Source organism: Ipomoea triloba, chromosome 10 (genome assembly GCF_003576645.1).
Source record: "Ipomoea triloba cultivar NCNSP0323 chromosome 10, ASM357664v1".
Taxonomy (NCBI): domain Eukaryota; kingdom Viridiplantae; phylum Streptophyta; class Magnoliopsida; order Solanales; family Convolvulaceae; genus Ipomoea; species Ipomoea triloba.
Genome location: NC_044925.1, coordinates 25974014 through 26043472, shown reverse-complemented (window position 1 = coordinate 26043472; position 69459 = coordinate 25974014). Strand labels below are relative to the sequence as shown.

Sequence of the window (69459 nt, the reverse complement as noted above, 5' to 3'; positions counted from 1 at the left end):
TTTCTACTAAGGATCAGCTAGCTGATATTTTCACCAAGTCACTCGCAGGTCCCCGGTTCTGCTTCTTACGTGACAAGCTACAGGTTACTTCCGTACCATCCGCTTGAGGGGGAGTATTAGGACTCTACATAATAGAGTCATACTATAAGTCTCAGTCCTAGTTTACTTATGATTCTCAGTCCTAGTTTACTTATGATTCTCTTGTATATATACTCTTGTATTCCTACAGTTATATTTTGTGAACTCTAATACAAACATAATTGTTCTCATCTGGTATCAGTCGCTAGGGTTTCGTTCTTGTTCCCATGGCTACGAATGACGGCTCTGCCTCTGAGCGGACCGTTTCAGATGTTGCTGTGAGTTCTGCGGCGCCGGCTCCCGTGTCGTCGCTCTCTTCTGCTCATCACTACATTAGCATCAAACTCAACCACCGCAATTTTTTGTTTTGGCGTACTCAGGTTCTCCCGTTTCTACGTGGCCATGATCTCATTGATCTTGTTGATGGATCGTGTCCTTGCCCGGAGGAGTTCCTCCCTGCCGTGTCTGCTGCTACCTCGTCCGCTGCTGCTGCCCGCGTTCGGAATCCGGCGTTTGTTGCGTGGTCTCGCCGTGATCAAGGGTTGCTGTCTCTCCTGGTTTCTTCGCTGTCCGAGGAGGTGCTCTCCATCGCCGTCGGCTGTCGGACATCGAAGGAGTTGTGGGATGCCATTGAGCAGTCCCTCGCTTCCGCCTCTCAATCCCGCCAACTTCACTTGCTTAGCCAACTCCATGGTCTCCGGCAAGGAGATTCGTCGACGGCAGAGTATCTCGGGCGAGCTCGGCTTATTGTTGAAGATTTAGCTCTCGCCGGCCGGAAGGTAACGCTGGAAGAACAGAACCTGTACGTGTTCCGCGGCCTTCGACCGGAGTTCAAGGGTGTCACCTCTTCGCTGGCGGTTCGAGGACATCCGGTGACGCTCCTTGAGCTTGCTGACTTGCTGGGCGCGCAAGACTTCATCGCCGGTGATGATTACGCATTGCCTGGAGGTGCTGCACCGGCGGCTTTCGCTGCTCAGGGAGGTCGCCAGTCGCGTGGTCGTGGAGGAGGCCGTTCGGCTGGCGGAGCACCGTTCGGTCGTGCTGGTTCTAGTTCTGCTCGCGGTCGCGGAGGTTCTGCATGGCGCGGCGGCGGCGGTTCTGGTCGGCAGTCACGTGGCGGTGGGAGAGGCCGTGGCAGAGGCTCTTCCATCCAGTGTCAAATTTGCGGTTCATTTGGTCACTCGGCTTTGTCTTGTTACAAGTTGCCTTATGTTGTTTCTCCGCAAGCGAATTTTATTCATCAGGGTGATTCGGCGAATAACGTGACTGCTCATACCTGGTTGCCTGACACTGGTGCAACACATCATGCCACACCTGATATAGCTGCCCTCTCTACTTCTGAAGAATATGGTGGTAACGACACTTTACGTGTTGGTGACGGTACGCCTTTACTTATTAGTAACGTGGGTCATGCTTCTATTTCTACGCCTTCTAGGTCTCTTAAGTTGTCTCATATTTTACATGTTCCCCGTCTTTCTGCCTCTTTATTATCCGTTCAGCGCTTTGCGTCGGATAATCAGGTGTTTTTTGAGTTTCACCCTTCCTTCTTTGTTGTGAAGGATATTCGGACCAAGGAAATTCTTTTGCGGGGCAATAGTTCCGGTGGGCTCTATACCTTGCCGGTTCCTTCTGGTTCACCTTCCGCGTTTATTTCTGCTCGTGCTTCGGCGTCTACGTGGCATGATCGTTTGGGTCATCCGCATCAGCGTGTTTTACATCGAGTCTTGGAGTCTTGTTCTGTTAGTGAGTCGAATAAAACTTCTCATACTGTGTGTTCTGCGTGTCAAATGGGTAAATCTGCACGTTTCCCATTGCCACGTGTTGTCTCTGTTAGTTCGAATGTGCTAGATTTAGTTTATACGGACATTTGGGGCCCTGCTCCTGTACTCTCTTCTGAGGGTTATCGTTATTTTGTTTTATTTGTGGATGACTTTTCTCGTTATACTTGGTATTTTCCTATGAAATTAAAGTCAGATATATATTCTGTTTTTGAGCGTTTTCGATGTTTAGTTGAACGTGCCTTCAATCGTAAAATCAAAGCTGTTCAATCTGATTTAGGGGCTGAGTATAAAAAGTTACATTCTGTTTTTGTTCAGCTTGGTATTAGTCACAGGCAATCTTGTGCGTACACACACGAACAGAATGGTCGTGTGGAACGGAAGCACAGGCATGTGGTTGAAACCGGGCTAGCACTTATGGCTCGTGCCTCTGTGCCGTCTCGGTTCTGGCATTTTGCTTTTGAGGCTGCTGTTTTCCTTATTAACAAAATGCCCTCGCATACTCTCCATAACTCTAGTCCTCATGTCTTAGTGCACAGATCTCAGCCATCATATTCCTTTCTTCGTGTCTTTGGCTGTCTGTGCTATCCGCACTTACGGCCATATAATCGTCATAAACTGTCTTACAGGTCTTCTCCATGTGTCTTTCTGGGCTATCCTGATTCGTTTCGGGGTTATAGGTGCATGGACCTGCGTACTAATAAAGTTTTTGTGTGCCGTCATGTGCGGTTTGATGAAGCTGTGTTTCCTTTTGGTGCTAAGTCTGTTTTGCAGGCTCCATCAGAATCTATTGCACGACCTTGGGCTGAATCTGTTTTTCATCCTGTGGCTGATCCATCTGTGGTAGCTCCCTCGCCTCCTGCTGATGTGGCTCAGAAGAGGCCTCGTGGTCGGCCACGTGGTCGTACTGTGCGTCCCACGGAGAGGTCTCACTCCATGGCCACTAGGAGTCGGTCTGTGGCTCCGGTTGCGGGTTTGACTGTGCAAGTTTCCTCTGTTGATCCTACTTGTTATACTCAGGCAGTCAAACACTCTGAATGGAGGGAGGCAATGGATCAGGAGTTCAATGCCTTGTTGCAGAATCAGACATGGTGCTTGGTTCCTCCCACTGCGTCTATGAATATTATTGGCTGCAAGTGGGTGTTTCGCACGAAAAGGAAGGCTGATGGATCTGTTGAGCGCTACAAGGCCAGGCTCGTGGCTAAAGGGTTTAATCAGGTCCCGGGTCAAGATTTCTTTGACACTTTCAGCCCGGTGGTTAAACCTACTACAGTCAGGTTGTTGCTCTCTCTTGCTCTTTCTTCTGGTTGGCTAGTCAGGCAATTGGATGTGCATAATGCATTCCTTAATGGTAATCTTACAGAAACTGTTTACATGCGTCAGCCTCCGGGGTATGTTGATTCTCAGCACCCTGATCATGTTTGCTTGTTGAAACGCTCCCTGTATGGTTTGAAGCAGGCTCCCCGGGCTTGGTTCACTCGTTTGCACACTTTTCTGTTATCTGCTGGTTTTAATGCCTCTAAAACTGATGTTTCGTTATTTTATTATTCTCGTGGATCGGCTACTGTTTACCTGCTTGTTTATGTGGATGATATTCTTGTTATGAGCAATGAGCATGGTGCATTGGAGGCTTTGCTCTCCAAGCTCTCTAGTACTTTCAAGATTAGAGATCTTGGTGAGCCTGGGTTTTTCCTTGGGATTGAAACAGTCAAGTGTGCAGATGGAGTGTTGCTTTCTCAGCGCAGGTATATGACTGACATACTTAAACGAGCTGGTATGACAGACTGCAAACCTGTGTCTACACCTACTACGACTTCAAAGACAATATCTACCTGTACAGATCCATATGATGATCCCACGCAATACCGGAGCATTGCAGGTGCACTACAGTACCTAACTATCACGAGACCAGATTTATCCTTTGCAGTTAATCTGCTTTGTCAGCACATGCATGCTCCAACCACTGCACACTGGGAACAACTGAAACGTGTGTTAAGGTATGTTAAAGGTACTATGTCTTTGGGTCTGCGATTGAGAAAGTCAAGTTCAGGTGAGCTTCATGCATTCTCGGATTCTGACTGGGCTGGTTGTCCTACGGATAGAAAGTCTACTAGTGGGCATGCTGTGTTTCTTGGAACCAATCTAGTGTCCTGGGTATGCAAGAAACAAAGGACTGTTGCTCGATCTTCTACTGAAGCAGAGTACAAGGCTCTTGCAGATGTATGTGCTGAAGTTCTGTGGATCCTCTCTTTGCTGCGAGAAATAGGAATTTCACCTCTTCCAGTGCCCAAACTTTGGTGTGACAATCTTGGAGCTACTTATATGTGTGCTAATCCTATTTTTCATGCTCGCACAAAGCATGTCGAAATTGATTATCACTTTGTGAGAGACAGAGTAGCTGCAGGAGACATTCAGGTGCACTTTATTTCTACTAAGGATCAGCTAGCTGATATTTTCACCAAGTCACTCGCAGGTCCCCGGTTCTGCTTCTTACGTGACAAGCTACAGGTTACTTCCGTACCATCCGCTTGAGGGTTAGTATTAGGACTCTACATAATAGAGTCATACTATAAGTCTCAGTCCTAGTTTACTTATGATTCTCAGTCCTAGTTTACTTATGATTCTCTTGTATATATACTCTTGTATTCCTACAGTTATATTTTGTGAACTCTAATACAAACATAATTGTTCTCATCTGGTATCAGTCGCTAGGGTTTCGTTCTTGTTCCCATGGCTACGAATGACGGCTCTGCCTCTGAGCGGACCGTTTCAGATGTTGCTGTGAGTTCTGCGGCGCCGGCTCCCGTGTCGTCGCTCTCTTCTGCTCATCACTACATTAGCATCAAACTCAACCACCGCAATTTTTTGTTTTGGCGTACTCAGGTTCTCCCGTTTCTACGTGGCCATGATCTCATTGATCTTGTTGATGGATCGTGTCCTTGCCCGGAGGAGTTCCTCCCTGCCGTGTCTGCTGCTACCTCGTCCGCTGCTGCTGCCCGCGTTCGGAATCCGGCGTTTGTTGCGTGGTCTCGCCGTGATCAAGGGTTGCTGTCTCTCCTGGTTTCTTCGCTGTCCGAGGAGGTGCTCTCCATCGCCGTCGGCTGTCGGACATCGAAGGAGTTGTGGGATGCCATTGAGCAGTCCCTCGCTTCCGCCTCTCAATCCCGCCAACTTCACTTGCTTAGCCAACTCCATGGTCTCCGGCAAGGAGATTCGTCGACGGCAGAGTATCTCGGGCGAGCTCGGCTTATTGTTGAAGATTTAGCTCTCGCCGGCCGGAAGGTAACGCTGGAAGAACAGAACCTGTACGTGTTCCGCGGCCTTCGACCGGAGTTCAAGGGTGTCACCTCTTCGCTGGCGGTTCGAGGACATCCGGTGACGCTCCTTGAGCTTGCTGACTTGCTGGGCGCGCAAGACTTCATCGCCGGTGATGATTACGCATTGCCTGGAGGTGCTGCACCGGCGGCTTTCGCTGCTCAGGGTGGTCGGCAGTCACGTGGCGGTGGGAGAGGCCGTGGCAGAGGCTCTTCCATCCAGTGTCAAATTTGCGGTTCATTTGGTCACTCGGCTTTGTCTTGTTACAAGTTGCCTTATGTTGTTTCTCCGCAAGCGAATTTTATTCATCAGGGTGATTCGGCGAATAACGTGACTGCTCATACCTGGTTGCCTGACACTGGTGCAACACATCATGCCACACCTGATATAGCTGCCCTCTCTACTTCTGAAGAATATGGTGGTAACGACACTTTACGTGTTGGTGACGGTACGCCTTTACTTATTAGTAACGTGGGTCATGCTTCTATTTCTACGCCTTCTAGGTCTCTTAAGTTGTCTCATATTTTACATGTTCCCCGTCTTTCTGCCTCTTTATTATCCGTTCAGCGCTTTGCGTCGGATAATCAGGTGTTTTTTGAGTTTCACCCTTCCTTCTTTGTTGTGAAGGATATTCGGACCAAGGAAATTCTTTTGCGGGGCAATAGTTCCGGTGGGCTCTATACCTTGCCGGTTCCTTCTGGTTCACCTTCCGCGTTTATTTCTGCTCGTGCTTCGGCGTCTACGTGGCATGATCGTTTGGGTCATCCGCATCAGCGTGTTTTACATCGAGTCTTGGAGTCTTGTTCTGTTAGTGAGTCGAATAAAACTTCTCATACTGTGTGTTCTGCGTGTCAAATGGGTAAATCTGCACGTTTCCCATTGCCACGTGTTGTCTCTGTTAGTTCGAATGTGCTAGATTTAGTTTATACGGACATTTGGGGCCCTGCTCCTGTACTCTCTTCTGAGGGTTATCGTTATTTTGTTTTATTTGTGGATGACTTTTCTCGTTATACTTGGTATTTTCCTATGAAATTAAAGTCAGATATATATTCTGTTTTTGAGCGTTTTCGATGTTTAGTTGAACGTGCCTTCAATCGTAAAATCAAAGCTGTTCAATCTGATTTAGGGGCTGAGTATAAAAAGTTACATTCTGTTTTTGTTCAGCTTGGTATTAGTCACAGGCAATCTTGTGCGTACACACACGAACAGAATGGTCGTGTGGAACGGAAGCACAGGCATGTGGTTGAAACCGGGCTAGCACTTATGGCTCGTGCCTCTGTGCCGTCTCGGTTCTGGCATTTTGCTTTTGAGGCTGCTGTTTTCCTTATTAACAAAATGCCCTCGCATACTCTCCATAACTCTAGTCCTCATGTCTTAGTGCACAGATCTCAGCCATCATATTCCTTTCTTCGTGTCTTTGGCTGTCTGTGCTATCCGCACTTACGGCCATATAATCGTCATAAACTGTCTTACAGGTCTTCTCCATGTGTCTTTCTGGGCTATCCTGATTCGTTTCGGGGTTATAGGTGCATGGACCTGCGTACTAATAAAGTTTTTGTGTGCCGTCATGTGCGGTTTGATGAAGCTGTGTTTCCTTTTGGTGCTAAGTCTGTTTTGCAGGCTCCATCAGAATCTATTGCACGACCTTGGGCTGAATCTGTTTTTCATCCTGTGGCTGATCCATCTGTGGTAGCTCCCTCGCCTCCTGCTGATGTGGCTCAGAAGAGGCCTCGTGGTCGGCCACGTGGTCGTACTGTGCGTCCCACGGAGAGGTCTCACTCCATGGCCACTAGGAGTCGGTCTGTGGCTCCGGTTGCGGGTTTGACTGTGCAAGTTTCCTCTGTTGATCCTACTTGTTATACTCAGGCAGTCAAACACTCTGAATGGAGGGAGGCAATGGATCAGGAGTTCAATGCCTTGTTGCAGAATCAGACATGGTGCTTGGTTCCTCCCACTGCGTCTATGAATATTATTGGCTGCAAGTGGGTGTTTCGCACGAAAAGGAAGGCTGATGGATCTGTTGAGCGCTACAAGGCCAGGCTCGTGGCTAAAGGGTTTAATCAGGTCCCGGGTCAAGATTTCTTTGACACTTTCAGCCCGGTGGTTAAACCTACTACAGTCAGGTTGTTGCTCTCTCTTGCTCTTTCTTCTGGTTGGCTAGTCAGGCAATTGGATGTGCATAATGCATTCCTTAATGGTAATCTTACAGAAACTGTTTACATGCGTCAGCCTCCGGGGTATGTTGATTCTCAGCACCCTGATCATGTTTGCTTGTTGAAACGCTCCCTGTATGGTTTGAAGCAGGCTCCCCGGGCTTGGTTCACTCGTTTGCACACTTTTCTGTTATCTGCTGGTTTTAATGCCTCTAAAACTGATGTTTCGTTATTTTATTATTCTCGTGGATCGGCTACTGTTTACCTGCTTGTTTATGTGGATGATATTCTTGTTATGAGCAATGAGCATGGTGCATTGGAGGCTTTGCTCTCCAAGCTCTCTAGTACTTTCAAGATTAGAGATCTTGGTGAGCCTGGGTTTTTCCTTGGGATTGAAACAGTCAAGTGTGCAGATGGAGTGTTGCTTTCTCAGCGCAGGTATATGACTGACATACTTAAACGAGCTGGTATGACAGACTGCAAACCTGTGTCTACACCTACTACGACTTCAAAGACAATATCTACCTGTACAGATCCATATGATGATCCCACGCAATACCGGAGCATTGCAGGTGCACTACAGTACCTAACTATCACGAGACCAGATTTATCCTTTGCAGTTAATCTGCTTTGTCAGCACATGCATGCTCCAACCACTGCACACTGGGAACAACTGAAACGTGTGTTAAGGTATGTTAAAGGTACTATGTCTTTGGGTCTGCGATTGAGAAAGTCAAGTTCAGGTGAGCTTCATGCATTCTCGGATTCTGACTGGGCTGGTTGTCCTACGGATAGAAAGTCTACTAGTGGGCATGCTGTGTTTCTTGGAACCAATCTAGTGTCCTGGGTATGCAAGAAACAAAGGACTGTTGCTCGATCTTCTACTGAAGCAGAGTACAAGGCTCTTGCAGATGTATGTGCTGAAGTTCTGTGGATCCTCTCTTTGCTGCGAGAAATAGGAATTTCACCTCTTCCAGTGCCCAAACTTTGGTGTGACAATCTTGGAGCTACTTATATGTGTGCTAATCCTATTTTTCATGCTCGCACAAAGCATGTCGAAATTGATTATCACTTTGTGAGAGACAGAGTGGCTGCAGGAGACATTCAGGTGCACTTTATTTCTACTAAGGATCAGCTAGCTGATATTTTCACCAAGTCACTCGCAGGTCCCCGGTTCTGCTTCTTACGTGACAAGCTACAGGTTACTTCCGTACCATCCGCTTGAGGGGGAGTATTAGGACTCTACATAATAGAGTCATACTATAAGTCTTAGTCCTAGTTTACTTATGATTCTCAGTCCTAATTTACTTATGATTCTCTTGTATATATACTCTTGTATTCCTACAGTTATATTTTGTGAACTCTAATACAAACATAATTGTTCTCATCAACTACCCGACAACACATGAGACAGGAATATTTAGTTACCAACCATGAATAACGCGGAACATGGAAATGGCTCAAACAAATTAAAAAGAGACCGCGGAATCTTAATACTGTACTTAACAGTTAACACTACATGTACGGTCAATGCATGCATGCATCACGATGTACAATAACTCCACGTGGGGCTCTTGTTTTTATTTGGAAAGTTAAAAAAAAAAAAATCCTTTGGGCATCATTTCACAATCTTAAGGTGCTGTCACTTCAATCTTTTTTTATTTTTATTTTTTTATTAATAAATGATTAATTATGTATTTATACTTTTTTTATTATAATATTATAATATTATATATGATATGATATGACGTTAATAAATTTTTACTGTATATGTAAATTAACTATGCTAGATCTAGCTAGAAACGTCAAAGTACGTAAATAGATGAAGTTGTGACGAAAACTATTAGATGCCTTTGAGAATGAGAACATTATATTATTACTTAGAATGAGTTGCGTATTGAACAAAGGAAACAAGATGTTCTTATTTATAAGAGCAAAATTATTTATCACACATTCACAAAGGAAACAAGATGTTCTTATTTATAAGAGCAAAATCATTTTACTTAGAATGAGTTGCCTAATTATTCGTTATGTAACACTTGACTACTATACTTTAAACATATAATACACTTATTTACAACTCTATCCAAATTAAATTACTCATAACATTCATAGACTTCGACAACTCCTCAATCTTATACCGCCCCTAAGTCAGCTTTNTATTTTCCTATGAAATTAAAGTCAGATATATATTCTGTTTTTGAGCGTTTTCGATGTTTAGTTGAACGTGCCTTCAATCGTAAAATCAAAGCTGTTCAATCTGATTTAGGGGCTGAGTATAAAAAGTTACATTCTGTTTTTGTTCAGCTTGGTATTAGTCACAGGCAATCTTGTGCGTACACACACGAACAGAATGGTCGTGTGGAACGGAAGCACAGGCATGTGGTTGAAACCGGGCTAGCACTTATGGCTCGTGCCTCTGTGCCGTCTCGGTTCTGGCATTTTGCTTTTGAGGCTACTGTTTTCCTTATTAACAAAATGCCCTCGCATACTCTCCATAACTCTAGTCCTCATGTCTTAGTGCACAGATCTCAGCCATCATATTCCTTTCTTCGTGTCTTTGGCTGTCTGTGCTATCCGCACTTACGGCCATATAATCGTCATAAACTGTCTTACAGGTCTTCTCCATGTGTCTTTCTGGGCTATCCTGATTCGTTTCGGGGTTATAGGTGCATGGACCTGCGTACTAATAAAGTTTTTGTGTGCCGTCATGTGCGGTTTGATGAAGCTGTGTTTCCTTTTGGTGCTAAGTCTGTTTTGCAGGCTCCATCAGAATCTATTGCACGACCTTGGGCTGAATCTGTTTTTCATCCTGTGGCTGATCCATCTGTGGTAGCTCCCTCGCCTCCTGCTGATGTGGCTCAGAAGAGGCCTCGTGGTCGGCCACGTGGTCGTACTGTGCGTCCCACGGAGAGGTCTCACTCCATGGCCACTAGGAGTCGGTCTGTGGCTCCGGTTGCGGGTTTGACTGTGCAAGTTTCCTCTGTTGATCCTACTTGTTATACTCAGGCAGTCAAACACTCTGAATGGAGGGAGGCAATGGATCAGGAGTTCAATGCCTTGTTGCAGAATCAGACATGGTGCTTGGTTCCTCCCACTGCGTCTATGAATATTATTGGCTGCAAGTGGGTGTTTCGCACGAAAAGGAAGGCTGATGGATCTGTTGAGCGCTACAAGGCCAGGCTCGTGGCTAAAGGGTTTAATCAGGTCCCGGGTCAAGATTTCTTTGACACTTTCAGCCCGGTGGTTAAACCTACTACAGTCAGGTTGTTGCTCTCTCTTGCTCTTTCTTCTGGTTGGCTAGTCAGGCAATTGGATGTGCATAATGCATTCCTTAATGGTAATCTTACAAAAACTGTTTACATGCGTCAGCCTCCGGGGTATGTTGATTCTCAGCACCCTGATCATGTTTGCTTGTTGAAACGCTCCCTGTATGGTTTGAAGCAGGCTCCCCGGGCTTGGTTCACTCGTTTGCACACTTTTCTGTTATCTGCTGGTTTTAATGCCTCTAAAACTGATGTTTCGTTATTTTATTATTCTCGTGGATCGGCTACTGTTTACCTGCTTGTTTATGTGGATGATATTCTTGTTATGAGCAATGAGCATGGTGCATTGGAGGCTTTGCTCTCCAAGCTCTCTAGTACTTTCAAGATTAGAGATCTTGGTGAGCCTGGGTTTTTCCTTGGGATTGAAACAGTCAAGTGTGCAGATGGAGTGTTGCTTTCTCAGCGTAGGTATATGACTGACATACTTAAACGAGCTGGTATGACAGACTGCAAACCTGTGTCTACACCTACTACGACTTCAAAGATAATATCTACCTGTACAGATCCATATGATGATCCCACGCAATACCGGAGCATTGCAGGTGCACTACAGTACCTAACTATCACGAGACCAGATTTATCCTTTGCAGTTAATCTGCTTTGTCAGCACATGCATGCTCCAACCACTGCACACTGGGAACAACTGAAACGTGTGTTAAGGTATGTTAAAGGTACTATGTCTTTGGGTCTGCGATTGAGAAAGTCAAGTTCAGGTGAGCTTCATGCATTCTCGGATTCTGACTGGGCTGGTTGTCCTACGGATAGAAAGTCTACTAGTGGGCATGCTGTGTTTCTTGGAACCAATCTAGTGTCCTGGGTATGCAAGAAACAAAGGACTGTTGCTCGATCTTCTACTGAAGCAGAGTACAAGGCTCTTGCAGATGTATGTGCTGAAGTTCTGTGGATCCTCTCTTTGCTGCGAGAAATAGGAATTTCACCTCTTCCAGTGCCCAAACTTTGGTGTGACAATCTTGGAGCTACTTATATGTGTGCTAATCCTATTTTTCATGCTCGCACAAAGCATGTCGAAATTGATTATCACTTTGTGAGAGACAGAGTGGCTGCAGGAGACATTCAGGTGCACTTTATTTCTACTAAGGATCAGCTAGCTGATATTTTCACCAAGTCACTCGCAGGTCCCCGGTTCTGCTTCTTACGTGACAAGCTACAGGTTACTTCCGTACCATCCGCTTGAGGGGGAGTATTAGGACTCTACATAATAGAGTCATACTATAAGTCTTAGTCCTAGTTTACTTATGATTCTCAGTCCTAATTTACTTATGATTCTCTTGTATATATACTCTTGTATTCCTACAGTTATATTTTGTGAACTCTAATACAAACATAATTGTTCTCATCAACTACCCGACAACACATGAGACAGGAATATTTAGTTACCAACCATGAATAACGCGGAACATGGAAATGGCTCAAACAAATTAAAAAGAGACCGCGGAATCTTAATACTGTACTTAACAGTTAACACTACATGTACGGTCAATGCATGCATGCATCACGATGTACAATAACTCCACGTGGGGCTCTTGTTTTTATTTGGAAAGTTAAAAAAAAAAAAATCCTTTGGGCATCATTTCACAATCTTAAGGTGCTGTCACTTCAATCTTTTTTTATTTTTATTTTTTTATTAATAAATGATTAATTATGTATTTATACTTTTTTTATTATAATATTATAATATTATATATGATATGATATGACGTTAATAAATTTTTACTGTATATGTAAATTAACTATGCTAGATCTAGCTAGAAACGTCAAAGTACGTAAATAGATGAAGTTGTGACGAAAACTATTAGATGCCTTTGAGAATGAGAACATTATATTATTACTTAGAATGAGTTGCGTATTGAACAAAGGAAACAAGATGTTCTTATTTATAAGAGCAAAATTATTTATCACACATTCACAAAGGAAACAAGATGTTCTTATTTATAAGAGCAAAATCATTTTACTTAGAATGAGTTGCCTAATTATTCGTTATGTAACACTTGACTACTATACTTTAAACATATAATACACTTATTTACAACTCTATCCAAATTAAATTACTCATAACATTCATAGACTTCGACAACTCCTCAATCTTATACCGCCCCTAAGTCAGCTTTTTTTTTTTTTTCCCTCTCTCTCAAAATATCTTTGTTGGCACCAAAAAAAAAAAAACCTCAAAATGAATTTTAGTGATGACTTTGCTCTTATCTTATGTGTGAGATATATAGTAAATGTATATATGTGCACCTATATATGATGTACGGCGTACCAATAATAACATTTGTCACTATATATAAAAAAAAAATAGTAATGGGGGCACTCCATTATTGATAACCAATATATAACTAATATTTATTTTGTTGGGAAGGGTGAATACGTACAATGATTTAAAGCATAAATAAATCTGCATTACAACAATTGTTTATAGATTGATTACCGATTATTAAAATTAAGGAATCTAAGCATAAACCTATTCAGTGCGCATTTTTTACAATAAAGTTGGAGGGAAAAGGAGACATTATAGTACAACGAGATATGCTATATACATGCATGTATTTGAATAATATTAACAATTATAATAAAAACAACAGCTCGCAAGATTCGAGATCTAGGAAATTCATAATATATTTGTTGTGCTTCATTGTAATCACTAATGACAGTGATTAAACAATAATAGTATTTAGAAAAAACTGGACAAGATCCGATTCTGCCTGCTTTACAGGAGTACAATGAATAATTAAGATTTTTTTTTTTGGGTGCAATGAAACCTCCCTACTATCTGCTGATAGATTAGTATTGAATAAATCTCTCTCTTGTGTAATAGTTCGCAAATATTTATGCGTGTACTAAGTAAACTTTGCTCATAAATCGTAAAATGCCGGGCTCGATTGAGAAGTTAATGGCATAAATCAAATTTGTAATTTATTAGTATGAAAATTATGTTCAACCCGCTCGATCATTTCTTTCGGGTCACTTTTAGTTTATTTTGGTGTTTTTTAATTGGTTTTATTATTATTATTATTATTTAAAAAAAAAGGTCTTTTTCTTCCCACTTGGTGTCTGCTAACATGAATTTGGACGGAGTTAGATGGACGTCGTAATCAATTATGGAGTATTAGTTATTCATAATGGATTGAGGACGTAGCTGTGACGTTTTATGGATGGGATTTTGTAATAATTCATAATTGATTGTGACATTATAATATTTATATTTGTCAAAATTTTATCCATTCTCATCCATTATTGGACCTACTTATTAATTTGTCACTTTGTGGGGATTAGTTCTTATCAACGATATAAACACAAAGGGATGTTACATTTGATTTCTCGGTTATATTGATATATATGTTTTGTTACACAAAGGGATGTTACATTTGATTTCTCGGTTATATTGATATATATGTTTTGTTTTGTTTTGTTTTGTTTTTGTTTTTATTTTTGTTATTGATTGTGAAGTTGGTCAGGTTTGATTTCTCAATTTTTGTTTAAATGGACAAAATTCCATCCAAAATATCTTAAATATTCGTATTTTAACCATATTTTACATCATTCGAATGAAAACTTTTTAAATATTTTGAACTGAATTTGATTAATTTAGAAAATTTGAGACCTAGATCAAAACTTCAAAGTGATCAAATTAATGGTAAAAAATTCATGACTTTTTGTTACTGAATCCACTTTGACACGGTCCAAATTGATGTAGACCTTACATATATTTATACCACAAAATAGCCACCCATTTTATGCTAAAATTTCAACATATAATATAAAATGAAAATTATTATTAAAATATTATTATAGTTTGTTGTATTCCTAAATTATGGTCGGGGATTCTTATAATCTCATGTATTTTTAATGTTTTTTGTCTATAACCTGCCACCTACAATTTACACAAATTCTTTCTCCTTGTCCCATGCATTCAAATTAGTTATTATCTAAATATCTATATTTAATTTAATAAACCCTAGTTTCTACTTTATAACATGATGTATGCATGCTACTATATTTTAATGCATCGCTTAACAATGTTGAATTTTATATATGATGTGTATGTTAATTAATGATAATAACTTTAAAATTTGATTCCTTTAAAAAAAAATTAACAAGACACCAAAATATAATAAAGTGACAAAAATGAGATAAAATGATAAACAACCACTAAAGTTTAAGAATCTCACATGTTGTGACATCTTCGGTTATGAGGTTAAACATGTGAGACTGGGAATTCAACATAACTGTTGTACCCGCTCCCCTTAGGGGTCTTGACTAAAGTTTACGCGATGATTTGATAATTTACTCTATTTTTTTTTATGATAAAGTTTGAAATAATTGGCCATGATTAAAAAAAAAAAGTTGTTGGGTTGGGCTTAGCTTTGAAGCCCATAAAGTGTCCAATGGTTTTATTGGGCTGACTTTAGAAATTTCTTCTTAATTTGATCTGAGTCACATGATGGATTCTAATTATTCTATGCAGCTATGTTAAGGTCCAAAGCTATAGAAATCTCACTTTACCCTTTCAATTTTTTTATTTTTTATTTTTTAATTTTTTAAGGCATAGATTTGTTTTTTTCTCTGCGGGGATTTAAAACAACTATAGAAATCTGTATCACGTGATACAAACAGGGTTCTAACATAGGAATGTTTGAATTTTCTAGTGGTGAAATAGTTCAAACTATAGACTATCCATCTATCATGATAAGTTAATAACCAGTTTCCACTAGCATTGGCGGATTTGGCGCTATGTATGAAGTCTGCATTCTGATTTTATCAAGTAACTTAAGTTGTTTATATAAAGGGAGTGTTTGATAAATAATTATTAACTGATTGGGTTAATGGGTTTGACTAGTTGATAACATTAGTTGATTGTATAAAAGTGTTTGGTAAATTAAATGTTAATTGATAGCTGATTATATGCAAAATGTCTTTCTCAAAAAGTTATTTTTAGTAATTTTTTGAATTTTAATACTTCAAAGCAATAAGTTGTTATAAAAAGTTAATTAATCAGACACTTATATTGATTGTTTAACCAAGTCAAACAACTAATAGTGATCAAATAAGTCAAACTTGACTGATAAGCTAACTTTGTTACTAAATAGGCCAAAATCCTAAAATCTTTTGATTATAGTCAACCAAACATTTGCTTCTCTTATTTATTAAATAAAATAAAATTGTGTCCAACTTTTTATTTTTTCTGAACTCGTTAAAACATGTTTTACATCAGCAAATACTCAAAAATTGAGTAAAACATGAGGAATATATAATATTATTTATTTGAAAATCACATAAACCACAAATCCATAAATATGCACTTTAGTGGAGGCGCTGTAGGTAAAACTGTATGTCCGGCTACTTGCTTGGCTAGCTACCACTAGATGTAAAGTGAAGTGAAGAATCAGAATCTGATTCTCAATATGCAGTGCAATAAATTGGAGGAAAATTTATAATTTATGTACTTGACAAATATGTCAATTATCAATGTCATTTTTAATTGCATGAAATATGTCTCATGATTTAGTCACATAAATTGATCAATCTGTAAAACTTAATAACTCTATTATGTTAATTGTTATTGTGTTAAAAAATATATCATTTTGTATTTTGTGCATTAAGTAAATCCTATCTTGCCAAGGACCTTGTGGTGCAGTGGCATCAAACCCTTTCCTTTATACAAAAAAAGTAAATCCTATCTTATTATTCTAACTGCCAAAAAATTACAAGTAAATCCTCTAATGCTCATAATTAGCTACCTCAAGCTAAGAGAGTTACTAGATCATTCTTACTAATAATCAAACTTTTAACTTTATAATTTATCGAGCCAACAACCTGAATTACTTTATTTCGTTAACCGTAGTAATGTGCAAGTTCGGAGGTGCAATCCTAATGGGACTCTTTTTTTGCAATTATTGGGGAGACAGGGGAGTAACAGTCAACGTCCGCTAATAACCAAAACATCATTCAATTTCGCACTCAAACTCAACCAGGCAGAACTTTTCTCCGTAATATACCTAAGCGCTTATGTCTGTGTAATTCAATATTTCAATCCGTGTGTGCGCTCTGTGAAATGCTCATGTCTTGGGTAAACTATCCTACGACCAAACTTCCTTCACGTGTCTTCTGCCATAGCAACAAAGATGCCCATTTCCTCCCCAACCACATAGGAATACACAGAAACCCTCCTAACTTGTTTCCTAGGAACTGCCTGAATTTCTCAACTGACCCAATTGTCTCTCTTCCAACCAATCTTGCCTCAGTAATGGATGAACCCAAGAATTTGAGGATTGGGTCTGTCACTGCTGACCCAAATGACAAGTATTCCAGAGAGCTGGGAGTTGCAGTCAGAGCTGTGCACATGGCATGCTTGCTCTGCCAGAATGTCCAAGAGAATTTGATTTCTCAAGGCTCTCAGCAAGTCCACTCCAAGGATGACAATTCTCCTGTTACAATTGCAGGTAATTTGGGTTGTGTTTATCCTTTTTGGGTTAGTTTCAGGTTTCTTCAAAATGGGCATTTTTTAGTTTTTGTTATTGGCCTGGTTTATCTGTCTTTTCTGTGAAAGTTATAATTTTTCTTAATTCTTTTGGTTACTTCATGATGTAGAGCTTAATTATATAAGGAAATAGAGCTTATATTTCATGATGTATTGACCTTATCTTTTAAGATAATTGTTTTTGTTGAGCATATAATATATACAATATAAATGTGTAGTTTCAAGTAAGGTTAGACTTTTAGTTGAGACAGAACGTACCTTTCAATTTGGTATTAAGCCATAGTAAGGCTAGACTTGGCCTTTTAGTTGAGACGGAACGAACCTTTCAGTTTGATATTAAAGCCATTGTGAAAGGTCGTATAGGCAACTATGTCGATGCTGTTCTTGGCCTGTCAAAAAAGTTATTAGTATCACTCCCTGTGGTCAAATAGTTGCTTAATCAGTTCAAAGATTCCAGCTAATCTTACATTATTACATGTTGCAGATTGGAGTGTTCAGGCAACTGTGAGTTGGGTACTTTCTGAGGCCTTTGGTAGTGAGAATGTATCTATTGTTGCTGAGGAAGATGTTGAAGAGCTCTCCAAGGCTGGGGCAACTGGGCTACTAGACGGCGTGGTGAAAACAGTGAACGAGTGCCTGGCTGATGCACCGCGTTTTGGACTGACAGCACCAGCTTTGGCTCTAAGTGCTGAAGAGGTTCTGGAAGCCATTAACAGGTGCAACCCCTCGGGGGCGAAGAGCAGCAGATTTTGGGTGTTGGATCCTGTGGATGGCACGTTGGGGTTCGTACGTGGAGATCAATATGCCATTGCTTTGGCGTTGATAGAAGATGGAGTGCCAGTTCTTGGAGTTCTTGGCTGTCCAAATTACCCAATGAAGAAGGAATGGCTTCAGTATCATAACGGATACCAGAGAATTCTGTCCAGGTTGAGTTCACCAACATCTGAATCTTGGGATAAAGGATGTGTGATTTATGCGAGAAGAGGCAGTGGCAACGCCTGGATGCAACCTCTCCTTCGCGGTGAAAAGAAGTTTATTTGGCCAAACTCCGCTGCACAGATTGAAGTATCCTCCATTGATAACCCTGCATTGGCTACTTTCTGTGAGCCAGTTGAAAAGGCGAATTCTAGCCATTCTTTCACAGCAGGGCTTGCTCACAGTGTTGGACTTAGGTGAGCCTATATACACTCTGAAATGATATAATATAACAATAATTATCAAAACCCGAAAGCTATGGTATTTCAACTATATGTAACTGCATACCTTTTTCTGCAACAAGGCTCAAACTCCAGTGCTTACAATTTTGCGTGTGTGTTCTGTATTCACAGGAACCAACCACTACGCGTGTACAGCATGGTAAAGTATGCAGCCATAGCCCGAGGAGATGCTGAAGTATTCATGAAATTTGCCAGGGCGGGTTACAAAGAGAAGATATGGGATCATGCAGCCGGAGTTGTTATCATTGAGGAAGCTGGAGGCATGGTCACTGATGCCAGAGGAAATCCACTGAACTTTTCAGAAGGCATATACTTGGAAGGCCTTGATCGAGGAATCATCGCTTGCTCTAAGGCTACGCTGCACCAAAAGATCATCAGTGCCGTTGATGCTAGCTGGAATTCCTCTTGCCTGTGATTTAAATTCTGCACGGTGAGTTCCGAGTTCTCCATTGCAACTCTGTTTCTTTAACATCAGACAAGTACTGCTGTCAGCTTAACATGATTCATTGAGTAGAATGGTAGCATTCATTATTTGTTTTTTGGAACCTGAATTAGTTTGATGCATAGCATATAGAAGCAGGATTATGATGAGGTCGAGAAAGAGATGTATAAAACACAAATCAGTTGAATGAACATATCCACAAATACAGCAAGTATAATTGCTGTTTTGTTCTTTAAAGCAGTTTTGATCAAAGTCTAACACACATCATCACAAGAGAATATGCAATTATGAAAATATAAAAACTTCATTTCCCTCAGAAAACTAAGTATGATTGTCCCCAGTGCAAAACTATCATATTGCTGCCCTCAATGCTCCTGTTGTAGCCGCCTGTTTCATCTCTGCAGCTTTACCACTGCCTCTGAAGTACATGTATACTTGCTGCAAATTTACGCAGAAACAACATCAATGATTTTGCAAAAAGAGAACATCAATGAAAATAATGAAATTGTAAAATGAATAGATATTCCAAGCAGAAACATAAATGGAGTATAGGAGTCATACCTGAATAACCCAAACACTAAGCACCGACTCGAAACAAAATAGCCCAAAACCAATGAAGTAGAAAACCTATAAGATGAGAGCAAAAATGAGCATGTTAATAGGTTTTGGTGTTTATGCAGGTTTCTGAAAAACATCCGATTTTGTGACTGTCCTTTCCCTATGCCCCAACTGTCCCAGAAGAGTTAGGGTGGTAGATATATAAGAAAATATATGGTCAAGAAAACCGTGAAAACTTACCCCAACAAGTATTTGCTTGCCAATAAGATCTATTGCAGGAAGGATACCTCTGTTCCAAAAGTACATCCAAGGTCAGACCGTTGGCAAAAGCGCAAAATGGATAAAATGTACTTCAGTGTCAACCATAGACAACACAAATTTCCCCATTAATGGCACATCCTTTTAAGTAATTACAATTGAGAAATCATAGCAAGCACATTAGATATATAATTTTTACGTCAACTCCTGCCTTTTAAAGGGATATTGAAGCGCACAATATTCTTTTACTGACCTTATTGCATATTTAATATCTACTAATTATATATTGAGATAATTGGCATCTCATTATGAGATGCCAAGAAGTCAAAAGAACTTACGTTAGAGACTTTCCTTTGAAAACCACTGGAGGAGCAACTGCAGCAAAGATGCAGAATACAAGGTGAAGCTGCATAGAGGGTCAAATGTGAGAAATATCCTCCAAGCTCAACAGAAACTTGGATTGAAACCGGGGGAAATTTTAACACCAGCTGAAGGAGCTTACTGAATAAAACAAGAAAAACCACCCAAACCTAAAAGCAGTTTCAGACCTGCAACATCAACAAAAGTAGCACCTCCAAAAATGAGTTAAACAATTCTTGTACCGACTAGGAAAGAAGGAAAATCAAGTTCACATAGTGAGAAAACTAGAGGCAGCAGTAGCACTAGTTACAATTTCATCCAAGCCAGTAGATAACCATAATAAATAATTAATGTGGTGGTGTATTTTTTAAAATCTGAAAAGCACATTCCGCCAAAAACCGTTAAACTTTCCACTGAGAAATGGAGCATTTACCTAAAAGCACGATAGAGTGTCCGATACCATAGAACATAGGCTCCTGGGACACCTAAGATGAAGTAGATGATAGAAAGCAACCAGATTGTTGCATCTACCCAAAAAAAAAAATGGTTTCAGGTTAGCATACATACAACATGTGGAGGCACAGAAAGCACTCCATAGACAGTGTCGGGTTTAGACAAACCTCCCTCTTTAATCCATGCAGTAGTGACAGCTATTATATTCCATAAAAGACATGCATAAAGCCCTGCTTGCCACCAACATAATATCAGTGTGTGTACATATAAAAAATGAATAAATAACAATAAAAGAGGCAAATGAGCAGTGTAAATAGATTGAAAACTTTCTGCCAGAGATTTCTCTATGGCAATGCACAGAAATTATAAAATTCTAAACAACCCATCAAGGCTAATTAAAGAGACAGACTTGATGTAGTAAATAAAAATTGGCATACCCAACAAGGTTGTAAAAGCAACATATTGCAGCCTTTGTAGATGAATTGGTATTTCATTGGCAATATCATGATGGATTATTGGGAAGAACGGTGGCCAGTTCTTCTCCTCAAGAGCAATACCAGCTGAAAAGCAAAGAGGATACTTGGACTCATCAAATACTGAAAAGACCAAAAAATGCTTAACTGCAATATATAATTGATAAGAAAGGAGAAAGGAACTGAAATGAGAGCAAAAGAGCACCTCTTCCAGCAGCATCTGCTTTCCGCTTCAACTCCTATATAGCAGAAATGAACCAAATAATGAATATTTGTACATCACATATAAAGTGCATGAATCCCAGTCTCAATATCCCATTGAAGGATTCTATAGGCCATCAGCTCCCACCCTTCTCCCATAGCCTAATCCCATCCACTTACAAGTTTTAACAGGGCCACTAGGAAGTCTTTTCTAAACCTCTTCTTAGGTCCAAACCACATGCCATTATATCATATTATGCTTGTTAAGATATTATGGCATTTCACCAAGTGGATGAACTCTGATACATTGAAAAAGTATAATAATAAGAATAAGATGTAGAGAAAGAGTAGTCAGTAGATGGCAGCCATTTCTATAAAGTAACGAGAAGAAAACCACAATGTCTACATTAAGCACATGTAGAACTCCAAAACATTGCCCTACTGTAACTTTTTACTCATTTGTTTTCTGCAACAGCTAATCCACACTACAAATGATGTATTATTTCAAGCTCTACAAGTACTCAAGAACCAAAATAGAGTCTAAAGTGTAAAATCCATCAATAAAATATATACACAGAAACCTTTAACTAATACTGCAAGCAACAACAAACTTACATCCCTTCAAATGCAAATGCATTATTAAATGTTCATTAACATATACCTGTTCCCTCCTACTCAGTTCAGCCTCTTTACCCTGCAACTCCTTCTCTTTTTGTTTTAAATCCTGTATTTAGCATCCACTTCAATATAAAATGTCACCAGGAAATTCACAAGAAATAAAAAATGTTGAATACTCTAGTATATTCATCAATTCTCAAATATTTCACAAACCGCAGCACTATCTAGTGAAATATCAACAGAGCCATTATTATAGAAACCAGCCGGATCAGGGGAGTTTGTAGCAGGAGGAACCCTCCCAGTGCCCTGCAAAGTTAAATATGTTACTGACAGAGATAACCATAAAAAAGTAGAACCCCTGCTCATCTAATTATCGACTAAACACATCCTAAATCCTAGTCATAGAATTCAGCACTAAAATCAGCATAAAATTACACTCCCTGCTCATCTAATTATCAACTAAACACATCCTAAAGCCTAATCACCGAATTCAGTACTAAACTCAACATAAAATTACACTCACTGCACATCTAATTATCAACTAAACACATCCTAAAGCCTAATCACCGAATTCAGTATAAAGTTACACTCCCTGCTCATCTAATCATTCTGTTCATGCACATTCAGGCTAAAGACAAATGTATGCAAGTAGTGAGTACTCACACAACTACTTTTGTATAGCAACAGATAGTCCGATAGCGAGGTTGAAATACGAATCGTAATCTTAAAATGAACTTAAGAACACACATATAAGCGCAAATACGCATGCACAAGTGCATATACACACATTACATATAGAGAGATAGGAAAAGTGGCAGGGAAGTAGAAAGAGCATACGGCGAAAGGATTAACTTCATCGTCTTCGCGAGGGTTGCGATCGTAACGGCCAGCCATTTCAGCTCAGCTTTCACTTAGCTTCAGTAGCTGTCAAAAGTAACACTCAGAAAAACAGAGAAAATTGGGAGACAATTGTCAGACAAAAATAGTATAAAGTTTTCAAATTTTAAAATTTTGAAAATAATTAATGCAATTTTAAATTTTTGAATATAATTTTCCGCGCAGTATTTTTTTTATACTGCAATAGTGCAAAATGCAAATAAGTCAATATTATACCATTTGGTTTTATTATTATTATTATTATTATTATTATTATTATTATATTAATTTAATTATTATTATTATTAATTGGATTCATAAAAGAAATTGAGAAAATGTATCCTTTTAATTAATTATAAAATTCTTAAAATAGAAGAAAATTAATTCTTTTAGTTTTAATTTTATCGAATATATAAAACTAATTAAGGAATTTGAATCCTTAAAGTAGAAAATAAAGGTGAGTACTTTATAGGCTTTAATAATGTAGAGAGCCACTCACAAGTTGGCAATCTGGTCACCATATTTGACCAATCGTTATACCGTGGACCAGAGTCCAAAGTGCCCAGTCCTATACGACGTCATTTTAAATTTTAATTTTAACGGTACATGATTTTATTATTATTATTATTATTTTGAAGATACAAATCTGAAATCCCTATCATTACTGAATACTTTGCTCCAATGCTCATTGCAGAAGAGTGGGGAAAAAAATGTGAATGGTTATTATACTACAAAGACTCAGGGCCAAAAAGATTATATCAATAAAGGTAAAGAAAGAAGAGTCCAAATAATGAACTAATGGTGTGGTGTAATTCACATACACAGACTACACATTACAAGTATGGATTTAGAAGCAACTGGCATGGGATGAAGAGGAGGAAGATTTCATCACCAACTGCCGGCTGCTGATTAACTACATTTACGCCTTTAAATTTCGCCTATTGTTCCGCCTTCTCTTGCTCCTGCGTTTTCGGCTCATTCTGTCGCTATCTTTATATGGATCTACCCAGTCCTTGTCCTCACTCACCGCTCGTTCCCAGCGCTCCTTGAATTTTAGCAGCTCTTGCGTGGACTGTCGCCGTATCTGAACGAGGCGGCAATTGAGTTTGTTTAATTCAACGACTAATCTACTTCAATATATCAAAATAAGAGGACAATGCCCAAAGAATGATGGCGGTAAAGAGAGAATAATGTGAAGTGTCTCACCTCGGATCTAACATCGACCACATGCTTCTGCAGTCCAAGAAAAAACAACAATGTAGGAATGAGTTCATCGTTATAAACTACTTAAACATGAAAAGATGTAAGTATCTGGGGCATAGAAACAAAATCCATACTTTTAAATCCCGAGGATTTGAAACCTGAAACAAATTAGAAAGGAAAAGAATTATCAACAAAGATATGGTAATAAGACCGAGTTTGAACTGTTGGCTTGAAAACTGGCCTAAATGCCTAATCTTCTAACTGATGAAGAGATGCAGAGTAAGAAATCCAAATTGCAAACGGTGGGTAAAAAAAATTCTATATGATCATCGACAAGAAAACTTATTTAGACAATAACTCACAACGCTAGAGCTTGTAAGGACAATATATAGAACAATTACCCTTTTCAGTGATTTCCCACCCAAAGTTTGGATGCTCTGGTGGACTATATACTCACTGTCAACCACACCAACTTTTTTCGTCCGGTCCCCCTACATAAGTTTGAAGAAAAATATGAAATGAATATAGCTTACAATCAACCCCCGCCACTAAATAAGCATATTTATCAAAAGGTTAATATTGCCAAAGAAAAAAAAACTAGAAACAGAAATACAGTTGAATTTTATTACATAAGTAGAAGAGTCGGACGAACAATCTTACCTGCGCACAATACCCAAGCTTAATGTCCAATCCCCATCCATGAACAAGATCATTCTGATAGAAAGAGTAATCATTGAATATTCCATAACACGGATTTAAGTTTGTGAGAATAATAGACAGGGAATTGCTTCAGTAATACTCTAAAACTTCCTAGGGCCACAACTGAGAGAGATGCCTATTCTTTCTCACCTGTATAAGATGCCAAGCACAATGCCATGCAGATCTTGAGAAGACTGGAGCCATTCCTTCCACAAATCTGCAAACGTATAGCGGTAAAGGCATTTCTGTAAGCTATAACAAAGAACCACCGGCATTTGAATCTTTATATATAGCTAGGTGGAACTAATATTTCTCTAAATACAAAGAAGAGCTTCTCCAAAAATAAAAACAAGCTATTTGTGAGGGAGAAGTTATATGACCATGCTCCATTAGTTGCATAGTTGCGGAGCCTAATCACAGTCCAAATTCAGAACGAAAAGAATACTTGATTGGTCAATTTCCTGAAAGTTAATACCAGAAATACAAACAAGCTTACCCAGTGCAGGGTGGACCGTCATTACTTTCAGTACATCTTGTACTACCTCGACCCTCGTATACCCTTCTGCTTAAAAGCAGTGTGTTAGTGTTGCTTGTATGATCAAAAGTGAAAATTTTTGAAGTCTTCACCATCCAGTTTACCTATGAAATTTTTGTGTTTTGCTTCTTATTGTAATTCGGTGGTGTATGCCAGTTGAATTCCGGTCCAGAGCTGGCTGAGATATCTCCAGTCCTTCTGACTTCACAATTTCAAGATATCTGAATTGAAAGAAGGCTCAGAGGCAATTAAAAAATAAATAAATAAATAAATAAAAGCAAAACAACAAAAAGAATAAGGTTTATGACATTTTTAATAGTGCATTGTAAATGTCAAAGAATCTAGAAACTAAAGTAGCTAACTTTAACACATTGAGTGCCTCAGTTCAGATCAAAGTTATAATAACTAGGGAGAGAACTAAATAATTCCTAGAGCACAATCTACCATACGGGAAAATTGGATATTTGGACATTTAACATTCATATTAACTTCGGCTGACAGCTGTTAATCATATTTGATGGTAAGAGGATTCAACCTAGAACCTACAAAACCATAAAACATATACAAAGGAATAACTTCTAAAGACACTTATCCAGTGAATGAAATAAATAACAAGTAAAAAGCCCATTACAGACCAATACGAAGCTGATACCTTCCAGGATGAAAGTTCGCTACACCCAAATCTTCATCCCATAAGAATATGTAGTCATAAGCAGATACAACAGCCGGATGTAGAAAACGCTTTGCAAACCACCTGAAAGAAATTTAGTCACTACATTTAATTCCATAAGATATGAATAGCAAATACTCAAAATTCTATTGTCCCTGGTGAAGAAAGTTTGAATAGAAGAATACAATAAGGAACGAACAATCTAGTAGAATCTACACAGAAAATATATCATGAAATATAAACCACCTAGGACATCCAACTAGGATTCCGGGATATATTTTCTCTCCGCATGTCAAAGATTTAGAATAATGAAATAATGCAAACTGGACTGGTGACAACTTCTCACTTCACTTTTTCTTAAACCTAATATCTCAATTACATGTCCCCCCACAAATATCCAAATTGCCAATCTGGAGGAAATATGTCTGCTTCTTACCATTTTGTTTGATTATGGGCAACTATATGAATGGCCTCCTTACTCCACTCAAGGTCCCACCACCCATCCAAATTTCCATCATAATGGAACAAAATAATTGTGAAATTCTCTGGAAGAAACTGAAAGAGGAAAACAAAACAAAAACAAGGATCAGGCAATGTATGTGTCATTATAAGTTTCACAGCCCCCTCCACCAAAATCCCAAAATTAGAGACAAACACAACAGACCTTTTGAGCAATTGCATTGACATTATCTTTCTGTTTAATGCCAACTGGCATTGCCAACAGGTTATGAGAGCCTGGAATATTAGCCTGGAAATGGAAAGATAACATATGCATGAAATGAGTATAAGTCACGTATGGGCATTGAGTTCAAATCAAAAGCATATGACCTGAGATAGATGAAGGAAAAGAAAGATATAAATGGAATTATCAGTATGAAATGGATGTAAATGTCTAAAAAGTTGCTTATTGAGTTATTGATACCAACTCTGTAAGGAGAAGGATACCACCTTGGACTTTGAGCTACTTGTTGACCAGAGAGGCTTTAACTCAAGATCAGATATAGCTTGTATGATACCATGAGGCAAACTACGTAACCCTGTGCCAGCCACACTAGAATCCTGAATCAAAGCATTGAAAGTGTCTTAAAATGGCAATGGGTGTGATGATGCTTAAGTTCAGAAAATTATAACACCAACTAGTACCTTTGAATTGTAGAAAGGGTCAAATTTTGATTCCATCTGATAAGAAAACAACAAACATTATTAGAGACTATAAGCAAGGTTAATAAAAACTAATAATGAAATATTTCCACACCTAAAATGCCATACAAATGACATAATTATCCAAGTCATTTTCTTATTTAGCCAATAGTAATAACTAAGTAGAACATTCATGCAAAATAAGAAGAGAGCTGCAAAACTCTTTTGTATGTTCTTCTATGATGGAAATGGTTTTAGCAAGAATAGCTACAACATCTTATTCATTCCAACATCAAACCTTCCAAATGCCTTCTGGATGGTTATAACAAAAAATCCTTTTGGAGTTTTAATGAAAGCAGTATTAAGAATTTCAAAAAAATAAACATAAAATGCCACTACCTAACTTTGGATTATACTTTTTGGTTATTCTGCACATAAATCACCTAAATACAGAACATGCAAGATTATGAGAGATGTACCTGTGTCTGTTGATGCTGATAATTAGTAGTCCTATATACAATAAACAACATTACTGTACAAACAATTCCCATAAATGGCAACTGCTTCATCCTCAGTCCACATGTCCCCTGCAAAGTCATTTCCACAAGTTTCACAAAACATAAATCCCAGTCTCTCTGTAAGTTGAAAATTAGGAAATGATAATTCCCAGCAACTTAGTCTGTATACGGAAATCCAAAATAACCAGAACTACACAACAACATACCCCTTCAAATGAGTCACCTCTTTTCTTCATAAGGGACTTCCATGATTTCATGTCCTTCATAGGTACAACTGATATTCAGAGGATGTCATTACCAGCTGCGAAATAAAAAATCAAAAAGAATAATTAAAACCATTTTTTGGATATGCATATAAGTAGAATCAGAGAAAGAAACAAAAGAATTCTAAATCCATCAACTAGCACATAGTTACAATAGATTCAGGAAATATAACTATTTCAAGATCAGGTATACATTGGCCCAAAGGAGAACCAAAGAAAAAGCCTTTCAAGCAGGTAAATACAACCTACATACAATGAACTATAACCAATATTTGCAACCTAATCAGCCTTTTTGGTTTATGTGGTGAAGTCAAATGCTCATTTGTCTATATTGGCATAGAATTCAGAAAAGGTTGCATGCAGGTCTCTAATATTTACTTTGTTACAGTCAACCCAAAATAATTCTCATTGGGCAGGGGTTATGTGTAAAATTACAAACAAAATAAAATTCAAAGCTGATTTTTTGTTATCATAAAAATCTCAGAAATGAAGAAATCACCTTCATCTTCCCCTGCACCGCTGAGGAGCCTCAATCCCATTTAATTTATACATACTTGAGACGAAATAAGAGGAAATTTAGTTTAAAAAATTAATTTTTTGGGTAGAAATTGCATGCCAGAAAAACAATAAGATAATTTGGTAACATGCAATAAAAATTGATGCTAAAAAATTGCTTCTGAGGAAAATGCATGTGAAAAAACAATAATATAATTGGCAAAATACAACAAAAATAGAGCAGTTTTTCCCCAAATAAAGAAAATTACATACTTATTTAAAAATGCGGAAAATTGCTTCATTTTAATACGTGTGAGGCCAACAGAAGCAAAACAAATATCTATGGCCATTTATACTGAAAAATTAAGGAAAACCGAGCTCTAATCAGATAAAAAACTGAACATTTTGGTCCAAAAAGGAAAATAAATAATGAAAGCTCACATTGCTTGCTACAAATATAGATTAGAATTATAACAATGCCCCCAACACAGACGATCTCCCGCATGCAACTCAATCCACGAATACTATCAAATCCAACATTGTGTTATTCCTTTTATACCAGGAAAAAAAAAACAAACAGTTCACCAAATGGATCTCGGCCCAAGCTCCATCAAAGAAGCGATAAGAAACAGAGCAAGCATGAGTACCTCGACCCGAATCGAATGAACGGAGCAGATAAATCGAGACGAAAACGATGCTCCGCGGCTCCGATTCACCGGGGCCGGAGAGCCGCGTGGATGTTCGTTTTAGCGTAAAGTGCAAGCCGGTGCCCCACCTTATAGAGACAGCTCCCTGTACGTATAGATACAGAGAGAGAAAAAATAAGAGAGAAAGCGGTGGAGGTGAGAAATGAGAATATCTGTTGTTGCGTTACTGTAGAGATAGGTAGGAGTATAGTTTGATTGAGGATTGGGCCTTGGGGGGTTCCTTGTGGGGTGTGGGGTGGGTAGGGAAGGTGATGATGAAAGAGTCGCAGACGAAAGTGTCGGAAACGCCACGTTTCAAGGAAAACAGAGGGAGATAGTGCCGCGTCGCGTCGCCGACGAGTGTTTGATTGTCACGACACCGCAGCTATTGTCGGAGGGATTTGCTCTTTCGCACCATATCTCTCTCTCTCTCTCTCTGCTGCTAAATATAAATTATCAAACCAAAATTTTTAGTGTGAAACGGACGCCCATAAAGGATTATTCAATAGGAATACCAGATTTATACATTTTTTTTATTAATTCGTAATAAATCAAATAATCAATGCATAAATATTTAATAAAAAATAAGTGTTATTCCCTTTTTAATAAATATTCTCCGAAATCGCCTCCTTTTGTGATATAAGGTGGTCCCATCGATATTATCAATTTAATTTTTATTTTTTTTATTTACTATAAAATCTGTTAGTTGCTATTAAAAATGTGTTTTAACTTTTAAGTAAAACTTTATTTATGATTCTAGCAATCAAAAGATTACACGGAAATCACTTTAAGTTACTCTTAGGTCATTCTCATTGGGAATCGAGCTTGTAACCTAGTTTGATTTTATCAATTTCATCTTTGATTCCTTTTTTTTTTTCAATAATAATATAATATTTTTTCCGAATTTACTATTTTGATTTTCTACTTCTAACTTCTAAGTCCTAATTTTAACATGGCAGCATTGGAATAAAAGGTATTGAAACCTTTTTCGTTTTCCTTTGTTATTACTTAAAAATACTATAGTATTGAGGTTTTTTTTAATGAAATTTTTATTTACTGTTTATTATCATTTAGATCAATAGTTTATAAGCCAAAAACCTTGTAGTTTAGTGGCATCCGGTGTCCCGGATTGTGGGAGTGGGTTCGAGCTTTAGTAGAGGCAACTGTTAACTTTTTGTGCTTCAGTAGGTTGAGAAAGTCATACTACATTGTAGCACAGTTAGTAGTACTAAAAAAAAGATTAATAATTTATAAACAATTTTAAAATAATCCCATCTTCACGATCTTAAGTGATATACCAAATCCAACATGTGACTCAATATAGGGAGTATTATATTCATTATGGCTTACACCTAAAATTTTTAAAACATTTTTAACAATGACATCTTATATTACTATATATAGGTCTGACTCTTACATGAAAACAAATTTTCTTTTTTGTGAGAATGAGACAAATGTTAGTTATTAATATAATAGATCTAACGATTGAAAAAAAAATTGGTATTAATTTCATAAATATACACTGATCAAATAGATTTAACGGTTTAGATTTAATAATGGGAAAAAATGAAAAAAAAATGTGGGGCTACTTTAATAAAAATACAAATTTTTAAGTGTGCTTGCAATTTTAATTATTCACGAATGTACTATTAAATATTTTTAATATGTCTTAATAATTACAAAAATGTTGCCAAATTTTTACTTAATTTTCAGTGCTAATCATTCTAAATAAACATGTTCATTGGGTCAAATTGATTTTTATGTACATATATTCAAGGAATTGGTTGTTTAGCATTAATTATAAAGTACATGGTAGTATAATTAGTACTTGGTGGGAATGCAACATAGGCCCCCTTTCATTTGTTTGTGATTATTCCAAGGAGTAGATATGTTTTAAGATTATGTGTGACCAATTCATTAGGGTCACCTTTTCAGGCACGGACTTAGGAAGCCTATGCATTAGTTTTTGTGATTTCAATGGGCATTAGTTGGATGGTAACTTGGTATTTGTAGACCATTTAATTTCTCCCACGACAATACAACATGCATGTTCTTCGTTTGTTTTGACTACAACTATTGTCATTGGTGTCTCCAATGTAGTACACTTTTCTTTCTCCTTTTTTTCTTTCAAGTACCAATAAGGCAATAATGGGGCGTCCCAACTATTAAAAACAATTTAAGGTTAATGAAAATTAATTCAATTTTTTTTTAACTCAGGTTTTTTGGTTTCGCCATAATATAACATGAACTCCATGAGTCTCTCTCCAAACTCATGAGAAGATACATTGAGTCAACGTGACGTCGAGAATCAACACCAAATTGTACATTTTTTTTGCACAAAGAGTCTAATCCAAATTCTCAATGCTCGTGGCATGAATTGAATCTTGTCATGCCACTAGAAGTACTATACATTAATTAAATTCTGTATACAAATTAATTTTGCTATAAAGCGTAACACCCGTAAAAAAAAAGGTTTCTCGAAACAAAATTATAATTGTCATTAATCAAGACAAATTTCTCTTTTGTCGTTATGTAATTTAGTTGATGCTTGAATAAGGATGAACCTCTATTTTGAGTTCAACCAACTCCCACTTGAATACTAAAAGATATTTTCATCACAAATTACGTGAAGTTTTAATTTTAGACATATAAATAGAATATCGTATATTGAAAGAGTTCCCCTCAAATACAACTCAAATTCACAAAAAAAAAAAATAAATAAATAAAATGATGGGCGGTGAATGCATCATGCATGTGTGGTATTTGGGAGATTTAAGGAGATTAGGATTTGGTAAATCTATGCCGGTGTGAATAGGCATGAAATGCATGTAACCAAAATCATAAAAGTTAATTAGAAGATGATCGATCACACACATCATATGAACATTTTCAGTGATTAATGCAAAAGACCAGACGTGCGTGTCAGATCAGTACCTTTGTACAACGTTATAGTCGTGACATTCGATTTGCGTTTGCATCTGCATCCGTTACACTTAATTTTATTAATTAATCCAGATAAAATTATTTATTTTGTTCCACCCAAATCACACTCTAAATTCATGATTTAGTGATTATAAATGTATAACCGCAATGTTCCAAGTTCGACTTTATGTATGAATTGCTTATTATTTTTTGCATTTTGATTCGGTCATCTATGAACAACTTATGCTGGTTTACTTCTTTTTTTTTTTTTTTTTTTGGGTCTTTTGTCGATTATAATCACAAAACATGTTATACTCATAACACACATTCAATAGCAGTTGCATACTAGCTTTTTCATAAATTAAAAGGTTAAAAATGTAAAGGGGTAAATGTTGATATATATTCAATTAATACAAAATTTAAAAATAAATGTAACGTCAATTGTTTGTCTTGTTGACAAGTAAATTGTGGAGTTTGGGGGAAAAAAAAACACAGGAATAATAGGCAAAGTTTTACTAGTAACCATGATCAATTAATATTTATGAAGTGTTTCATTTTTTTTATTTTGATTTTTGGATAGATCCAATAATGAAAGACTAAATGCATTATGTCACTAATAACACTAAAACTAATACGAAATACTCTGTACTAGTTAAGTCATATTATTGGAGTAGATATTGTTATTCCCCTATAATAATTATGAGACTATGGCTATAAGAGTGTCATTTTCACTACAATTATTACTAAAATGTCAATACAATGATTCAAACTAAATATATATTTTGCTACAATTATTTAACACTCGTGGTTTGTTAACCTTATACGGATCTTAATGATTGGAAAAGCAAACCTTTTTTTTAAAAAAAAGTTCATAGCTTATGGTCAATGCACAGACACACCTACCACCAACCATAATACATAATACAGTGCTAAATATAATGTGTATTTATAATGGGGTATTTGGTAAATAGCCAATTATTTGTTAATTGTGTTAGTGAGTTTGACTAGTTAATGACATTAGCTGATTTTAGAAAGATGTTTAGTAAATTAGTTGTTAGTTGATAGTTGATTACATGCAAAATAACATTCTCTACAAGCTGGTCGAAAAAACTGCTTTGGACAGTTTTTTGAATTTTAACATTTTGGAACAATAATCTATTACAAAAAAAACTAATTAAGCAAACACTTAAATTAATTGTTTAACTAAGCCAAACAACTAATAATGGTCAAATAATCCAAAATTGGCTATAAACTAACTATGTTACCAAACATGGCCAATATATATACTTGGTAAAGTTAAAGTATAACTCACGTTGTATGTACTTGCAAACTTGCAGTACAGAAAGTATATAATGAAACATGATTAAATTGATATGTCTTGAAAGGATTGAGTGAGTGAGTAAGTGAATATGATTTACGTATTAGAAAATAGTTTAATTACTTTCAACATTTTCTCAGTCAAACCCATCACATAAGATTTTATAATGAATTTTTACTGTTAGGTATGAATCTGTATCCAATCTGTGGATTTGAAAATATTTCATTCACACCTTCTAAGAGTGTATACCCAATCTAATTCGATTCGCTAATGACAGATTTGGTGGATCAAATTTTCCCTATAAGTAAATATAAATTCCATCATCTTCTAGAAAACGCAGATCATATCAGAATGAATATGACAAATTCATATTAACCTCCATATATATTATTTGGATTATTAAAAAAAAAATGAATATTCTCGTTACCTAAAAAATATATGTAGTTGGGATTTGGGAATGGTCTAGTTCATCTTATTCCATTTTCTCTTTCTCCATTTCTGAATTAATTAATTTATTATTTATGATATATACATATACTATATATAGAGTACTATTTTTCTTGGTATTAGCTGGGGGAGGTGGGGAGTTGGTCCAAAGTGGGTATATGGTCAAGTCGGCGTAAAAGACTCTGCCGTAAGCATTCTCATAATCTAGGAAATTATTGAATTTTTAAATAATATGACTATATTTTATTTTTTTACCTTAAAAAAATAAAACATCGTATTTTAGGAAAAGACCCGGGTCTTGTTGGACACGTGTGATATTGTCCTATTGTTATTATTAAAAACCCATCCTTGATTCTGACAATCTCCAAGAATTCACAAAAGATTTCGATTTCATGAATCAAATACCGAAAACAGTGGCTGAATTAGCATTTTCTATTGTTGGAAATTTTATTATTTTGTGAATACCTATTTTTTTAATAAATAAAATTCTTTATATTGGTTAACTTCCATTCTGCAAGTAATTAATTTTTAAACAAATATAACAACAAAATTAATCAATTAAAAAAAAGAAGATTTGAGAGGTTTTGAATTGAAAGTCTTCCCAATATTATTTAAATTTTATAATTTTCTTATGTATAATGACATTTTAAAGAAGTCAACATGTAATCCTACAAAATGTTAGGTTTAACTGGTGAGGTTTTTGCCTGTTAACAACTACAAACTTACTCCATATACTGATATACATATATAAAATATATTTCAAAGTATTCTGAAATACCTTATTTTTTTTCTTTTTTTTTTTTTAGATTACAAGGGAATCTCGAAATCGCTATACAAGGATATGCATTAAATAAATTCCGCTCTTATGTAATAGCCTGCAAATAACACCGGAGAGGTAAACCACACTAAAAATTCATGTATGACAAGCTCGACAAAAAAGTATTAAAGTCTTGTGATTACTAAACCTGGAATGGAATTACCCTTTTTTTTTTTACTACATATTTTACCAGCAAAGACTTCAAGTCTTCAACTCATGTCTAGACCAGATGGGCTGAGTTCAATTAGACATCAAACACAATATCAAGGAATGAATCTTAGGCCCAAATAGGAAGTTGGGCCTATATGCCAAATTGGGCTTGACTAATATTGGGAAATATATACTGCTTTATTTGTGGATTTCTACCTTCAATCAATTTAATTCTTAGTATGACATTCTAAAAAAAAATTCCATTATGAACTAAAAAGGGGGGAAAATGTACATTGTTTCACAGTTCTAAGCTAAACAATTATACTGGCCGGAAAAAAGGAATATTCAGTTGGCCAGAAAATTTGGTGTTCACCTTAATTCAGTCTTTGCCGGGTCATTTTCCTTTCCTTCAGTACAAGCGGCTTAGATCCCATCTCTCCCTTTGGCATAGTTTTATGCAATGAATCTTCCTTCTCCGAAGCTCGATGGCGAAAAACTTGATTCCCCGATGCGCGCTTCCCCGCCTTCCCGGGTTGCTTGAAGCCTTTCTTTGCTGTCACGAGTGATTGCAAAGGAGGGCTTGAATCAGGGTCACTCGGTCTTTTGAGCCCTTCAAGTGACCTAGGAACAGCATTCTTGTTGTTGTTGTTGTTCTGCAACATGGCTGGAATTCTTTGCTTGGTTGGGCGGGGCCTGGCGCTTCGTGGCTTCACGGGAGGACAGCATATGGTTGGCAGAGGGAGGAGAACGAAGGCGGTTTTGGTGTAGGGCCCTCTGTACTGATGCTGGCGGTATGCTTTGGTGACGAGATCTCTCAGGGCCAGAGCTGCTTTGTATTCCCGAGTTCTCTTTGAGTAGAATACGAGGGCATTGTTTGCCAGTAAAAGCAGGTCCCTGAAGAGTTCTACGGATGATTTGATCGAAAGGGTTGCTAGTTTTGATCTTATTGTTTCCATGTCCATGTGGCGTCTGATTATTTTCTTGTACCTCGCTCGCTTCTGGGGCCCATTCGTGGTGGAACATGAATGTGAGTTCACAGATGGCATAAAAATCTGGCATAAGAACATAGAAAAAGCGGTTTTAAAGACTTAAACGCTTAATAATACCTGACTATCGAGGCGATGCCTAAAGACCAACGCGGGTTCTCTCTGTGCAATGTTGTTGAAGACATCCATCAAGCCGTTGTTCTTCACACTACACAAGCTTCCTTTATGATTATCGACGCTGGAAGGTCTTCTAGTCTGGTCATAGCCGACTGACGCTTCCTTGCTGGGAGAAATCGAGGCAGCACTCGTTGAACACACGTTTTCGCTCTCGCCAATGCTCCCTTCTTTGGAATCCCAAACTCGGTCCTTCCTCTTTCTGTTACCTCTTCTCTTCTTCACGGTCCCTCCGTGTTTATTACACGCCAGTTTGCTTATGCTCGGCACTTTCTCCCGCTCACAACTCTCGGATCCTTCCATCTTCGACTCGGTCTCTGTGGCCGATGTCAAAGCGGGAATTTGACATTCATGCGACTCATCTGTTCTGATATTTTGGGTGAAGCTGCCCGCGGATAGGCCGTCCTTGGATCCCTCCTTTTGGAATAACTCAACGGCCTCGGATTTTACCAAAGGAACAGGCGATTCAGCTTGGCCTGAACGTTCTCTCTTGGCCTTTAGAATTTCTATCTTTGACTTGAGCGATCTGAGATGGAAATGGAGAAAATACAAGGTAACGGAATTACATATCGCAAAACACACATTTGTTGAAAAAATAAATAAATTCTCATGCTAAGAATAAGAAAACAACTAATTGGTAAGAAATGTAATTGATTTGAGAGTCAAAAAGAGAAATCCGAGAAATTGTGCTTAAGACTGATGAAGATGCTGGCACCAAGAACATAAAAACGTGATTGTATGCAGTAGTGATGACACTCGAAAGTCGAAACTAATATACTTTGCATATCCAAAGTTCCATATAGTTTAACCTCAATCGAAACGGAAGAAGATTACTAACCCAATCGAACCTTCAGATCTCTCCAATTCCTGTTTCAGTTCTTCAATTCGCCGCTTTCTTAGCTCTTCAAACCAAAACCTGAGAGATAAAGTAAGAGCAGCAAATTTATTAGTGCACAACACATAACATAACAAAAATACAAAACCCTAATAGATCAATTAAACTAAGCTTTCACTGAATTTTCCATTTCTCTGACAAATCAATCTTCAGTTACAGAGCCAAAGACATAACGCATACAAACGATTGAACCAACCTAAGCACCAAACCCTTGTCCAAGCACAAACGGCACAAGTTTTGGATCATATGAATCATTATTCGATAGTTACAACAACACGTAATGAAATTGAATCACATAACTTACTTGCAGCCAGAGTACTGCTTTCGCAAATCCTCATACCTGGCCTTGCAAGCCTGTAATCGTAAAAGTTTCAAACTTTCAATCAAATTCAAACGCAAATGCAACAACATAAGCATTCCTCTCTTCACAAATTCACACCCAAATTTCATACTTTTTCGATAATTTCTCCCGCTTACATGCATTTACAGACCAATGTATGGTTACAGATACTGTATAAGATCATTAATTTTGATCATCTTCTGCAATAAAGCTTTCAACTTGGTGCATTTAGGACTTGTCTCTATATAAACTTTCACATTTTTCTTTTCCTTTGAAATTATGAAAGATTTTATTTCCATAAGAAAATATATAACAACATATAACAACATTTTGAATATGATTATCCAAACATTGAAAATGTACATAAAAACATAATCAAATATATTAATCATGTTGAAATTAATGTAGCAAACAATATGAAAAAGATACATAGTTCTAACCTCGGGGGTGAAGTTGTTCGGGTAGACCGTCCGGGCCCGGAGCTCCGAAGCGACGACGTTCCAGTCGTCCGTACCGTGCCGGAGAACGGCACCGCCGAGGATAAGCTCCTCCCAGGTGCCCCACCTCATCTTCGGCCCCACCACCATCGTGGACGGAAAATTCTTCAATTCCCACGTGGACGGCCCAGATAATTCCCACCACCTTTTGCAATTTAAAAAAATAGAAAACAGAAAACAAAAAACGCTCCGGTTTTAGGAAACTTCTGGAGCACGCGCAACCGCCTGCAAAGGCGAACTTTTTTCGCCGAGAAAATGAAATCAAAAGAAAGACGGCGGCGAGGAGGCTAATAAAGGAGGAAATGGAAATTGGGAAAAACCTGGAAATAGAATTTTTTGATTGCGGGATGCAAAAGGCGGGATTTTGGCGGGCGGTTTTGGGAATTTTCAATTCTTGTGGGGTACGGCACGGGGGAGAAAATGAGTTGAAAGTATTTGAGAATTTTTTTTTCTCTTTTTTTTTTTTTTTTTTTTAATCAGGTGGCGAAGAAGAAGAAGAAAACGATGAATTTCAACAATCCCAATCCAAATTTCTCAATGCGAAAAACATGGAAGACGAAGACGAAATCAACAGATATTTATACTCTCTCTCTCTCTCTTTCTCTCTCCCTCCATCGGAATCTCAGATTTTGCCATTTCGGTAATCTCTTCCTTTTTCCATTTCTCTCTCCCTCTCTCTCTCTCACTCTCTCTGAGCGAGATGGCGCTTTTTTGGGCTTCCGCACTTGAGATTACCGAAATGACCCTGTCTTTTGAAATTTGACACGCATGTCCTCCTCCTCCTCGTATCGTGTGATGTTTCGAATTGTTTCAACGTGGCGTGATCTTAGATCGTTGGTAAATGTAAAACCAATCATATAGTTTGTATTGATTTCATTAAGGTGCCGTGGGTAACATTATTAATTCATTCTCGGTGCTTTTATATATACGGAGTGTATATATATATATATAGCAAAAATTTGTGTGAGACAAAATATGCTCTTTTTAATATTTTATTGTGCACATTTTAGTAACATAATGTTTGTTTTTTAAAAATATCTAGAAGTATACAATTTAATGTTAAAAATTACACGATAAAATTGACGATAATTATGAAAATGCAACATTATAAAAAAAATTGATCTAATCCATTTATTTTTTGATATGTAAAGTTAAAATCGGGTTTAATTTTATCATGAGTATATTATAGTTTGGTCCCCGCGCCCGACACACACACACAATATATTACATAACAACGTATTTATTTAATGCACATCCTCAAGTGGTAATTGATGTTTTCTTCATCGCCTCAAACAGGATATAATATTATTGTATAGTGCAAAAGTTTAGTTAATTAGATTCTACATTCTATTATTTTTATATATTATGTCCGATATGTCTAATTTTTGTCAATACAAATGTACATAATCTCTTCACATTAAACCCGATTCTACATTATGATCAATATTATAGAAATTTCTTTACATATAAATAATTTCATTTTGATGTTATCGAAAACAAAATTTAATTTCATCTGCCGATCTACTTTCTTTTTCAATTATTTATTGCATTACGTTTTAGCGATCTACTTGTCGATGTTCACTGTCATCATTGACTCAATTTACAGTCATCGCATATCTTAATATATTTTTTATATACACGTCTACAAACATAATAAATTTACAGTCATCGCATATCTTAATATATTTTTATATACACGTCTACAAACTTAATAAAAGTCAATAAAGTTAAGTCTCTAATGGGAACTAAAAAATGTTAGAGTAATTGTTAGCTAAAATAAATGGTTAATATTATTTTGATTTTTTTTTTAATTCTACTTTACCCTCATTATATAATTTACTTTTTTTTTTAAATAATCATGCATTTCGTCAGTGTAAATTTTAGTAACAAAATATTCAGCTAACTATTTATTATTCTTTCCCATCTTAATCAAAATTGACATAATTATTGAACATATACTATGAATATGTTAGAGTGTATTAAAAAATATAATATAATATTTAACATGAACTTTGATTAATTAATCAAGAAATTATTTATGGCGGAAGTGACAACAAGAGGAAGCATGGATCATGTCAACTGGTCAAATTAATAGAGTTTTGTGTTGCAAAAATTATATTTGGGTATTATCTACTTCCAGTGATGGTGTTTCCCTTTAAAACTGTTATTCAACCAGTTAATCAATTATTTCTACCATAGGTCATATTTATGAATTCTTGAAATATTTACTTTTATAGAAAATTTGATAATATTGCATTGATATTGCAATGCGCGTGTAGTATGGTAACTAGTAATGATATAACTCATATGAGTATTCTCTTACATATTATTAGCCATGCCTCACACCTAATTGCAGGGACGGATTTAGAGATTTCATTTAGAATTCGTTGGAAATCTAAAAAATGTTTTTCGTAAAATAATTTTCATAAAATATCTCATTTTCCATAAAATAATTTAATTTTTGAATTAAAGGTCATGGATTTTTTTATTTATTTTTTTTCTGTTTGTAAGTTAAGAAATTGTATTTTTTTCTTACTAACACTTTCTCGACTTGCTCATCAAACAAAGTCTTCCTAGTGTGATTTATCTCAAAAGTAATACACATTTCAATATTTCATACCCAAGTAATTCAGCCAAGTGAACTATACATTTCATGAACTACTGGGATAGCTACCTATACATCTCATTGAACTTGACTATTACATGATCTACATGACTATATATGCACTGCTGACAGAAGTATACATACAAACTTCAGTTCATATTCTTCTTGCAACTATCTACAGACCTGAAACTGCGCGAAAAGCGTTACCTTTGCTTGTCAACTCAGCAGCAGGGATACACTATATAGATCCGAGAACACTTTTAGGCAATACTATGATATCCAAATTGTTGGGAAAAAGGCATTCATTCATGAGTAACTTGTTAGGAAGGTGGAGTTGCTATACTGTTCTTTTGGTTTTAGACTGGAATGGATATACTGAGGATGAAGCAGACTATGGTTGCTGAAGAACGAGGTTTAGTTGATGTGCACATTTTGCCAGCGAACCGCCTCTCCTACAAATACAATTTACACGAGAATACGAGATAGAGATGAGTGGCGAGATCTACACGAGAGTTTTAATGATTTTGTCGGTGTAAATTTGCATTTGGACAAAAAGTGCAGTGGTAGAGACTCCACGGTTACCATTCTGCGTGTTTCAAAAAAAACAGAGCATTCTCGACTTCTCAGTTACCATTTCAAGAAAGGGTACTTACTGTATAAGTGCTGGAATAGTGTTCTGGATGATTTGAAAATGCGCAATGCACTGTCTGCAACACTCGATTCTGCAGTACAAAGAGCAAAATCCCTTATTACCTAGTCCCTTTTGTTGGATTTACTGCCAACCACAAGGTAAAGGAAGAATAAAGGGAAGTATAATCGGTTTCTTGGCTCAACCATACCTTTCCTCTGCATGAAGATCGACGCCTACAGGCGGAGGTGCTGAAACCGCTGATTGGACTACTGGACCGAAGACTGCCACGAGCTTCAGTAGCATTTCCAAAGAAATGTGTGCATGCCTATGAAAACAGAAATACAAAGAGAAATAGGGATTATAATAGGCCAAGTAAAATGTTATTAGAGCAGAATGAACAAGAAAAAGAACCAGCATTTTGCATTTCGCTTAATTATAGGCACATATAACATCAGTTTGATAAATATTTATCATGCTAGAATAAGAAAACAAAAAGGAAACTGAAAAATGAAAAGAATCCAGACTCCCAAAAGAACTGTAAGACAAATTTAAGAATTCAGTTATAAGAATGGCTTGATCATATCACATAAAATGGCGGAATATAGACTCATAGAATAGACTTAGTCACGGTACCTTTCAACCTTGCTATCTAGCAAGTCCAATAGCACAGGAAGCAAGGCAGTAAATAGGTCCAGCGTAATAATCTCCATTCTATCCGTGAGAACACTAAGTATGTCGGCTTGTGCCTGCATGACAAGGACAATAGTTTAAGAAATGCATGAAAAAAATTCTTTTCTTATTGGAATTCATAGTAACAAACTTAAGAAAAATGAAGGAATATTTTCCATCAAATACTTACAGATTGATCTGGCAACTTCCTCAAGGCACCGATAGCACCCCTAATATCATTCTTTTCCCAGAAGTGCCGAACAACCTGTAAGTTATTCATAAGATTGTTATCAAAGACATAAAGTTGAGAAAACAGATTGTTGAAATTTCATGGAAGCTTAGCGTATAGCTAAAGCAAAAACTAATTAAAGCACAGACAGATACCAAGTTGGAAATAGATGAGCCAAGTCTAAGGATCATTAGTAACACATAAATTAGTATTTAAATATAAGTTGCAAGTAGCTGAGCAAAAGGAAGTATTACAAACAATTCTGAATTATCAAACTAAAAGTTACCTGCAATTTTGTAAGGCGCAATCTAAATGTACTTAATAATATGTCATGGCTTTGCATCAAATTTTCAATGATACTATTATCACATTCAGCTGTCTCAGCACTTCCCATAGTTTGCTGATTAGTAATCTGCATGCACTCAATTAGCACAAGGATGTTTGAATAACTATGTGTTAGCCAAAATAATATAAAGAACAAGATAGAAAAGGTTTTAAATAAAGAATTTATATTTTTACTACTAAAAACTGCATAAATAGAAGAATAAAAATAAGTGTAATATTGTACAGGCAATGGGGTTGCTTTTGCTTCCTCAGGTTTTGCATAAGAAACTGTATCAGGAATACAGTTAGCATCATTTTTCAACCTTCGTCTTGTATCAAACTTCTCAAGCTAAAAACAATTTCAATAAAACAGAAGGTCAGTGCAGATTATTGCCACCATCAGTACATTAAACATGTTTCTATGAAACTTCCTTACATTCTGTTCTACCCCATTATATTGGACACAATTACGTAGCAAGAATGGATAATACTGAAAGAAGCACAAGATCCTACTAATGAAGGGGATGGTTATGTTTATTAGGTTTAAAATTAGGGATTGTATCTTGGAGTAAAAGCACCATCAGCTTTCAAACTTCCTCTTATATCAAACCCGGAGTGCCCCTATTAGTACAAAAAAAATCTTAATGCAATAGTTCTTCTAGTTTTACTTCCCTCCATATATGATGCTTTGTAGGCATAATAAAAGAAGGAAACATAGAAAGAAGCACAAAATCTTACCAGCAAAGGGGATTTTTTTGCTTTCACTTGTTTAGAATAAGGAACTGTATCAGGAGTAATGTCAAAGGCTTGCAATCTTACTCTTCTCTCAACCAGATTGCGTGTCCTTCCTTGCACAGCTGGCACTGCCAATAAAAATAGCAAAATTTATTTTAGATTCAATATGCCCTTGTAAAGTGTATTTACTTGTATCTGATAGCCACAGGGTGACAGGGGTCTAAGAAAGTTCTAACACTAGATGCATTTCAAGGCACAAATGATACATTTTGAAATAGGAATAGATTAAGTTTCTATGAAATTTCAGTTGTATATATATGTGCCACCACATAATAATATTTCCAAACTTTTTTTTTTTTTTTTTTTTTTTAGACTCCAGGAATCTCTCTCCTTTTTTTTTTTTTTTTACCAGCAATGACCAATTACATTTTAACTAAGTGCTATGATGTATAAAAAGAATTCTATACAACAAAGATGAGAAATTCTTTATTTTGGATCCTTGACTTGAAAATTGCCTAATTGTCATCCCTTGACTTTTGTGGCTGTATTAACTGTAGCCTCTCTGTTAGGTTAGGGTTAAAATGGTTAGAAGTATGATGGAATTTCCGTAAATGTAGCATGCTTGCTTCACCCAAAAAAAAGTCACTAGAATTATTTTTTTGAATAATACTACATTTATTAGGATTTAGGAATAAAGAGTATATGTCAATATGTCACCAGGAAAAGGGTAACCAAAGAAAACTGGATGCCAGTGGATAACAAAATAAGATTGAGGAACTGACCATTGTTCTGATATGGAATTTCTGATTTTAACAAGTTTTTCTCAGACCTCTCTGCACCATTCTTGACAGTTGAGTCATTTTCCTCGGAGGAATCCCTAGCATTATCATCTGCTATAAGGCGGCTTTGGAAATTAAAATCTTTTTTGTTGTCTATTGCAGCTGCCAAATTGTCCATGTGCTCAGATTCAAGCGTTGTAGACACCTTCTCAATATCAAACTTTTTGCTTGATGATTGCCTTAAACGAGGTGGCTTTGGCAGCATACCAGCAGTGGCCCTGGTAAATGAAATTGCCTCCCTTCTGGAACTGGGCGAGTTTTTTCCTTGTGGACTGTCCCGAGGCACAACATTTGGCAGAATGAAAGATTTATTTTTGACAGCTTCATTGGTCTTAGAATGTAACCCTACATCTGAATTCTGATTCAGAGTTGACAGATCACTGTCCTTAGAATCTGAAGGGTGTATGGCTTTGGGAGCAAGAGGAGAACCGAGTTTCTTTGTAGTTACAGGTATTTCACCTGTACGTAAGAGTAAATTTTAGTCTTCAAAAATATAATGTTACAACAGACTATGGATCTGAAAATTGAACCTTTAAAACCTTACAATTATGGCACAAAATGATGTTGAAAGGGGAGTACAACCAGAAAGATAATCTGAATATGTGAATATAATTGATAACTTTGGAATTCCACAATGCAGGCATGCAGCAATTTTTTTAATTTTTGAGCAAGGGCGTAACAAGTTAGTGCATCAACAACTTACTGTCAACATATATATTCTTTATCTCAGTACAATCATTATCAGTAGATGTGCAGCAAGGACTTGAATTTGAACTATTGCTCCCTAACCCCTCCAAATTACATTCCTTGGGGTGATCTTTCAGCTCCAAGTCACTATTTCGCTCGGGATTTACACAAGCAGCAAAGGGTCCAATGAGCTAACAAGAAAAGGAAAGATAAATCATATAAAAGGTATACAAAATAAATAAATAAACAAATCAAGTTCATGATGCAAAGAAAGGATGATAAAGAAAAGAGAGAAGGTGATGAATGAGACAACATTATGTTTCATGTAATTAAGTTGAGTACCGAAATGTCTGCTACCCAAACTCCAACAGAATTTTGATAATATGCACCCCCCAAGAGCTTTCCATCATGGATGCAGAGGTCACCAAGTGTGGACCATCCCATATCAACGGAGTCATGACATACTAAAGGCTCCCATGAATACACCTGAATATGGAAATTGATGGTGTGGGTAATACATTTTGCAACACAAGGAAGAAAGCAATTCAAAATGTTTACAATTAACCTTCATACTATCATCTAGTCCACAAAATAAGGTCTTTCCATCAGGATGAAAGCAAATTGATCTCACTCCTGCAGTCTGCAAACAAATGAAGTCATGCAGTGAAGGTATGATTCTGATAATACGTTTTGGGACATGGGAGGATGATTCTGATAATAAATAGTTAAATGTTGGTATGAGTGTATGCTTCTAATATCCCCACCCCCCCCCCCCCACCCTGTTTTCTGGGGTTAGTAAATATTCAAGAAAGGTTAGCAATCATGCATGAAAGGACAAAGGCTCACATACCTCTTGTCTAGAAGACCCAATCACTTCAAATGTTTCCAAATCCCAGAACTTTACAGTTCGGTCTGCTGAACCTGGAAAACAGTGCAAAATTTTGAACAGATGGGGAAAATAACTTTTGAGAGAACTTAAATACAAAATCTTAAACATTAAGCATATTAATTCAAGCGATTTACATAATGCACAAATAAAATATAGCAGTCACCATGTAATCTTTGATGACCTATTAGGAATTCAAGTCCATCAGACACCCTATATTACAATTTGAGATCTCAGTATCTCACAAAGGATTGATTCAGGGATAATATAGTTATTTTTCACCTTGGACCACTAAATATAGATAAATACGATTAGAAATAGATCCACATGCTCCATGCAAGTAAAACATAGATGCAACTTTAGGTAATCAAAAGTATTCAAATCTTCCATACCTACGATTTAATATTGGATGAGAAGCAACCTTAAGGAGATATCTTGCAATAAAGAGTGCAATTTACGAGAATGTATCTATCATTAGCATCATAAAAGTCCAGTTTTATTATTAGAAAAAAATCATATATTCCTTCTTCTGCTCCAATTTGAGTTTCCGACCAAACAAATCATATATGTTGCAACTTTTGTGTATAGGGCTTCTGTTGACCATTGGACTACAGTAATTGAAGGAAAATGATGGATTATTCATTGATTTAAGGAGTCTATTTCAGCTAGTCTCAACCAAGAACATTCATTCAGGCTGCAACATGCAAGTCAATATCCTCCTTTCCTGCTGCACTTAGTTCAAGCTTTTTCAAATTGTATCACTTATCGCAAATTGTTTTGTTAAAACTTGCTTTAGATTTCGAGATTTGGTGCCTCTTTTATTGTTCTTTTCAGGGTTATTTTCTTGTGCACACCTTGACTGTTAGCATCTTCTCAAGTCACTAGATGATACTGCTTATTTCATAATATCTGTGTCTATATATATAATTATGTGTGTGTGTGTGCAGCCCCTCCCTTATGTATTGATCACACTTCACCTTGCTTTGCACATGACACCTTGTATTCTCCTTTCACCTTTTAAAATATCAATCATAAAAAGTTAACGATCAAAGCCTAAAACTCTAGCACATACACGCACATATAAATAAAAGAACACACATAAATGAGTGTGCACAAAATACCACTATTATAGAACCACATACAACGGTTTCACACCTGTTGCCAGAAGAAACTCAAGAGGATGAAAATCTATAGATCGAATATGTCCTTCATGTAACTTGAAATCATGCAAATGTTTTCCAGCTGTTAGGTCCCACACCTGTCCAAAAGTAAAGGTTCATGCCATAGTGAAACCAAAGAAAATGGTCTAATTAAAGTCTTGAAAATCATGTATAAAATTCACCTTAACAACATTATCAGATCCGCCAGAAACTACCCACCGACCATCAGGAGTAAATCCTATGGTACTAATTCCTCGTATGTGACCTTTGTATGTGTGTATGCATCCTTTCTTTCTGATGTCCCATATCTTTAAATTAGTGTCCATGGAACCAGAAGCAAAAAACTCACCGAATGGATGGAACTCGACAGCAGTGCAATAGGATCTGTGTCCACTTAGAGCACGAACCACTACACTTCAATAATAATAGCTAGATTAAAATCAAGCTGTAGTTAAGTTTTTATTTATTTATTTATTTAAGATCATACTAGGAAAGTAGGAAGTAAATGTGTAGGCTACATATTGCAGACAGTGAGGCTTGTAATACTTCCAGTTGAAATGAAGAACTAGTCATGAAACGACAAAGCAAAAGTTTTTTATTACACTTCCAATATTATGCTGCCTCAATGACATGCCACTTGACTTAAATCACCTTGATATTGTAAAGCAGGAAACAGTAAAGTGGATAGAAAAAAAAAATCAACTTACTTTTCGTTTCTTCGAGATCCCATAGCTTTATTAAACCAGAAGAAGCCCCAGCCACAACTGAAACCTCTGCTGTATCAAAAGCTACAGATTCTATTGGACTCGTGTGTCCAGAGAGGCTCTGTGCAATTTAACAAAAGAAAATATTACTTGGTCACACCAGGGAAACACTATCACTACACCCAGTTCCAACTTGCAACATCAGTCTTCTTTGGGTAACAAGACTGTCTATTACAATGCAATAACTATGATTCAGCAGTTTTCAGAATGAGACTGCGATTGCTCAATTTACAAATATACATTTACTGATTGATGAATGCCATATAGAAACTGATGATCACAGAAAATTAACTGACTGTTAATGCAATGATTGGTGTTAGGATCAAACGTTTACCACTAAACCAAAAGTTATAGCCAGTAGCTAAGACGTAACTTTATTTATTTATACATGTGTAGCAACCAACGCCACATTTTGAAAGGCAAGATGCTGGACTTGACCCTTCAGGCCTCCACCAAACCATTGGCAAACAACAATCACTACTAATTTCAGTGTCACCTCACAGAACTTTAAACAAATAAAATAACTTCATGCTTACTATATTTATATCTAACATTCCTCCCAAGTTCATTCATACATTCTGGTCTCACAATCAGAAAGTCCGGAGCATATAAAATGATCAAAACTTGAACTTACAGCCGTGGAAGTTGCTTTTCCAATCGACCACAGATTCACTGTCTGATCATCTCCTCCAGTGACAAACGACCGACATGTCTTCTTCCCAAACCTCAAGCAATTCACGTTCCCCGAATGCGCCACAAATTCCTCTACATTCATTTCAGTCAAGAACCACAAACGAACATTTTTTATTTTTGCAAAAATTCTTCAAACAGTTTAGCTCCCATGGATGAAAATCCACATTCTAAAGGAAGGAAGCTCAAAAATCAAAATTTATATCAAGCACACTTCCTCACGCAATCTCGATGCTCAAGAGACAGGACAAAGCTTCATTCACAGAGTAAAAAAAAAAAAAGTAATAATTAATTAAAAAGTTAAAAAAAGATACGCAATTTATATCCACGCTTGGAATTGGCCATTCAGAAGAAACGAGTGAGTTCGCCGGAGTGCAGAAAGTCCGGCGTGAAGAGTTGCAACCGATTTCCTCACGAAGATAGATAACAGAGTGGCATTTCTCCAGAGAGAAAGCGAAAACGCACTGTTTTATGCTTCCGTGTGTATGTCGGTGTCGCTATTTTGAGAATCGCGTTTCCATTTTAGAATATTTTATTTTATTACTTCGGAGAAGAGAAACATTTGGGTAATTTTGAGAGAGTGAAACAGGGAGATTTACCAGTGGTTTTGGGATAAAAACAAACAAGATTTACACTAATGTTAGCTTTTGCATGGGTTTCGTTTAATCCTCCACTACACCCAAAATACCACCATATTTCTCATTCTTACACCATGGATCATGATTTACCTGCATTGTGAATACTGATATAAAAATTATGCACATTCAGTTAATATATTTTGTATTTATTATTAATAATTTCTATAAATATAAACAAATATAACTTGATAATTGCTGACACATAATATGATAGTTACAGGTACAGAAACTGTCAACTATAAATACAACGTGTCAACTATATAAACAGAATCTGAAGATTATTTTTTGCAAGAACCCACAATGCAAGGTAGACCTTGGTCCATATGATATAATCTGTCCCATATATTTTTTTTTGGATCGCGAGAGGAATTTATTGTCGGTATTCAAAAATGTATATTGAGTAATTTCTTTTCCTTAATAATTTACAATCACTATAAATCGCATTAGAATAATCATGTGTTATGGGACCTAATCCAAATAATATTAACAAGAATTGAATGGGAATCGACGGATCTGCTCATCTGCTACGAAACCTGTGGTAAAAAAAGAAAAAAAAAATATTGTTCTTTATTTTTAACTTAAAAAACTGTCTTTGAGAAACATTTCAGCGTAGCCACTAACGTGGATTTCCCGCCACTGCTTCATATGCTCTTCTTTTTTTCTTTTTCTTTTTTTTTTTCTTTTTTGTTTTGTTTTTCTGTCAAAACATATTTAAATATTCTGACTTCTTTTTTGACAATAAACATTCTGACTTCTATTATTATTATTATTATTATTACTATTACTATTTTTTTTACATACGAGAGAAACAGACAAAAAAAAAAAGAAAAGAAATTACATATATGTAGCAACGCTTATCACATCAATAAAGAGATGTGAAGCCATTTAGTCCTGTCGTCACACCGGGGAATTTTGTACTTATCACATCGAGGTGTTTTTAAAAAAATTTAAAGACATCATGTTGTGCAGCCATTTATTCGGTGTAGAATTTTGTACTAATAATTACATTTAATGAAGCATATTCAATTCAATTTTTATTTAAGGGTTTTTATTTGCACAAGCAATTCAATTGATTTTTAGTAGTAAATTATAGACAAAGATATCGGATCGAGTCATAACAGTTACAATGTGAAAATTTTATTAATATAATGGACTCATTGTGAACACTAAACACTAGTCTTCTTACTTAATGTGTCACTGAGTCATCATGATTTACACTTTCATTATCCTGTTGGGCTAATAATGTATAGGGACCCTAAAGGCGAGTAATTTCACCTTTTGTGGACTAGAGCTATCTAATAGTTTCAAGTTATAATGTGGATCTATAACATTTAAAATGAATTTTATCTTAGTAATAATCAACACTTAACTCTCAATGACAATATAATGAAATCACATTAATCCAGCTAAGCATAAGCTCCTGATAACTAGTCCATATTTATGTCACCAAACTTGTGACGACTCCAACTCTAAATATAGTCATATATACATTAATCCAAACAAATCCTTACAACTCACTAAAAAGTATCAACTTATGTTAGGTTCCACAAAAAGTCGAAAATGAGAAATAAGGAAACGCAATATAATACAAATATAAGAGTATATTTATGAATTTTTTTTTTAAATATGTATAATTCATTGTTTGTTAGTTTTTTTACTTGGAAAACGATTTTAAACATTATTTTGTATGGTTTTCATAAATTTGTGAAAAAAGATATATTATTCTCGAAATCCAAAAAGGCTAACTATTGGAAGTTGCTGTGCAACATACCATGTAGACTATTATTATATCATAATTCGAATTAAATATAGATTAACAAAACATCTCCAACATTGAATTGTTGGATTATCTTCGCTAAAATATAAAGAAATATTTAAATAAATCGACTTTTTTAAATGGAATTTAATCATTACGCAATATACGCATTAGCTTTCAAAAACACCTATAGGAGTATGACAATTCACACCAGCTTTAATTTTTAGGTTTTAAATTTTATAATATGCATGATGGAAAAGTGTCACATAACAAATAATGTTAACTTTTTGGTGGATGAAAAAATTGTTAAGAATACGTATTCTATTCATGTGTTAATGTGTGGTTATTGATTTTGTAAGATGTGATGGTGATTATTTTCTGGATGGTATATTATTTTTTTAAAAAAAAATTGTGATAGTCTTTTAAAAGTTCAAATCCCATGATTTTAATAATCAAATTCATACTGTGCGAATTTCTAATTGGATGGTGAGGATTAGATCACAAATCCCACCTAAAGTCTTGTTCTCATGGAATTAAGGACCTATATATGTTTGTGTTTCTCGTGTTTTTTAACTTTTATGTTTTCTTGAGTTTTGTTCCTTTATTTTTCGTTTTCATGTATCTAGATGCTAAATATTGACCTTAAGAGTTGAAACTATGATACTTTCTATTATTGTTCGTGTAACTATGTGACCTGTATGAATCTATATATAATTATCATTAGCAGAAAAATCATTGCTAATGCTGACTTGCAGGCATGAAGGAGATTGGAGAATTATTAGGGTAGTAATTGGGTTATTAGAGTAACCATATCGATATGTAGCAAAAAAAAAAAAAAAAAGAAGAAGTAATCATATCGATAAATTTAAAATGTGATTTTTTTGTCAGGTCAATTAATAAAAAAGAAGAAAAAATCATTCGAATAAAAAAATGAAGCACAAATCCAAATTAGCATTAGCATATAATTTGTTGCATATTTCGTTCACATCAATTAGCTTGCCTAAAAAATTGAGAAAAACTCATTATTTAAAATGCTCTTACAGAATAAAAGTATTATCAAGTTTATTTACCTTCAATATTACCACTAAGTTAAGGTCACAATATTTTTAGAATTGTCAATTTAATACTGATCACATAAGGCATGCCATGAACACTCAAATGATAGTGTCAACATCGAATTTCTAAACAAAAAAAAATAAAATAAAATTGAATGACTTGGACCCGTAACATAAAATCTACCATATGAAAGTGACGGCGGTAAAACAGTAGTATTTTTTATATATATAATATAATATATTCATGCTTTGTCTTATGCAAATTTGACTAAACTACTAATGAAGTTCTGAAACTTATAAGTTGCATTAAGCCATTTACTTCAATTCCTCAAATTTAGCCTCAATTCATTATTCAAGCTTTGTTTAGGTAAAGAGAAGCTTTCATGATGCTTAAATGAGTGTACGTAGGGATTCATAATGTGGTGGGATATATCCCCTTCACACCATCAATTAATATGGATGTATTCTCACATCATCACCTAATATTATGTATATTATTATATATTTTAATTATAAACAAAAAAAATCCCCATATAATAGTGAAAAGTTGTAGATGGTTATCTGTCACTCTCCAACGTATAAGCAAAACAGCAATTCCATTCCACCATCCCACCAAATTTTTGGTCTCCAACTAATGGCAATCAGCAAAAAATTTGCCGCAAGTGATCAGAGAATATTCATTTTGATGTGATATTTAGTGCAGAAATTTGGTGTTTTGGTGTAATGTGAGTTGAAAATGCTCTAATATGATCATGTGTTCAAACTTGAATCTCATTAAGAGCCCCCTTTTTTTAAATAAAGTTATTTCATGTTTTCATTATTTCAAATGTACATAATTGTCGAAACAAGTATACAATATTATTATAAAAATTTCCGAATATATACCCATGTTTTTGAAAGAGCATAATAACATAACAAGATTATAAGACTAAAATTTTGCCCTCAAAGTTTCTAACATATCATTTTTCTTTAATATGTATTGCTCTTATTGGGCTACATCAACTACAGAGTACTGAACCAGGCACAGTAGAACTAGAAGCCTTTCAATTCACACTTCTGTAAATCTACAACTAATCTCAGAATGAAATGTATACACAAATTCAAGTTCTTTTTTTTTTTTTTTTTTCAGTTTTATTCTGTAACTATAACTTCTGTCTTAAGAATAGGGGTATAAGACAAAAAGATGAGGGGGTATACACCTCAAAGTATTACAATGCAAAAACGGGTGCTCGTACCTCATACATCGCGAGGGATTCAGGGACATGCCAAGCAATTAGTTATCGACACAACTACATATACAACTTTGTGTATATATATATTTATATATATATACTCGTGCTTCAAACGCAGGCAACCTGCCTTCGCTTAATTGTTCCCTCCAGGTTTTCTGATACAAATGCAGTTAAGTTAGGGTCCTCGAATCCAAGCTCCGGGCCAGTTCTGCAGGAAAAGTGTGTATATATTGTTTCATTTAATCCATTTCGAGATGAAAATGTGCTGTATAGGAGTATAACATAGATGCATTCCTATAAACGCTTCTTACTTTGGATCCAAGACCAGTTTCTGGACTTCTTTAATGGCAGAACTTGCTGCATAGAGTGATATCTTTTCCACCTGCTTAAGTGACAGAAATGAAGAACAAGAAGGGCTTATTTTTCTAGTCGAGAAACTCGAGTGGCAAGGGAAGGGATGTCAGGATAAGACAAAGCCTGACCTCTAACATTTGAAGCTTGGTTTCATGGTCATTAGGAAGGCCACGGATTTCTTCGGCCATTCTCGCAGCCTCCCCTAAATTTTCTGGAGAGAGAAAATCAAGGCCCAACTGAACTGTTGACTGCATTGTTATAGAGGTCAAAAAGCAATTAGTTGTATTAGCCTAATATTTCCTTATATTTTTACATTGGAGATAAATTTGATGAAAAAAAAGGCCAGAAAATATTTTCTCTACTAAGCATATAGTCATATACAGTAAAAAAACAAATTGCAAAGTTAGTGCCAATGCCTCACCTGAAGATTCCTCACTTGGAAAGGGCAGCCAGCAGGAATAAAGATGGCTTCCCCTAAATTTTGCTCAAATGACCAAGGCTCTATTCCTAGAAAGATTCAAACCGCAGGAGCTTTCTGGTTAGGAAAAGTAGTAGAAAATATGTCCAACAAAAAATAGTCTTAAGAGAAACACCAATAGGTTCATGATATATTAATACCAAGTGCAAATTTAAGAATGCAACTTTAATGTGAAAGATAAGATGAGAATAAGTGAGCTCAGCTTCAACAAGAAGTGAATAACTTAGGAGCTGTGTGTCTCTACCTATGGAATTGTGCAACCAGTTCCCACTAACACAACGAGTATAAATAGGTATTACTTGGAGGAGGATAGGGATGAAGTGGAAGAAATGAGAGAAAGAAAAGGCACAAAAAAAACCAAAAACAAATTGATTATTTTATTTAATGAGTATGAGCAAGTTAAAGAATCACTGCCTCAAAAAATTTCAATACTTTTACAGTAGACAAAAACAGGGTTATGAAAAAATTTGGGCAGCTGGTATGGAGTCAATATATCTGCCATTTTATAACATCTCCATGCTAAAATCAAAATTTTGCATTATATTGTAAACTACAAGCATGCATGGCTCTTACCAAATTTGTCTTTTAGCTTTCCTTTATGGTGTCTGTTCAGATATATCTTCCCATCATAAAGAGGACTAGAAACCTGAGAGCAACAATGGAGACTTAGGCAAATGAAAATCAAACATAAAACCATAGCTTTGACAGAAATGACTCCAGTTCAAGTAGGAAAAAAAACCTACAGAATCATTTATTACGCTCTCAGGCTCTCCAAATTCTTTTCTGTGACATGTTAAATACTCAATGAGCTTTGGTATATCCTGTCGGCGAAAGACATCCCAAAGAGCTCCAGAATGTGCACGCTCAAATTTCTTTACATCTGTGTCACTTAAGTCTTCATCAATGGCATCATTTGTGTCGCTGCTAGAAGTTCTTGTCCCCTGGTCCACCAGTATGTCAGGAGCATCCAAATCCATATTAGCATCATTTTCATCCAGCCTATCCTCTTCAGCAGGTGATAATGCAGGCAATTCTCCATTCAAATTATTTTTTGGATCATCAGATGCTTCTTTTGCATTGTATTCAGCAGAAGCCTTTGGTATCTTCTCTGATTTAGTCCTCTGCCAGCCTTTCAGTTTGACTTCATTTGTATGTACCAATAAGAACACCTATTATAGAATGGAAGTACGGTAATCCAACTAGTTTACTATTTGAAAGCAGTATAATATTGTGCATTTACTCATGGAGACTTGAGGAAACAAGAACATAAGCAAACCCTTCAAATCAACTATGCACAAATATAATTAAAATGATCAGACAACTATTATTCAGATACTTTAGGTATGAAATCCTATATGCTACAGATGGTTAGTTGGCACTTGGCAGTCATAATTCATACAGTAAATACACATTTATTCTAAACTTCAATAATAACTTTTCATATCAAGTAACTTGACTTTTGTTAGACCAGGATTGTATGTTCATAGTATATGCCAACCCAACTGCAACTCAAAAATGTTATCTTGATTAGATGACTATGAGTTGACAAAAGAATTTTTAAAAATAATATTAAATTAAAGCTATGTCACTCATTGATACTTCATATAAGTTCTAGAGAATGAAAGTTATGAAACCGTGTGTATAAATAAAAAGTAAAACAGATGTAAGCCATACCTGAGACAAACTTTAGATTGGATAGAACTTCAAAGCATTATATCAACACAACTTTACCTTTGCATTCAATTATAATCACAAATTCATACAAGTTACAGAGAATAAGTTTACACACAATACAGAAGTTTAAGACAGAATCAGAAGAAAAAAATATTGGAAGTATTCTCTGTCTGAGTCAAAATTTAGATTAAATAGAACTTCAGAGCATGATAATACTGTGAGAATGTGAAATTACTTTCTTTTGCAATTAATATCACCAAGTTGAAACACAGAAGACCAAAGTATTTAAGCAAGCTATGGAATTGTGAAAATATGGCTAGACTGCCACTTGAGCCTCTGAAAGGATAAGCTTAACTCACCATATCACGCATGTTAACATGAAGGTTGTGCACTGCATCACCTTTGCCAAGCTCTTCATACAATCCATAAGACATAAAGATCTTAGGACCAACATCATTCTGAAGTGAATAATGAGGCAGCTTGGCAGCAACATTTAGAAGACCCCACTTGGAGTGAATGAACTCCAGTAAAGGAAGTTTACTAATTAATTCAGGTCTCTGGTACAACAAAAATTCTTCTGAAGCACTAGGAGAAGGCCAATCCTTCAATTTTAACATTTGTGGCAAACCATTTTTGCAAATTCTCCCCTCTGAGTATCCCCTGATGAACTCACCAAGATGAATATCAATCTGCAGAGACATTAAGCATAAGAGATTAGAGACAGTTTCAGCACCACTCAAAAGAATATAATGCTTGACCAGTAGTACAGTTCAATAGGAAAAAGGGCATAAGTACATGAATATATGATAGTCCCACTGAAAAGTTTTGAACAAAATGTGTGGATTTGAGGACCATGCAGGGTTTGTAGAAGTGTGCAAAACCTTACCTCTAGTTTTAGAGAAATTAACATAGCCTAAAGGTCAACAGGTTGGATATGGAAAATCAATGGATACTAATACTAACTCATAATAGATGGAATTTTGAAATCATTTACCAACCTCAGTCCAATTGTAACAGTCAATAGCCTTCACAGTTCTATCTTCATCTTTTGTTTTCTCGTCTGCTGTCTCACGCACTCCCCTCCATATAAACATGGGATCCCAAACTGATGTTGATGAGATATTTAAAACCTCCTTAACAATAACAGGCTTGCCTATGCTCCAGTGCTTCCTGAAGTTCTCAATCCCTTCAGTTTTAATATCATCAGAGTATGGATCGTACAAAAAATTATCATTGCCATTCTCTCTATGTGCAGCCCTGCATAGCCTGAGTTCAGAGTCAGGTTCCTCTACATAGCCAGTGTCACATAACTTACAGCCACCAACCATTTCTTCAACATTTTTTACCAGTTTTGCAACCCAGTTCATCTTGAAGATGCGCTTTAGAACTAAAGTCAAGGAGCCACAGCCCCCATACTTTCTCGGTGGGCACGGTATAGAGCCATTACTATTGGCTTTCCAATCAGAAATCCTTTTAAACAATTCTAATTGAACATTGGATAATTTCACTGGCTCTAAAGTCATTTCTCTACCATCAGTCTGGTCAGAAATCTGGTTCACGATATCTTCCTTGGTAGCAGCTTCTCTAATATCTTTGCAGCAGCTAAGGCACAAATCATATGAGCAATTTGAGCAGTGTCGATGATAATCAATAATTGGAATCCTGCAGAAGTTACTGGAAGAAAAAAAAATCTTTTTAACTATACTATTAGTATATGTGAAATAACCTTAACTGAGTAAAAGAAACTACCAGAGTACCAGCACAATACTATACTGTTACAGTTTACAGCAAGATACAAAAACCAGATAAATAATTCAAAATTTTACCAGCACATCTGCTCGTCAGAATTTAACTTCATCCTTGCAAGATCTATCCCATTTCCTGAATAAAGTATAGGATGCTAAGATAGTAAAATTTAAAAGCAAAGTTAGAATTGAAGTCTCTAAATGAAATATATAGGATAAGCATGCTACCTCTGAGCTTTCTTTCCAACTCCACCTCAGAGCATTGATTGTGATGGATGCGCTTAACAACAGGAAGAACTGCAGATAAAAGGGAATATAGGTATTGCAGCTTCTTTTGGGCAGGAATATCTCTTATCCTGGCCTATGCTCAAAATAATTAAATTATTTACATTAATGAACTCACAAACTGTGATAGGAACATTATAATAAGCTAAGCTCATAATGCATTAAAAATAGTCCTTGCAAGAAAATAAATAATTACCTTTATCAAAATATCTGCACGTAAACACACTTTGCAAGTACAACTACTACGACAAGCAGGACACATTCTCTGAATATCTTCCATTGGGACATCAGAATACCTGACAAACAAGCACTCCTGTTATCAAGACGGTAAAATGGTAAACTGTAAATGTATCTACCATTGAAATAATATCCCACCAAGTTGAGATGCATCTTTCACAGTATCCTCTTTTATCACATTTAAGGCACCAAATAACCCTGTGATCATTCTGCCGACATTGATGACAAGGCTGCCCACCAGTGTTATCAGAAGAATCAGAGCTTCCTTCAGAATTTTCCTAAGAAATTAAGAAAGAAAGTAAGAGGATATGTGCAGAAATCACCATAACTATAAAAATGTATTTGATTGACAAACTGTAAGAGGACAAAAGGCAGTCTGTAGTTCTAGAAATGTCAACAACAGCCAAACAAATTGCTTATGGGTAGAACCCCTTTGTTTGGGCACATAAAGCTGCAGGAAGGAGAGATGTTCCAGTCCTACCAAGCAGGGCACCAATGGTGTCAGTAAAACTTAATAATGCAGAAATAAAACTACTATTTCACCTAATTTAAGTAGTTCATATATCTTTTTGAATCAAAGCATCATTGGTTGAAAAGATCATGACTTTGCGAAAATTAAATCCTTTCAGCTTCTAGAATAAAACCATAGAAAAATGGTTCCATATCATTGATTCAAACTTACTGTCATAGGGCTAGAATCAAACATCTTCTGGGATCTGTTTTTGGAAGACTCCAGACAAGAAGGGGGAGGTGTCCTGTAAGATCTTAAGCTCTCTTCATACGGTGAGGCATCTCTTTGCAGATCATCACTCGACTTCAGAGTACCACGAACTGGATAAGCCCTGTTTGAAGTTGTTTCAGGAAAATAACCAACTGGACTTTTAGATATCTTTTCCTTATTCTTCTTCTTCCCAGAGACTGAACCAGAAAAATCCCCCATACTCTGGTTATTAAGTGGTAAATCCATGTCATCACTTTTACTCTCCAAGTATATCTCACTTTCACCTATAGGTTTTCGCTTTGCTTTTTTCATACTGGCTCTCATTGCAGAATTTGCAGCTCTCTTCTTAGCTTGTATGTAGTGCTTTTCGCACACGGTTTTATCGGGCATGGACATAGCAGTGCATCTCCATTGTTTCCCATCCGACCTCTTACACCGCAAATCATCAGGAATCCCAATATTATCCTCCCCTACCCCAGAGGTCGATTTTGGATGCTCCATTGTGATGTTCCACTGTAAGACTTACTGATAACGTAGCATTCAAAACCTTACAATGGCCAACCTAAACACAGGAAAGGGAGTCATACAGAAAAAGTATCAAGTGTCAAGACGGAATCGCTAGTTAAGAAATACTCTGTACCTAAGATCCTATGAGAGTTCAAACAGATCCTATGGAAGAACAAAAGAATATCAGCAATGGCCAGGGTTTAGTTGTGAAAAGAAATCTAAATAAGTGAACCAGGCCAAATGTATAAATAAGATTATCATTTAAACACTGCAAATCACATAGCAGGTATATGAATGCATTTCTCTAATAATTAATTAAGTACACAAAAGGAAAAGAAAATTACATTGCTTATTTCTTGTTATCCTCCTTTCTGTAACTCCGTGTCAAAAATGTTGTGAAGTTGACAGATTTTCTACATAAAAAAAATAAAAAAATAAAATAAAATAAGCATTAGATTAGACCCTTAAACTTACAAATGTAAATATGTTAAAAAATCATTTAATTTTCAGAAAATCATTGTTATGTGGCAGAAGACCAAAAATGTCTTCTTTTTTTAAAAAAAAAATTAAAAAATAAAAAATAAAATTAGGCACATGAGATTAGGAGTGCATGAGATTGGAGGCAAACACCAGGACATTACAGAGTACAAAATAAGAAACACTACACCATAAGTACATAATTTGGGGCAAGCTGAAAGCTTTACTCCACTTGTGCGTTGCAACCCAAGAACACAAATTATCACTAAACACATAGATAACAACTTTAGAGCTCAGTTTCAGCTGTTGCGATTTGAAACTTAATAACAAATAAATAAATAATTAAATAAAATACAAAGCTGCCTATTCAGGGGACAAATCAACACAGTTATAGAATCACAAGCTCAGAAAAAGGACGGAGAGCTCACACAAACTACGAATTGAACAAATTAGGGTAAGAAAGTAGAAGACAAAGCGTGAGTTCCAATTGAGCTAACAATGAAGAACTGTATCTACTAGTGTGTGTGTGTGTGTGTACATGCGTGTATGCATATGTTCGTGAATGTATATAGAGATAGAGAGAGAAAGCGAGAGGGAGCAAACCTGCGGTATCGACTGGAAGGAATGGGAGAAGTTTTGGTGTGTTGGATGGGGAGAAAGGAGAAAGAAGATACGCAGGAGAAAGATGAAACGACGACGTCGAGGCACCATTCCAACGCGCTGTGAGTCTGAGAAAAAGGGAAATTTTCGCAGAGAACCATACAGTTAACTCCAATAATAGGGCTGGATTTTTATTACTTTTAGGAATGGACGGTATTGGTCTAATAACTCATAAATATGCGTAATTAATTATTTAAATTTGAATTATTGTTTTCATTTTCATTATCATGTTTTAGGAACAACTCATGAGGCCATTAATGTATTTTATGTTTTCATTCTCATTAAATTGTACTTTCCTTTCTTATATTATTGCCACAAAAAGATGAAATTTGATCGCTCCTATAACCCCCGCACCTTAGCTTGATAAAATGGTGTAGGGGTAAATCACGGTGACTCAATAGTTCATTAGATGGAGATCAATATTTGGTGTCCATAAGGATACATGAATTTCTCAGTCAATGGGCAAGTTGTAACGTTAGATTGCCTGAAGCGAGACACACATGAGTCTATGTGAACTTCAATAAGGCATTGACTAGCCAAAATAGAAAAGGACTAAAGATAACAGTAATCCCTTATCCCGACCACAACCGATTTGCTAGAGAACTTCATGACAATCATGACCTTTGTATAGGATTAATGTAAATCATCCCATCGAATGATTAGGACTTGATGGAGCAAGTGACATTCCTATACTTGCTGTTGAGTCCAACGATGACATGTGAAAGACATGTTGAGATACCGGCATGCGTCCCCTGAAAACATCATATATAAATTTTATTAATTGCGCCATGAATTTTGTGAGGTGAGGTGGGGTGGGGTGAGAGGGATCATACACCTCTTAAAATCTTGGATCCTTGAAAATTGAAAAAGATTTTAAGTAGACACACGATTGTTATGTCATGGACCCGGGTCCATGTTCACAATTTAAAAACTTTATGCTTACAATTTAAAAGTTTGTATATTGAGATATAAAATTGTGTGTATAGAGTTCTAAAATTGTAAACATAAAGTTCTAAAATTATGAGAATAGAGTTCTAAATTTGTAAACATAAACCCGATTGGGCCACAACATAATTTGCCCACCAACTATTGAACTCAACCCCCAACCACACATACACTTTTGCCACATTGTTCCATTGTTTGTGGCCTTGTGTGCTATGCCCAAAGTGAAGTACAAAAAGGCCCAACAAATCTAAGCCAATTACCCAACTATAGCAGCCCATAGAGCCAGTTAGGTTATTTCAAGGTTCAAACATTGTTCAAGCCCATGTATTGTCACCATCTTGTGAAAAGGCATTAAAGCAGGGCATACACACACATATCAGGCAGTTCATGTGAGAACTAGTATTTATGTGAGAATGTATAGACTAAATGTGAAAATTAAGAAAAAGTAATGATTTTTTTTGTAATTATGACAGCGCATTTGGAACACTTTATAATGTATTCATGGATAATTGATCATATGCTCAGAATCTATAATAGTGAGTTCGCATAGTCGCATGTGTATACTATTAGAGTATTAGTGTATTAGTTATCTGTATATGCACTATCAACTGATTCCAAATACTTTATCATAATTACATAAATGCCACCACTATTTTCTTATATTTTCAATAATTTTCAATTCTAATCGATTCAAAGCGAATACCTTACCTACCTCGATAGATAAATTTAAAAATGTTACATATTTTAAATGTTCAAATAGTATCATAACTAGTGGTGTTTGAATTCAAATAATATTAAATAGCCGAGTATCCAATCCATTGTACTCCGTAATCATTTATACCTTCTGTTGCTTCCTCTATTGTAGTGGCCTGGGCTCATTCAATTGCAAATGACAATGGTGAATCCATATATGGATGGGAAAAAAGTCATTGATGTGCATGCATTAATTTCTAGTAGTTGCCATAATTAGGGCATGGGGGACCATCCTATATGTGTACAATTATACTATGCCATTATTATATTAGCCCGATCGCCACTGCAATCGAGATTATATTTATATCAATTCTCACATGCATGCATATGTACGTGCATGCTTCTCTAATATAACTATATATGCATGTGATGTACCCATAATTTTGTTGATCAATAGAGAATATAATATAACAGGAAAAAAATTACCGTATCAATTGATAATTTGATTCGATATTTTCATATATTTTACATTTAAACATTAATTAAGGTCAGAAACATAGTTAGCTTATCAGTTAATTTGATTTGTTTGATCACTACTATTAGCTGTTTAACTTGGTTAAACAACCTATATGAATGTTTGATTAATTAGTTTTTTGTAATAGCTTATTGCTTCAAAATGCTAAGATTCAAAAAGCTTCTCAAAGCATCTTTTGTTATTTTGCATGTAATCAGCTATCAACTAATTTACCAAATATATTTCTATAATTAGCTAATACTATCAACTAATCAAACTCACTGATCCAATCAACTAGCATCCGTTTACCAAACACCCCAATGATCTAAAAAGTGTTTAGAATTGTAGTAGGTATAACCGTATAATGGACACGTTGTGATAACAATAATCATATTACACTTGGTACATATTATAAAAAATTTTAATATTTAAATTTTATTATATTCATTACAATTGACACTAGTACTAATTAACACTTCACACTAATTAAGTATAAGAATAAGGATATGAATGAAGCCTCCTAAACAATCTAAGGGGCAGAGTAATCATTAACAAAAATTAATCACGAAAACATAAAGCCCTATTCAGTACACTAGTCGGAATATTTTTGTTATTATACTTAATAATTACGGAGTAGATCTTAATACCTAATCATACCGTAATTATGAAGGATGTTCTAGGGTGGATCAAGGGTCGTGGCTTCGTCGATGTTTGGAATTTGGATGGAAACGAATTGCCTTGTTTTTATGTCGTAAATTTTTTTTGTTTAAAAGGAATTAAAAGTACAATATTTTTAGAATAATGTACAACATCGTAACTCGTAAGTACACACAATTGATGGACATTTACCTACATTTTTTGAAAACCAAACAAAGAAACTATATTAATTAATCGAAAGCAACTGCTGAATACAATCCGGGTAAGAAGTAAACCAAGAACAAGGACCAGACTGAGAAGCCGTAGCTCTAGCTAACACATGAGCATACGTATTCGCTGATCTAGGGACAAAATGAAACGACACAGCAACAAAATGACGTTTCAAACCAATACAATCATTGATGACACAACCAACATAGGAAAGTGTTGGGGAAGAGCTCTTTAACAAGTTACACACCAGCTGACAATCTGAGAAGATAGCCACCTTTTCCCATCCACAACCCTTCGCCCAAGAGAGAGCCTCCTTAACAGCCATAGCTTCCGCTAGAATAGGATCATGAAGACACCTGACTTGATCGTTACGTGCCGCCAAAAACCTCCCATCACCCCCATGCACTACAGCTGAAACAAATCCCTCCTCTTTGTCCTGGAAGATCGCTGCATCGACATTAATTCTAACCACATCTACAGGTGGCGTGTGAACATGAGCATGACTAGGTGGTGAAGGAGTAGAAGTAATAGGTGTTACCTGCAAAGTATACCACTCCTCAATTAACAGTTCCATTCGTCTCACCACCTCCCCATGCAACCAGGCCTTATTGCTCCATAACAGCTCATTGCGAGAGTTCCACACGGTCCAGCACAAAGCCACAACACTCCTAATCAGCACCTCGTCCTTCCCTTTGACAAGCTTTGAGAGCCATGCAGCAAAATTATCTGAATCAAGAAAAGGAGGGAGACTTTGAAAAGTATCCCACAGCCTGGACGTAAAAACACACTGTTTAAAAAGGTGCAAAGCAGATTCTGGATGAGAGTTACACAATGGACATGATATATCAATATTAACTCCCCTACCAGCCAGATTCGTACGCAACGGTAAAATATCTCGAGCACATCTCCACACGAAGTTTAGGATTTTTGGAGGCAGCTTCAAATTCCATAACAACTTCCATGCATTGAAACTGTTAGACTCACTGGCAGCACCCTCCACCATCAACTTATAACCCTGCTTAACCGTATACATCCCTTTAATATGGCCTCTCCAACACCACTGATCAGCAAAAGAAGTAGACATAGGCAGCCTCGTAATCAACTGAACATCCCGATCACAAAATAGCTCTCTAACAAGCGGAATATCCCAATCTGAAGTCACTGGATCAATGAGTGCCGACACCGTAGCTGAGCCGTGATGCACTGAACGAGGTGAAGTAATAAATAGGGAGTCCTTATCCGGTAGCCAAGGATCATCCCATATTCGGGTAGTACAACCGTCGCCAATCCTCCGAAAACAACCTCTCCTCAGGAGGTCCTGAGCAGCCAGGATAGACCTCCATACAAAACTCGGATTTGCACCAAGGTTAGCTTGCAAAAAAGAACAGTCAGGAAAATACCTGGCCTTGTAGAGCCTTGCGGCTAAAGAGTTTGGTTGAGTTAGAAATCTCCAACCTTGCTTGGCCAAGAGGGCTACATTAAACTCATGGAGCCGCTTAAAACCAATGCCACCACAAAACTTTGGCACACACATTCTAGCCCAAGAAAGCCAGTGCACACCCCCACCATTGGACTTCGCCTCCCACCAAAACTTGTTCATAATTCTTTCCAGAGCCAAACAAAGGGTAGTAGGAAGATAATAGATACTCATAGCATAAGTGGGCAATGCTTGGGCGACCGTTTTGAGCAAAATTTCCTTTCCTGCTCTAGAAAGGATCTTCTGGTTCCAACCCCCCACTCGCTGTTTAAGTTTAGTCTCGATAAAACCAAAGACCTCCTTTTTATTCCTTCCTATACCAAGGGGCAGCCCCAAGTACTTCCCAAAAGAGTCTGTACATGAGACACCTAGCACAGCCACAACCGCATTAGCTTCATGGGTCACTACATTCCTACTAAACACCAAACAAGATTTTCCAAAATTTACTGACTGACCGGATAGCTCTTCATACTTAAACAGACAATCTCGAATGGCCTGTGCCTCATTCACATTGGCTTTAAAGAAAACCAAACTATCGTCGGCAAAGAAGAGGTGAGACACACCTGGAGCCCCCCTCGCAACTGAACAAGCCGAGAGAGTCTTATTCTGAACACAACGAGCAAGGAGAAAAGAGAGACCCTCCGCGCAAAGAATAAAAAGATATGGGGAAAGGGGATCCCCTTGCCTTAAACCCCTCGATGGGATGATCTCCTCAGAAGTATCTCCATTGACTACAACCCTGTACCGCACTGTAGAGACACACATCATAATCAATTTAATCCAACCACTCGCAAACCCCAACAGAGTCATTATTTTTTCCAGGTAGCCCCACTCCATTCTGTCATAAGCTTTCGCCATGTCAAGTTTCAAAGCCCCCCATCCACATTTACCTCTCTGTTTACGCTTCAAGAAGTGAAGAACTTCGGACGCAACCAAGACATTGTCAGTAAAAGGTATGGTGCACATTATCAACCTATAAAATGTGACTTTTATTTTGGTTTAACGAGGTAAACCACACTCCTAACTGGGTGAGTAGTGAGTAAAACCCCAAAGGACCACAAGGAGGTAAACCAGCCTAAGTTACCCATAGCTGACCGGCTCAAACCTAAGGACTTGAGGTTCAAACCCACGACCTCTCGATTGCAGGTGTAACTCTCTTACTACTTGGGCTGCCCTTGTCGTCAATCTCTCTTATATGATCAATTCAATCTGTAATCATTACGAATTTTAAGCGTGGAGACTTTATTAAAGACAAATATGTGCACAGATATTGCACATGCCTGAGTATGGACAAAAGTAACCAGTCACCTGACACATGACCAAACATCTAGTTAAGGATAATATGGTTATAAAATGCCAATTAAATATGGAACCCCAAAAGACCCTAACTTTAGACAACTCCCATTGACTTTGCACATTAAACACATATTATTGGGAAATGCATGCTATGCAAAAACGCTTAGTTGTTAACTGTTAACTATAACTCTACGCGTGGAGACTCTATTGGTTATAGACATCTGCACATAAGACCACTGACATATATGGTACATGATCGAGCATGAACATAGAGAGCCAGTTACCTGACACTTGACTAAAAATGAACGCACATGACCCCAATTATAAAAACAGAACATAAACACATGTCCAAGTAAAAAAGTTATAATCCTCATCATTTCCAACCCATACATAAAGTTTAGTTACTAATATATTGATTAATCATAACACGAATTATTACATTTTTATTTGTTACATGAAATAAAGTGTTATGATTAAAACAAAAACATAAAATTTAGTGTGGCATCTCAGGTTATAATTAATTTATTTTCTCAATAAAGTTTGATCATGACGTGGCATGCTGAGAGGAATGTAATGCTGGCTTGGATCTCCCCATCACACAATAAATATTACTCCTCACTTCACACTCCAATGGAACCAACGCCACATCTCGTATTTCCCTCCTCCATCTCTCCGCCGCCACCTTCACTTCCCATCTGAAAGCACTCTCCGCAGTCAGTACACAAATGGGTAACTGTTGCGTTAGCTCCGCCACCAAAGAACCGCCGCAGAATTCTGAACGGAAAACTCTGCCACCCCACCACCCGTTGCCGGAAGAGGAGACGGTCAAAGAAGTCCTCTCCGAAACCCCCACCGTTCGCAAGAACCCACCGCCGGTTCCGGCGAATGGGTCCCACCCGCCGAAGAATTCGCCGCCGCCGGCGGTGAAGCGCACCGAAAACGGCCGGAAACCTCCCGCCGGCGGGATGGTTTTCCGGTCCGATGGGCTCTCCGGCGAGATTTTCTCCCCCGAGATCTGCAAGAGAGATCACGGAGATGACGTCATAGAGGCCCGCCGGAGGTCCCCGCCGGCGAGGGTCCAAAAACGGTCCGTTCCCGAAAAAAACGGCGTCGGCCGGTCGCCGTCGAGGAGATTTGAGCCGTCCCCCGGCCGCGCAAGATCAAGCCCCGGGAGGGATCCCGGCCAGGGCTCCCCGGGTAATGTGTCAAGGATGGACAACGGCGAGATCTCCGGCGGCCTGAGATCGAGGTCACCGATAATGCATGCCGATAACGGAAATGCAAGAATCGGGTCATGTCGGAGTCCGTCGGCGAGGAAAACGGGAAGATCGCTTGAGCGGGTCAGATCCGAATTGGGCGACAAGAGCCGGAGGTTAGAAGAAAGTTATTCTAACAGAGACAGTAGAGAAAAGTGGCCCCCAACATATTCTAACGAGTCCCTGGAAAATCCACTTGTATCCCTGGAATGTTTCATTTTTCTTTAGGAACTTCTTGGTTAAATCGTAATAGCGTGGATGATCAGGGGCAATTGTGGTAGGTGGTGCTTTTTTTTTTTGTTTGTTTATTTTTAATGTTCCCGGTTTTGTCTTGTTTTTTTTTTTTTTTCATGTCCTATGTAATTAATTAAATTAAATAAGAAGTGAAGTCATTTTGGAGGTGAAAATAGTGAATTTTACAAAGTGAGAAATTTGTAAATAATAATAATAATAATAATAATAATAATAATAATAAGTCATGTTAGACACTTCTATCTCATTAATCACAAAATGATGTTTGTTATTACAATAGAATTAATCAATTCACGAATAGATAACATAAAATAGTTTTTCCTAAGAGCATCCCTAATAGGTGGATTTTGCATTGAAAGGTTTTTACACGTCTGAATGCATATGTAAAGGAGAGAGAATGTATTGGGTTCTTGCAGGAGATATTGGTTTTTGTTTTCTCAATGTGCCAAAAAAAAAAAGTGGCCCCATGTGCGTATGCACAAGGCTCGGCGTGTAAAACAACATTTTTTATTTGTTATTTCACTTGTCAGACATTTTTTTTCTCTTTTTTTTTTCTTTCTCATATTCCCCTCTCTCATCTCTCCTCTCTCCTATGTGGCAAGCTAAAAACTCACAAAAATCTTAACAAATGAGGTTGCTCTTATGCCACTCCATGTAATAATTTTAGTAGGGAAGAATATATATAGTAATTGGAATAAATTTCTGTAAAAGTAGTATTTCGATCTACTTAGTAATAAACTAGAATTGGAAACATTATTGAAATTATATGTTGATGAATCCGAGCATAATCACATTTGAAAATTAAAAAAAAAAACAAAAACAATTTGTAAAATAAACAATAATATGTTGATAAATCAATTCCCCATTTGATCAACAAGCAAATTTGGGATGATGTAGGGATATGTTCAACACGTTTTTAGATCAAAATAAAGTTGATGACTTTTCGATGAGTGTCTCCACCTAATATTCACGAGGGTACGTTGCAGGTGATGGCTTATCCTCCTTAACTTCAAGGGCAAAACAATTTATGTTGGATTAAATTTTTGGTGTCTCTTGAACCTAAGAAAGCTCATGTTGTGCAAATGAATTTTTTTTTTTTTTTGTTGATCGGTATCCCTCCTCATATTTGATTAAAAAAAAGTACGGAGTAATAAGTAAAAAAAAAAAAAAAGATCAAACGGAAAAAACATATTGGAAAACAAGGTAGCAACAATGACGATGCCATTTCAAGCAATGGTTGTTCACAATAGTGAAGAGGTAGCAATGTAGCAAGGCCAATGGTATAACATTTTTTTTTACGTAATCATGTCACCCCAAAAAAAAAAACTCAAAAAAATAAATAAAAATAAAAAGCCCTTAATGTGTCTAGCTATCTATGGTAAGGTTCATTTGAACCAGAATTCATGTTTTCAATTGTTGGCCGTCACACAATTCACATTTTCAACTATTTATAGTTTGACAAGAAATAAATTAGATAGATGAAATGTATGCAAAGAGAAAAAGGATTGACATAATGATTTTTTCATACAAGAAGGGATTTAAACTCTCGATTTCTCTTAAGGAATGAGAGTTTTACATAACCAATCACGACAATCAAGGTGATTATTGTGTTTATCTATTAATACAAGTAAAATGTAGCCAAATTGAATTGAGTATTATTGGGTTAGTATACCATATCCATTATTGAAGGCAAATTGCAACATTTTGGTGGCCTACGTGTGGTTGTGGCATTCCATCATTAACAATACATAAGTTGAATAGAAACATAACTAACTTTATAGTTTAATGTTATATATTCATCATACGAGATAAAATGTTCACGAATTAAAGATAAATGGTCAAAAGTAAAAGAATTATTTGAAAAAATAAACAATAGCTTCGCCAGACTACATCACCATGGACCTCATAAACTCGTCCATATGCTCATGAGGAAGTAAATCGAGTCAATATAATTTCGAGATTTAACGTCAAACTGTATATACACTTATGCGCATGAGTAGACCAATAATACAAACTCAAACATTTAATATTCGTGACAAAAATTGAACCCCACAATACTGATGGAAGCAAGTCTCAAGTCTTAAGTGTCTTCTTTTAGTAAGTTGAACTTTAAGTTCAAATCCGTCAAACTCATTAACAATATCTATAAAAACTTGTAATTTGTCAATCAAACTCAACCATAGCTGTTTTCGTAGCTCAAATTCATATTAATCTATGTCTAATTCAAACTATATCATACTTCGACACCCGCACGCCCTAACTAAAAGCATGTTTATTTATTGCCACCATTAATCAAGATACACCATGTGGCAGTGACCCAAGGTCTTTACCACATTGTTGGCAACCCCTTGGATTAAGTGTGGGTGGGAGTTTAGATAATTGCATAGGACAAGTGAAAATGAATGTAGGCATTGCATGTAATGTCCCAAGTGTACGTAAGTGACAACGATAATACGTACGATCCCTCCGAATTGTCGATTCATCAATTATTGTTGCAAAAAGTGGGAGTTGATCATAGGCAGTGCTGCGCAGAACAGTTCATGGATTTATAACATCTTTAATTAATTACTGTTTTTGGATTGGTCTGTCGTTTGCTTTCTTGAATGGTGATTGTTACCACTTTACAGAGCTGTAGCGCAGAGGGGATGTGGGAAAAAAGTGGCTTAGAGATCCTGGTTACATCACTTGTGGATGCCCACCTTGTACAGAGGGGAAGAATAATGGGATTTTTTTTTTAAATTTTTTGCCCATAAAAGGGTTG

The 69459-nt window shown here is 36.6% G+C and overlaps 9 protein-coding genes across 17 annotated transcripts in view; 4 read left to right on the top strand and 5 right to left on the bottom strand.

The window, feature by feature from the left end:
- Positions 1–38, top strand: part of LOC116031926 (uncharacterized mitochondrial protein AtMg00810-like) — a gene marked incomplete at its 3' end in the record, with an annotated part of 1413 nt that extends 1375 nt beyond the window's left edge. Inside the window, exon 2 of the mRNA XM_031274282.1 lies at positions 1–38. This exon is cut by the window's left edge and continues 900 nt beyond it. Coding sequence (XP_031130142.1) covers positions 1–38 — 38 coding nt within the window.
- A 2868-nt stretch (positions 39–2906) lies between these two features.
- On the top strand, positions 2907–4319 carry LOC116031586 (uncharacterized mitochondrial protein AtMg00810-like; the record flags this gene model as incomplete). Its single annotated transcript, XM_031273820.1, has 2 exons — positions 2907–3111; positions 3382–4319. Coding segments are annotated over exons 1-2 (1143 nt in total), but the record flags the coding sequence as incomplete, so codon positions are not given.
- Positions 4320–16650: 12331 nt separating this feature from the next.
- Positions 16651–19045, top strand: LOC116032597 (PAP-specific phosphatase HAL2-like). The gene is made up of 3 exons (XM_031275244.1): positions 16651–17111; positions 17634–18321; positions 18478–19045. The coding sequence occupies exons 1-3, from the start codon at positions 16724–16726 to the stop codon at positions 18779–18781; spliced, it is 1380 nt and encodes a 459-aa protein (XP_031131104.1). The 5' UTR covers positions 16651–16723; the 3' UTR covers positions 18782–19045.
- Positions 18972–22695, bottom strand: LOC116032598 (secretory carrier-associated membrane protein 2-like). The gene is made up of 12 exons (XM_031275245.1): positions 22567–22695; positions 21943–22035; positions 21773–21835; positions 21116–21149; positions 20875–20997; positions 20605–20667; positions 20418–20511; positions 20127–20172; positions 19963–20030; positions 19607–19655; positions 19370–19435; positions 18972–19246 (listed from the first exon to the last, which is right to left on the bottom strand). Exons 1-12 carry the CDS (start codon positions 22621–22623, stop codon positions 19160–19162), a joined length of 843 nt encoding a protein of 280 aa, XP_031131105.1. The 5' UTR covers positions 22624–22695; the 3' UTR covers positions 18972–19159.
- Positions 22696–23308: 613 nt separating this feature from the next.
- Positions 23309–29300, bottom strand: LOC116032711. 5 transcript variants are annotated; one of them, XM_031275413.1, is made up of 17 exons: positions 28776–29300; positions 28133–28186; positions 27577–27671; positions 27332–27439; positions 26856–26891; positions 26661–26771; positions 26377–26460; positions 26149–26267; positions 25695–25796; positions 25147–25263; positions 25004–25069; positions 24658–24724; positions 24469–24522; positions 24171–24299; positions 23943–23966; positions 23812–23838; positions 23309–23689 (listed from the first exon to the last, which is right to left on the bottom strand). In XM_031275413.1, the coding sequence occupies exons 3-17, from the start codon at positions 27634–27636 to the stop codon at positions 23525–23527; spliced, it is 1269 nt and encodes a 422-aa protein (XP_031131273.1). In that variant the 5' UTR covers positions 27637–27671; positions 28133–28186; positions 28776–29300; the 3' UTR covers positions 23309–23524. The 5 variants fall into 5 exon arrangements, with proteins under 5 accessions (XP_031131273.1, XP_031131274.1, XP_031131271.1 ...); XM_031275414.1 differs by lacking the exon at positions 28776–29300 and adding an exon at positions 28570–28746; XM_031275411.1 differs by lacking the exon at positions 28133–28186.
- Positions 29301–34708: 5408 nt separating this feature from the next.
- LOC116032458 lies at positions 34709–38046 on the bottom strand. Of its 2 annotated transcripts, none has more exons than XM_031275026.1 (6): positions 37681–38046; positions 37304–37598; positions 36828–36877; positions 36467–36544; positions 35575–36154; positions 34709–35466 (listed from the first exon to the last, which is right to left on the bottom strand). In XM_031275026.1, the coding sequence occupies exons 2-6, from the start codon at positions 37448–37450 to the stop codon at positions 34843–34845; spliced, it is 1479 nt and encodes a 492-aa protein (XP_031130886.1). In that variant the 5' UTR covers positions 37451–37598; positions 37681–38046; the 3' UTR covers positions 34709–34842. The 2 variants fall into 2 exon arrangements, with proteins under 2 accessions (XP_031130886.1, XP_031130887.1); XM_031275027.1 differs by having other exon boundaries at positions 37304–37505.
- A 1865-nt stretch (positions 38047–39911) lies between these two features.
- Positions 39912–48077, bottom strand: LOC116032457 (katanin p80 WD40 repeat-containing subunit B1 homolog). The gene is made up of 18 exons (XM_031275025.1): positions 47894–48077; positions 47524–47654; positions 46833–46950; positions 46308–46534; positions 46121–46223; positions 44930–45000; positions 44645–44719; positions 44422–44565; positions 44096–44270; positions 43336–43851; positions 42557–42681; positions 42063–42167; positions 41781–41906; positions 41456–41530; positions 41230–41342; positions 40805–40921; positions 40619–40687; positions 39912–40417 (listed from the first exon to the last, which is right to left on the bottom strand). Exons 1-18 carry the CDS (start codon positions 47922–47924, stop codon positions 40357–40359), a joined length of 2382 nt encoding a protein of 793 aa, XP_031130885.1. The 5' UTR covers positions 47925–48077; the 3' UTR covers positions 39912–40356.
- A 3792-nt stretch (positions 48078–51869) lies between these two features.
- Positions 51870–59495, bottom strand: LOC116032231 (lysine-specific demethylase JMJ25). Of its 4 annotated transcripts, none has more exons than XM_031274717.1 (15): positions 59342–59495; positions 58606–58674; positions 57716–58316; positions 57172–57311; positions 56993–57092; positions 56740–56872; positions 56593–56647; positions 55765–56440; positions 55126–55455; positions 53836–54261; positions 53666–53738; positions 53036–53121; positions 52743–52862; positions 52572–52645; positions 51870–52468 (listed from the first exon to the last, which is right to left on the bottom strand). In XM_031274717.1, exons 3-15 carry the CDS (start codon positions 58253–58255, stop codon positions 52369–52371), a joined length of 2853 nt encoding a protein of 950 aa, XP_031130577.1. In that variant the 5' UTR covers positions 58256–58316; positions 58606–58674; positions 59342–59495; the 3' UTR covers positions 51870–52368. The 4 variants fall into 4 exon arrangements, with proteins under 4 accessions (XP_031130577.1, XP_031130580.1, XP_031130578.1 ...); XM_031274720.1 differs by having other exon boundaries at positions 52572–52642; positions 59342–59494; XM_031274718.1 differs by lacking the exon at positions 59342–59495 and adding an exon at positions 59167–59327.
- A 6420-nt stretch (positions 59496–65915) lies between these two features.
- Positions 65916–66674, top strand: LOC116033382 (splicing factor, proline- and glutamine-rich-like). Its single transcript, XM_031276130.1, has one exon. It carries the CDS (start codon positions 65916–65918, stop codon positions 66672–66674), a length of 759 nt encoding a protein of 252 aa, XP_031131990.1.
- The last annotated feature ends 2785 nt before the right edge of the window (positions 66675–69459 follow it).

Excerpts from the sequence above, each read along its gene's own strand:
- LOC116032597 (XM_031275244.1), top strand. The coding sequence starts at position 16,724 with ATGCTCATGTCTTGGGTAAACTATCCTACGACCAAACTTCCTTCACGT. Across the intron at positions 17,112-17,633 it reads TTCTCCTGTTACAATTGCAG|ATTGGAGTGTTCAGGCAACT; the intron begins GTAATTTGGGTT and ends TACATGTTGCAG. Across the intron at positions 18,322-18,477 it reads GCTCACAGTGTTGGACTTAG|GAACCAACCACTACGCGTGT; the intron begins GTGAGCCTATAT and ends CTGTATTCACAG.
- LOC116032598 (XM_031275245.1), bottom strand. The coding sequence starts at position 22,623 with ATGGCTGGCCGTTACGATCGCAACCCTCGCGAAGACGATGAAGTTAAT. Across the intron at positions 21,150-21,772 it reads AACTGAGTAGGAGGGAACAG|GAGTTGAAGCGGAAAGCAGA; the intron begins GTATATGTTAAT and ends TCTGCTATATAG. Across the intron at positions 19,247-19,369 it reads TTAGTGTTTGGGTTATTCAG|CAAGTATACATGTACTTCAG; the intron begins GTATGACTCCTA and ends GTAAATTTGCAG.
- LOC116032711 (XM_031275413.1), bottom strand. The coding sequence starts at position 27,636 with ATGAAGGACATGAAATCATGGAAGTCCCTTATGAAGAAAAGAGGTGAC. Across the intron at positions 25,797-26,148 it reads GCCCATAATCAAACAAAATG|GTGGTTTGCAAAGCGTTTTC; the intron begins GTAAGAAGCAGA and ends AATTTCTTTCAG. Across the intron at positions 25,070-25,146 it reads AAAACACAAAAATTTCATAG|AAGGGTATACGAGGGTCGAG; the intron begins GTAAACTGGATG and ends GCTTTTAAGCAG.
- LOC116032458 (XM_031275026.1), bottom strand. The coding sequence starts at position 37,450 with ATGGTGGTGGGGCCGAAGATGAGGTGGGGCACCTGGGAGGAGCTTATC. Across the intron at positions 36,878-37,303 it reads CGAACAACTTCACCCCCGAG|GCTTGCAAGGCCAGGTATGA; the intron begins GTTAGAACTATG and ends TTACGATTACAG. Across the intron at positions 36,545-36,827 it reads AAGCAGTACTCTGGCTGCAA|GTTTTGGTTTGAAGAGCTAA; the intron begins GTAAGTTATGTG and ends TTTATCTCTCAG.
- LOC116032457 (XM_031275025.1), bottom strand. The coding sequence starts at position 47,924 with ATGGCCAATTCCAAGCGTGGATATAAATTGC. Across the intron at positions 46,535-46,832 it reads GGATCTCGAAGAAACGAAAA|TGGTTCGTGCTCTAAGTGGA; the intron begins GTAAGTTGATTT and ends ATTGAAGTGTAG. Across the intron at positions 42,682-43,335 it reads AATTCCATATCAGAACAATG|TGCCAGCTGTGCAAGGAAGG; the intron begins GTCAGTTCCTCA and ends TTTTATTGGCAG.
- LOC116032231 (XM_031274717.1), bottom strand. The coding sequence starts at position 58,255 with ATGGAGCATCCAAAATCGACCTCTGGGGTAGGGGAGGATAATATTGGG. Across the intron at positions 56,441-56,592 it reads TCTGACGAGCAGATGTGCTG|TAACTTCTGCAGGATTCCAA; the intron begins GTAAAATTTTGA and ends TTTTTCTTCCAG. Across the intron at positions 53,122-53,665 it reads AAAGCTAAAAGACAAATTTG|GAATAGAGCCTTGGTCATTT; the intron begins GTAAGAGCCATG and ends GAATCTTTCTAG.
- LOC116033382 (XM_031276130.1), top strand. The coding sequence starts at position 65,916 with ATGGGTAACTGTTGCGTTAGCTCCGCCACCAAAGAACCGCCGCAGAAT.